This window comes from Medicago truncatula, chromosome 8, assembly GCF_003473485.1.
Source record: "Medicago truncatula cultivar Jemalong A17 chromosome 8, MtrunA17r5.0-ANR, whole genome shotgun sequence".
NCBI lineage: Eukaryota > Viridiplantae > Streptophyta > Magnoliopsida > Fabales > Fabaceae > Medicago > Medicago truncatula.
The window spans coordinates 28,431,883-28,503,680 of NC_053049.1; the positions used below are offsets into that span (position 1 = coordinate 28,431,883).

General features: G+C 34.0%; 6 protein-coding genes and 1 pseudogene across 10 annotated transcripts in view; 3 read left to right on the forward strand and 4 right to left on the reverse strand.

Moving 5' to 3' along the window:
• Nucleotides 1-2,535: 2,535 nt before the first annotated feature.
• On the forward strand, nt 2,536-6,486 carry LOC11409978 (phenylacetaldehyde reductase). Of its 2 annotated transcripts, none has more exons than XM_013590442.3 (7): nt 2,536-2,693; nt 2,837-2,987; nt 3,098-3,267; nt 3,919-4,110; nt 4,404-4,566; nt 5,487-5,670; nt 5,753-6,067. In XM_013590442.3, exons 2-7 carry the CDS (start codon nt 2,867-2,869, stop codon nt 5,787-5,789), a joined length of 867 nt encoding a protein of 288 aa, XP_013445896.1. In that variant the 5' UTR covers nt 2,536-2,693; nt 2,837-2,866; the 3' UTR covers nt 5,790-6,067. The 2 variants fall into 2 exon arrangements, with proteins under 2 accessions (XP_013445896.1, XP_024629322.1); XM_024773554.2 differs by lacking the exon at nt 5,753-6,067 and adding an exon at nt 6,078-6,486 and having other exon boundaries at nt 2,537-2,693.
• Nucleotides 6,487-7,705: 1,219 nt separating this feature from the next.
• LOC112417393 (uncharacterized) lies at nt 7,706-8,859 on the forward strand. Its single transcript, XM_024773018.1, has 2 exons — nt 7,706-7,726; nt 8,128-8,859. Exons 1-2 carry the CDS (start codon nt 7,706-7,708, stop codon nt 8,857-8,859), a joined length of 753 nt encoding a protein of 250 aa, XP_024628786.1.
• A 959-nt stretch (nt 8,860-9,818) lies between these two features.
• On the forward strand, nt 9,819-13,390 carry LOC112417525 (protein FAR1-RELATED SEQUENCE 5). The gene is made up of 3 exons (XM_024773679.2): nt 9,819-10,011; nt 10,660-12,826; nt 13,041-13,390. Exon 2 carries the CDS (start codon nt 10,667-10,669, stop codon nt 12,692-12,694), a length of 2,028 nt encoding a protein of 675 aa, XP_024629447.1. The 5' UTR covers nt 9,819-10,011; nt 10,660-10,666; the 3' UTR covers nt 12,695-12,826; nt 13,041-13,390.
• A 1,818-nt stretch (nt 13,391-15,208) lies between these two features.
• LOC11408681 (disease resistance protein RPV1) lies at nt 15,209-21,845 on the reverse strand. Of its 2 annotated transcripts, none has more exons than XM_024771742.2 (5): nt 21,115-21,845; nt 19,546-20,668; nt 18,357-18,686; nt 16,273-17,853; nt 15,209-16,080 (listed from the first exon to the last, which is right to left on the reverse strand). In XM_024771742.2, exons 1-5 carry the CDS (start codon nt 21,591-21,593, stop codon nt 15,370-15,372), a joined length of 4,224 nt encoding a protein of 1,407 aa, XP_024627510.1. In that variant the 5' UTR covers nt 21,594-21,845; the 3' UTR covers nt 15,209-15,369. The 2 variants fall into 2 exon arrangements, with proteins under 2 accessions (XP_024627510.1, XP_003628577.1); XM_003628529.4 differs by having other exon boundaries at nt 15,370-16,080; nt 16,273-17,850.
• Nucleotides 21,846-24,331: 2,486 nt separating this feature from the next.
• Nucleotides 24,332-31,107, reverse strand: LOC11409979 (disease resistance protein RPV1-like; annotated as a pseudogene).
• Nucleotides 31,108-33,044: 1,937 nt separating this feature from the next.
• Nucleotides 33,045-56,660, reverse strand: LOC11408682 (phospholipid-transporting ATPase 3). 3 transcript variants are annotated; one of them, XM_039829588.1, is made up of 27 exons: nt 56,303-56,660; nt 53,484-53,549; nt 53,270-53,326; nt 51,817-51,898; nt 51,275-51,385; nt 49,396-49,473; nt 49,190-49,286; nt 47,917-48,023; nt 47,622-47,687; nt 46,257-46,378; nt 45,574-45,664; nt 45,403-45,480; nt 45,196-45,312; nt 43,634-43,780; nt 43,448-43,552; nt 42,611-42,756; nt 39,792-39,893; nt 39,646-39,709; nt 39,343-39,555; nt 36,383-36,548; nt 36,188-36,267; nt 35,861-36,100; nt 35,420-35,641; nt 35,159-35,326; nt 34,683-35,045; nt 34,484-34,590; nt 33,045-33,670 (listed from the first exon to the last, which is right to left on the reverse strand). In XM_039829588.1, the coding sequence occupies exons 1-27, from the start codon at nt 56,464-56,466 to the stop codon at nt 33,364-33,366; spliced, it is 3,666 nt and encodes a 1,221-aa protein (XP_039685522.1). In that variant the 5' UTR covers nt 56,467-56,660; the 3' UTR covers nt 33,045-33,363. The 3 variants fall into 3 exon arrangements, with proteins under 3 accessions (XP_039685522.1, XP_003628579.3, XP_039685523.1); XM_003628531.4 differs by having other exon boundaries at nt 53,270-53,331; nt 56,303-56,659; XM_039829589.1 differs by lacking the exon at nt 51,275-51,385 and having other exon boundaries at nt 53,270-53,331.
• A 14,096-nt stretch (nt 56,661-70,756) lies between these two features.
• LOC11409487 (transcription factor BHLH089) overlaps nt 70,757-71,798 on the reverse strand; it is a 3,422-nt gene continuing 2,380 nt past the window's right edge. Inside the window, exon 6 of the mRNA XM_003628537.4 lies at nt 70,757-71,253. Within this exon, the coding sequence (XP_003628585.1) occupies nt 71,125-71,253 (129 nt within the window). The 3' untranslated portion in view covers nt 70,757-71,124. The remainder of the gene's footprint in view (nt 71,254-71,798) is intronic.

Consider the following 71,798-nt stretch of genomic DNA (forward strand, 5'->3'; position numbering starts at 1 on the left):
GTTAGACCCAACCCAAATTGTAACACCATGCCATCAACCATTGATCTGACTCTTTTACGGTGAACAATTCATTTGAGTGTGAGTATATAAACCATCAAACTGATGTTTAAACCTGTGATTTTCTAACTACCCTAACTACTCACTTTAGAGGAGACAAATCCAACTAGGGGACTGTTTGGATTGACTTATTTAAGCTTATCTATCTGAGAGAACTTATGAAAAAATCTTAATGACACTTTTCGTAAGCTTTTTTCAGCTTACTATCACAAGTTCTCCAAGATAGCTTATGAAAACAATTTAAAGCATATACAAAAACATTTTAATTTTATTTCATCCTTTCCTATAGAAATAGCTTATGTAAGCTTATACATAAGAGCGCTGTGCTATAAGCTTCAAATAAGTTCTTTATCCAAACACGACCTAAATTTGCCGCCTCTCCTTGTAGGGATTTGAACCGTTGTTCAACATGTTGTGAAATGTGAAAGCCAGCCATCATCAGTACTTTTGTCTGAGTTCTTAACCTTGAGTTGGATTGTAGATCATTGCTATGAGCAATTTTACTACAAATGATGATACTAATTTGATTCAAGTAAATATCTATTGATGCTTCTGATGAAAGTGCTAGTGACTTTCTGAAACTGTTGGTCTAGTAACTGAAGTTAGCTTGTATCCCTTGTGTTGTCACTGAAGTTTTTTCATTTCTTTCAATATAGCCCAGAACATTACATGCTAGTTTCTATTGCATTGCTAATTACCGATATAATCGCGTAGTTTGGAATTGTATTCTGTAGTATTGCTTGTCTTGTTTTGATTTTGGAGGATATTTATATCTAATTAGTAATAGTGTTTATGCATGAATCGAACTGTGCATCTCTCGAATCAAACTGTGCATCTCTCAGATGTGAAGCCTGTCTCGATTTGATTTTGGCTTGCATCTCCCAAATCTAACTGTGCCTATTTTTCTAAATGCCAGGATGCAAATGCAAGTGACAAATCAAGGAGAGTGGTTTTTTTGACAGTAGGGACGACTTGTTTTGATGCTCTTGCTAGAACTGTGGATTATGAAAATATTAAGGAAGAGTTGCTTGCAAAAGGCTATACTCATCTTCTCATAGCCTGTTTGGGATTGCGGTGGATCTCCCACCCACCGCACTTCTACAAGAAGTAACAATTTTGAGCTTCTTAAATTTCACGTTCAATATGCCTAGGGACGCAATAATATGTTATAAAATGTCAATCAAAACAAATACTCATCCAAATGGGTTGTGGATCCTGTGTTCCTACCAAGGTAGTTTCAAACATTATTCCTTGCTTTCCCTCCCCTCTTTTTTTATTCTATTGTCTTTATTTCAGAAATAATTATAGTGGCATGTCAACTTTGTATCTATTTTCTTAGTATGCTATGCATTGAACATTTAATAGTCTCGCCTATTTAATGATTAGAGACTCAGGCACAAATTTTTCCCGTGATGCAATCTGTGCACGTGAAAGTTTACAGCTAGTGAATTCATCCTCATTTCTAACGTGGTAGTGTATTTTCATTTTTGCGCTGGTATGGGCTTATGAAAGTTCATGTGCGCAGAAATGTCACTTCAAACATTTTCTGAATTAATTGTATTGCCCTAACTTGATATCATAGCTGGTAGTTAGACTGGTGCGGGATGGAGAAAAAATTAGTTTTAACTTTGAATTGGGTGATGCAGCCTTGGTGGAAGTCGAAGTCTTGGAAGCTTGCTTGACTATTAGTATGTGGCGGAAAGCCAGACAATCTGTGCTTAAACACTTGATAAAAGTGTTATGATTGTGCTACCTGGTGAAGGGAAAGAATTGTATATCTAGCAATTTTGTTACATAATGGAAATAATTTGGTCGTGCATCTGTAGATTTGTAGCATATATAGTTGTATTGATTGATCTAGTCTGTTTCTGTACATTATTTTTTTCCTTTATTTAGTCCAAACCCAGTAATGCCTCATATGTCATGTATATGTGGCTGATCTAAAATATTTGTATACACAAGTGTTGATATCTTCAAAGTAATGGAAAAATATTCTAGCTGTTTTGTTATGTCTATGAATGAATAGTTATCTCTTGGCACATGATTGTCAATGTGATCCAAAAATTCTCAGATTGACTTGAATCAATATTATTGAATGAAAGAAACTTTTTTTTATCGCTATATTAGATTGTAAAATACTACATGATTCAATAAATGGTTTCTAAAGACTTGAGAATGGGTAAGATTTAAACTTGCCCAAAAAGAAACTTAAATGGATTGAGAAAAACCTACCACACACCATCTTTTTTTCAAACTTGAAAATGTAAATTCCATGACTAATCAGTTTTAGTTAAATTTGCCAAAATAAAATAAAATTGGAGCCTATAATGAAACTGCTTAAAATGATATCAAATATGAGAATTTTTTAGTACTAGTTGTACTTAATAAAACTCATTGAACAAATCTGGGCCGTACAATGATGGCTTGAATGCACCAAATTGTGCCACTTGTCTAAGCTTTTACCTTGTCTTCCTCAACCCAAATCACTCACCCCTAACATTCTCCTTCCGTCAACAAAACGAATAAAAGAAGAAAGAGAAAAAGAAAAAAAAAGCGGTTCATCTCTTCCCCGGACCGGAACTCGAACCCAAAACCGGTTCACACACAAGGATGACGTCACAACAGGAGGGTGGGTGGTAAGTCAAAGCTTGTACTGTGTCTTTTTTTGTTTGTTGAAGTATGCTACCAGAATCAGTAATAGTTTCATTTTCTTTTTAGTATTAGATAAGATTATGGCAACGAATAATAGTTGAATCACCTACATTTTTTAATGGCATAGTTTATAGGGATAATTTCAATTACAAGCAGGATGATGAGTGGGGAAGGAAAAGTGGTGTGTGTGACAGGTGCTAATGGTTTTATTGCTTCATGGATTGTTAAGTTTCTCCTTCAATGTGGTTACACTGTCAGAGCAACTGTTCGTCACCCAAGTCAGTGCTTCTTTCTCCTTATATATATAAATTCATCACCACAACTCTCTTATCCTTTATGTTTCAGCTATTTGGTTTCCCTTATGAATGATTGGTGTGCAAGCAAGCAGGTAATTCTGAAAAGGTTGATCACTTGGTTAAACTTGATGGTGCAAAGGAGAGGTTGCAACTCTTTAAGGCAGATCTCTTGGAAGAAGGTTCTTTTGACTCTGTTGTTGAGGGTTGTGATGGTGTCTTTCATACTGCTTCACCTGTTCGTTTTGTCGTAAATGACCCACAGGTTCATTCCATGCTGTTGTGTATAAATCGTTGAATTTGGTGTGCTTGTTATTAGGTTTTATATCCGGATTATCTCATTCTTAGACTCTGATATTATATTAAGTTTAATGTTGAGTCTAATTCATCCTTACAAAACCAGCTTGTAAGGTGAGGAATGTCACTCTTTATAAAAATATTTCGGGTATTATCTCCTTTCAATGTGTGACTTGAGTTTTTCTGTGTCAAAAAGTAGTTTGTTTTTTAATGCAATCATACATGTCTTTTTTTATTTCTTTATGATGAAAGAAAAAAGTTTTTTTCTTTTTTGAACTGTAAAATTTTGGTTAAGTGATTTTCATAGGTTACCAGTTTAGCGGAGATCACGAGAGATCCTTTCATACACAAAAACACATGAAGTTGCTTCAAATTAATAACTAAGGACATTGGTGATGTATGACTTTCCAGTTCATGTGTCTGCATAATGTACCAAGATGAATATACATTTTTTTGGATGAAAACGAGATGAATATATTGTTAAAATTAAAATGGAGTTATTTCTTTGCGAGAATTCATCCTTTTCTGTCGGGAAAATTTGCAGAGCTTACTGACAACTAACACTTTCAAATTGAAGTTCTGGTAAATGCACTGTTCACTTTTGATTTCTGTATTTCAGGCTGAGTTGATTGATCCGGCACTGAAGGGAACTCTTAATGTTCTTCAATCATGTGCAAAATCACCATCTGTGAAACGAGTTATCTTAACGTCCTCTATTTCTGCAGTTGTATTTGATACAAGGCCAAAAAATCCTGGAGTCATAGTTGATGAGACATGGTTTTCAAATCCAGATTTATGCAGGGAATCAAAGGTTAGTACTGTTTTTCCTAAAATTATTTTTTTCCTTAAAAAAAAATGTGGTTTATCTGAAGTTAGGAATTGAATAATGTGCTTTTTGTTTATATAAGGAAAAAAACCTTGAATGATATAACAAAAGATTCCTAATTAAATAAGGAAACAAGTCAATATATAATGAAATATGGAACTAAATCCAAAGGAACAACTTATGTTACCCTAAATCACTCTAAGATGTAATTAATATCATAAGATAATTTTTCATAAATTAACACCAACTTTCTTGACTACTTCTATTTGTGTTATTAGTTATGGTACACACTTTCGAAGACTTTGGCTGAGGCTGCTGCCTGGAAATTTGTAAATGAAAACAGCATTGACATGGTTGCTATTAACCCAACAATGGTGGCAGGACCTCTCTTACAACCAGAGCTTAACGGAAGTGTTGAACCAATTTTAAACCTAATAAGTGGTAATTTTTCTTTAGGAGGCATTTGGAAGAGCTTATTTTGACTTATTTCATGACATAAAAAGCTTATATTAGTTTGTGGATACAAAATAACTAATATAATCAAACAGAGATTTTGTGTATGAAAGGATCTCTAGAATAGTTTACTCATTAAACGGTTATTTCATTGAGTAATTGAAGGTTGCAATTAGTTTGAACCGTTTGGCATCACTTGAAAAATTAATGGTGCCCTTTCGTATTCAAACACAATCTCTCCAGGGAAATGAAACAAAATTGATCATCGAAATTTAAAAGGAACTCAAAGAGGTGTTGATGGTGGGGTGAGTGGAAAGGAAGTTTATCAGAATAGTTTTCACTTTTCAGAGTTAAAAGTTTAATAAACTGCTAAGCCGGTTTCCTGTTAAGTGATTTTTAAAACGTGGTGTCTTAGACCAATGGTTGAGGGAGTGTTTAAAGGAGTGTGTTAGAGAGTTTGTCCTTAGCATAATTACCAACATTTTTAGTTATTTATACCTCAACGTATGTACAATTTTATCATAATTACACTTCTTGTCATGCCTGACTGAGACTGCAAGAGTATTACCAAATATTTTTTATCAATTTTGTATTGATATTAGATAAGATTTAGGTGTTTAATGACTAAAGAATCTGAATCTCTGATTCATTGTTACAACTATTGAAGGTGAATAGCATTTGTAGTGACTGTTGGAGTTTTCTTTTCCCTCTTGCTATCAGTCATAATCTGCCAATATTTGTCTTTAATATGTCATTGAATGGTTACTGATTGATTAATTTATATGTTTCTTTGATTAATCAATAATAGTGGATTTGCAATGTGAGACATATTAAGTAATGTCATATTTATTCCAGACAAGAATTGTCCTGTTGCATAATATAACAACTTTTTGAATTGTTGGATGCAGGTATACCTTTTCCAAATAAAGCATACGGATGGTGCAATGTGAAAGATGTTGCTAACGCCCATATTCTGGCATATGAGACTGCTTCAGCTAGTGGAAGATATTGTTTGGCTGAGAGAGTGGTACACTATTCAGAACTTGCTATGATTTTACGTGATCTGTACCCAACTTTACAAATTTCAGACAAGTAAGTTCAATTGCTATACCTCTCAAGATTGCATATAAAATATGAATTGGGATCTGCATTTTTTGAAAACCGCTGTTTTTAGGTCTTTGCTTGCTTCTTGTTTGAAACACTCGGCGTAAAAATAGTAAGAGATGAATGAAACATTTTGGAACAAGAATTGAATTGTCTTTGATTGTTTGTGCTTCCCTTTACTTGGACCATACAAAAAACAGAAATTAGATTTCTGCTCGGTGATGTTTCTCTTCAGTTTACTCTATCTCACAAGGGTTATAAAGGCTTTTGTCCTCATGGGAAGTTGTTCATCTCTGAGAATTTTGTTATATGAAACAAAATTCATTTCCCGTGCAAAGAAGTTAATTTTTTTCTTCTCTATTTACTAACATATGCAATCTCTACAATTTTATAAGGTGTGAGGATGACGGGCCGTATATGCCAACATATCAGATTTCTAAGGAAAAGGCTAAGAGTTTGGGAATCGAGTTTACTTCTTTGGAAGTCACCCTCAAGGAGACTGTGGAAAGCTTCAGAGAGAAAAAGATCGTCAACTTTTAATTTGTCGCGATATTCCACTTAATAAATTCTTGACAAGATGTTAGTGTCATTTGATCCATGAAGTGAAAGTGAATCCCCAACTTAGTACGATAACATTTTCACTTGTTGAAAAAATGTTGACAATCTCAATCATGTTGACTTTGTGATTATTCTAGGAACAAGTTATTTCGGTTTCTTGTTTCATTTTTTGCAAAAGTCCTGTCATTTGTTCATGTAAACCAATATTATTATTTCATCTTGAAGGATTTTGGGTCTTTGTCTTCATTTTAGACAATAAATTTGAGTTAGAAAATTTCTGAAGAGATCAAAGTTATATATGAACCACTGTAGGAGAAAAAATAGAAAACATTTACATTTCTAGCTAATGAACCAAATTCCTCTAAGGTATCAAACTTCCAAAGATCATGAGGGTTTGGAACATGATCTTATGAACTGCAAAAAACCAGCAACCAAACCCTCATGTTCCAACAATGAACCTCAGATTTTGTACTGCCATCAAGTCTTTGAAATACTGTGGCAATGTATCCTACATCCTAACCATCTAGTAGAAAATCAGAACACAAAGCATATCAAGTGTCACAAGCTTGTCACTGCTAATGACAATTCTATCAAAAGTTTACTGTTGTCACTACCTCCAGAGTCCCCAGCATAGCCATTTTATTTAGGTGACTGCGATATTTAATTATAAGCGGGTTTGATATTTAATTATAAGCTCCATCAAATTTTTGACCCAATCTTCATGTTGTCTCTTCTAGCCAATGTAGACATTGTCAATATGTCTCAGCCCAGTTGTTAGGCGAGGACAACTCGCCCTTCTCAAATATTAATCACAATTTCATCGTAAATGTGTCATTCAAATCGTAGATTTCACTCATGATTTTTTTCTTAGTCGCTTTTACGAATCTAGAAGATCAGTGTAGGGCGTTGATAGAAGGTCCATGACTCATTCACAAATGTGATTATTCTCATGGATCTTATAGAGGGGATAATATATGCAATCATAACAAATTTATTGCAATTTGTCATAAAAAAAAAATTGATTACAATTATATATCCATATCCATATCCATCTGCACTAAGTTGACAAATTATCTAAGGTGGTCTTATTCTTCTTCCAGGAAAGTACAATTATACGAATACTTCAAAGATATGGTAGGAATTCAAGAACATGATACTTCAAATAAAAAAATATTCACATGTCAATATTGAAAAACATTTTTAAGGACCAAAACTTATCCAACACTTAAGTTTAATAGTATTAATATAGAATTGTGAGGTGATATACAAAATATATAAATTGTAGTAAACAAACATTGTTTTATTACACAGGCAAAAGTTAATTCTCTCATTGATCATAATAATAATTGTTGGAACTATCACTTGATTAATTATTATTTTGATCAAGACACTGTCCAGGAAATTCTTAAGACTCCTCTGTTTCGTCAAATTGAAGAGGATAATTTAATTTGGAGAGTTGAGAAAAATGGACAATATTCTGTTAAAAGTGCGTACAGGTTATGCATGGAGAATATAGTAGATAATTCTCATTTGTTTCGTCCAGGTGAATGGTCTTGTATCTGGAAACTTAAGGTCCCCCCGAAAGTAAAAAATCTGCTGTGGAGAATTTGTAGGGGGTGCTTACCAACTTGAGCACGGTTACTGGATAAAGGGGGTGAATTGTTCATTTATGTGTGTTATGTGTGAAGAAAGTTATGAAGACACAAGTCATGTGATGTTTGATTGTCCGTGAGCAAGGAAAGTATGGCAGGATTGTTTCTTTGTAGGCAAGGTGAATTTGGTAATGCTAGGAAATAACACAACGGCTGAAATCATCTTTGCGTTGCTGCAAGAACTGTCATTCGTTCAAACTGAGTTGTTTGAACGGTTCTTTGGAGTTTGTGGAAGAGCCGTAATTTGAGGTTGTGGCAGAATGTTACAGAAACAAGCCAGACCATATTAGAACGCGCGAGGCAGCTGCTCTTCAATTGGAAGGATGCGAATAGGAAACAGCAGCAAGGCAATATAGCTGTTCAGCAGCACAGCAGCATAGCTGTTCAGCAGCACAGCAGCACGGCTGCTACAGCAGCTGGTCTGAATTCAGCTGTACAGCTGATAACAGATGTGAACAGTGCGGTGCAATCTACTCCGGTTAAATGGCAGAAACCAGCGCATGGTAGGTTAAAGTGTAACGTCGATGCATCGTTCTCGGATGATTTAAACCGTGTTGGTTTTGGTTTTTGCATTCGTGATGAGGGTGGAAATTTTATACGAGCAAAAACGATGTGGTCGAATCCGGTTTGCTCAATAGATGTTGGAGAAGCTATGGGACTCTCACATGCTATCCAATGGGTACATGAACTACTACTAACAAATGTGGATTTTGAATTGGATGCCAAGAAAGTTGTAGATTATTTTAATAGAGGAAACAATGATATAACCGAGTTTGGAGCAATAGTGGAGGAGTGTAGAAGAAGTTGTAATCTTTACTTTGAAAACTCTAAGGTAGAGTTTAGTCGGAGACAAGCGAATGAGGTCGCTCACACTTTAGCTCGAGAGGCCACTTTCTTAGCTAATCCCCATATCTTTAATGTTGCACCTCTTTGTATTTCGACTTTGAGTATTAATGAAAAACTATAACCTATTTTCCCTAAAATAAAATAAAAAACGTTTTTTTAGGGTTGTGGTAAACAAACATATTATGTACCAAAAAATTGGAATATAAGCATATAAAGAAAAGAGAATTGTTTTTTGAATATTCATTGTTTCCTAGAAACATATGGAAAAGACCAAAAACACACAAGCGGTAGTTAACTACCGCTGGCTTATAACTATAAAACTGGTGGTAGTTAACTACTACCGTTGGGATTTTGGTCACTTCCATCTTTTCCTAAGAAACAATAGATCTCAAAAAAGCAAGCTTCTAAAGAAAAATATGATAAACATAACGGTTGTGGGCAATATCAGACCCATTATCTAAAATTTAATATAACAATCATAATCCTATGTAACCACCGCACCGTCTTTGTTCATCGCGTCATAATCTTATGGAATATGTAATTGCTAATTTTCCATTGATGATTTTTTTCATAAGTAGCCTAGCGGTAAGGTTTCGAACTCCGACTCTTACCTATACTATGCATTATCCATTATCAAGTGATCAAAGCTCAAGGGGGATTGACACCATTTAATTGAAAACTTTAATTTGACAACTCGAGGGTGATTTTGGGTCAAAATTGACCCTAAATCACCATCTTCGATAGACAAAAAGAATAAATGACTGACGGCTAAAGTTTGAGAAGAAGAGTATCTTTCATTGATCACTTGCTTGACAACTTAATGTTTTGGAGGGTTCAAAGTCAATGAGAGCGGTGTTACTATTATTCAGGTTGATAACAAAAATTAAACTTAAATCTTTGTAGGATTAAATCTTTATCAATTGGATCAACATATAAATTTGACATTTTAATTTTTGCCTAAAATATTTTTTTATTTTGGTACAAATTTTTGCTTAAAATATTAAAAATAACTTTAAGGTTTATTGAATACTTACATTTTTTTCATACAAAAAGATTAAACTTAATTTTTTGTAGAATCATTATCAACGTATAAAATTTGTCAATTTTATATTTTTTTTCCCCTATTTGCCAGGGAAGGAACCGAGTTAGCAGAGGTTGGATTGCGAAGATCGAAGCAACCAACCCAGTTAGCTGCAGAACTTTCCCTCTTTCTTCCTCCATTGCCGTCGTAGTTCGTCGATCGTCGCTCTCACCTTCCACCAACGCTCATACAGTAAGTTATGCATTTCCCTTTTTAATATTATTGTGTTTTTTGGACCATAAATATGATGAATTCGATGTGAAATTAAATTGAAAACTATAGTATAAATTTTTCCTTTTCCTCTAGTTTATCAATTCACTTTTCATTCTTGAGTATCACCAGTAGAGTTAGGGCATGGGTTTTTGGTAACAACCAATTTTGTTCCTGAATTTGACTGTGTGAGAAGCTGTAGTTAGAGTATTGAATGTATCAAAATTGCAAATACATCCTCACGGGTCACCTTTATTTGTAATTTTATCGACTAAGTTGACTAACCCAAAACGCATCTGACGACCGAAATGACTAACCAAAGAGACACGTATTTGAAATTTCGATACACCCGTAGACTATAATGACACTGTCTCACATGTTCAGAAACTGTTAAAAGACTCCCACATTGGTTGGCCTGAATAAGTAACTGTTTATAAATGGGGCACAAGCCGATTTTGTGGGGCTGTGTTAGGCCCAAGCCCACACAGGAAACTAAAATGAATGTTTACCTTTTTAAAATATGTTTTCCAACTCAACTTATATTAACTAGATTTGAAGGTGACTTTGCATTTTCTGGATATATATTTGCTCTTTGTTTTTAAGTCTATGTATGTTTCATTTTTTATGTAGGGAAAATATGGAGATAAATGAATGTCAACCAATTGAAACTGATGAGCCTAGAGATATTTATCTTGGTCAAGTTGTAAATAGCAAAGATGAAGCTTATGACTTATACCAAGAGCATGCTTTCAAAACAGGTTTTAGTGTAAGAAAGGGGAAGGAGTTATATTATGATAATGAGAAAAAGAAAACACGTTTGAAGGACTTTTATTGTTCCAAACAAGGGTTTAAAAACAATGAACCTGATGGTGAAGTGGCTTATAAAAGAGCTGATTCAAGAACAAATTGCTTAGCTATGGTCAGATTTAATGTGACCAAGGAAGGAGTGTGGAAAGTTACCAAGTTGATATTGGATCACAATCATGAATTTGTACCACTTCAGCAAAGATATTTGTTACGTTCTATGAGAAATATGTCAAATCTCAAAGAAGACCGCATAAAGTCTTTGGTGAATGATGCCATTAGAGTTACAAATGTTGGGGGTTATTTAGGGAAAGAAGTTGGTGGAGTTGACAAACGTGGTGTAATGTTGAAAGATATGCATAATTATGTCTCCACTGGAAAGTTGAAATTTATCGAAGCCGGAGATGCTCAATCTTTATTGAATCACTTACAAAGTAAACAAGCACAAGATTCCATGTTCTATTACAGTGTACAGTTAGACCATGAATCACGTTTGACCAATGTCTTTTGGAGAGATGGTAAATCTGTAGTTGATTATAATTGCTACGGGGATGTTGTGATTTTTGACACTACATATCGTAGTAATAAATACAACTTGATTTGTGCCCCCTTTGTTGGTGTAAATCATCACTGGCAAAATGTCATGTTTGGTTGTGCCTTGTTATTTGATGAAAGTGAGGTTTCTTTTGCTTGGTTGTTCAAAGCATTTTTGGAGAGTATGGGAAGCCAACAACCAAAAACAATCTTTACAGCTCATCATCCAGTCATGGCTAAAGTGATTGGAGAGGTAATGCCAAATGCATGTCATCGTTTATGTTTATGGCACATAGCTAAGAATGCTCCTTCACATTTGGGTTCTCTCATTTCTGATCAAAAGTTTCAAAACTTATTTAGTAAATGCATGGAAGGTTGTGATTCAGAAGAAGAATTTCAAAGAACTTGGGATGAGATGATGAATGTGTATACGCTTCAAGATCATCAATGGTTGATCAGTATGTATGAAATTCGCCATAAGTGGAGTACTGCTTATAGCAAGAATGTATTCTCTGCTGGTATCAAGTCCTGCCAAAGGATTGAGAGTACAAACAATGTGTTGGATGAGATTAGAGAGAAAACAACAACTCTCACACAATTTTTAGTGGCATTTGAGAAGATGTTGAAAAAGTGGCGCCGCATAGAGGTTGAGGAGGAATTCAAAAACAGACAAAGTACACCTCCTCTTGTTATAAATATTAGTGAAACATTACGGCATGCATCTACGGTATATACTCACAAAGTCTTCAATATTTTTCTAAATGAGTATCTTGAAGGAACAGGTGGAAGCACTTCTATAGAGATTAGTCAATCCAATAATCTGTCAAATCATGAAGTCATGTTGAACCACAAGCCTAATAAAAAATATGCGGTGACATTTGACTCTTCTAATATGAAGATTAATTGTAGTTGCCGCAAGTTTGATTCAATGGGCATTCTTTGTAGTCATGCGTTACGGATTTATAACATTAAAGGTATTTTAAGAATACCTGACCAATACTTCTTAAAAAGATGGTCAAAAAATGCAAGGTCCGTGATTTATGAGCACATGCCTAGGGGCATGGGAGAAGATTCTACCTCCAATTCAGTGATCAATGATGATGATGCTGGTATTCTTTATCGCAATGCTATTATGACGTCATTCTACTATCTAGTTTTGGAAAGTCAAGACAGCAAAGAAGCTCAAAATATTATGTGGAAATTACTTGATATTGGAGTTGAGAGGGTGCGAAAAGGTGTTGGCAAGGCCAATTTAAATTCAGATGTAGAAACAATGGAGACAAATGTCAATGAAAATGAGGAAACATGCTTCAGACCAATGGTCTGAATTGATATATTTTTGCAACAGAGAAAGCAGTTAATTCGTCTATGGGTGAGAAAACCAATGTTCTGAATTGCATGGACAAACCTCCTAAGTTGTTTATGCTTATTTGAATGTGCTTCCGCTTGTTGATATATTGTAAGTTTTATTAGTTTAATATTACTCTACAATTATATTATACTTGATAGTACTTTTTTATCCTTTGAAAGGAATATCATTCTTAAATACTCCACCATTGCTGTTCAATAACATGTTGCAAGAAATGAACTCATGTCATTATTTAAGTCACTATATAGATAATGGATAAACAATATATGAAATTTAACATTTGCACTGATTTCTTTTGTGGCAGAGATCTTAAAATTACTGTTGGTTACCTGAAAGTAGCAATTCCCGTGAAGGGCAATGCCAATGTGTTCTCAGGATGGAAGTTTGAAATTATATGATGGCGATACAGTATTTTGTTCTATATTTGTTGCTTAAGCCAAGTTTGAGTTTAGAGTTTTGTGTTTTATACAGTTTCAGTATAAGCTTAGAATCTGTTAAACCTTCACAAGGCCAATAGATGTTCAGAGTTTTGTGTAGAAATGCTGTTTATATTTTATCATGTCAGAACCCATTGTGTCATTGTGACAGATTTATAATTTGCTTCTTTAACAAGAAAAACTCAAATGGTATTTGGACCTTGGAATTATCATTTTTCATTTAGAATTGCAAATTTTAGCATTTCTTTGCATATGGACCTCGAAGTTATCATTACATACTGTTAGATGTTTTGCTCAAAACACCTTTGCTGAAAGGAGGAGGCTATAGGAGATATTGCTCCAGAGGTGTTCTGCAGAAATTTCGGTTGGATGTTTCATAATGGCATAATCTTTTTGGAAATATTTGGCTCAAGAGAGTATTGATCATGACCTATTGTTATATGTTTTTTTTGTCAAGTAACCCGGTGGTTTGAAATTCACCTTTTTAAGGTGAATAAGTGGGATGCCTGGGGTTCGAACGTCGGTCCTTGCATATAATACGCAATGTGCGTTAAGCTCACGGGGGACAACTTATTGTTATATGTTACAAAATATAAATGTTTTTTTTTTTTTTTCAAAATAATTATTATATCATTTAATGTGTAATTTTGACTTTGGTATTTGAATTTTAGTGTGGTAGCTTGTTAGAAATTCGTAAAATGCAAATGCCGTTTCCTGCATCGATTATACCTAGGTTGATGCTTAACATAGGGTTTGTGCCATCTGTGCAATTTTTGTCCTTGATTGTTTTTCATATTGTGAAGACAGAAATTGGAACATGTCTTGTATCTAATTATTTGTCTCGAGTTTGTGATTTTAATAGTAGTTTGAGGGATAAAAAGGCGCAACATGCAATTGTGTTAAAGCCAGATACTTTGATATTTAACCTTTTTCTTGATGCTTGTGTGAGGCTTAAGTTGTGTTTGAAAGGACTCCGTCTGATTGAGTTAATGCTGCAGACGGGGACAGTAGCTGATGCACACTCGATTGTGATAATTTTGCAGATTTTGGATATGAATGGTTTGAGATATGAAATGATGGAATTGAAATGTCATATTGATGGAGTTTCGGCTGCTTATGTTCAGCATTATTGTCAATTTAATGATAGTTTGTCAAGGCTTGCACTTGGTTTCCATTTCAGAATATTTATGCACTAATTGTTGCTCTTGCTGTGTTCAATGCATTTAGTTGACACAAGAAATCAATTCATTCAGCTCATTGCTAAGCCATTTGGTTTCTGCCAAGTCAATTTTTTTACTAAGAGAGGCAAATCCACAAGACTCATTTTCTTCTTTTTTTTGGGTACAAACTAGACTTCTTTTCATTTGGTTTATAAATGTCACCAAAATAATTTTAACTCCTACAAAGCTAATACCTCATAGACAAAATCTCTCACGTTCATTCCTTCTTATGGACACACCATCAGTCATCAATGGGTCATTTTTGACATGGTTAAGTTCTTCAAATTAGACTTTTGGCTGGAAAACTACACTATTAATGAACATTCACAACAAAATACACAACCCTACAAGAAAACAGTTATTCTTATTTCCAAACTATATTAGTTTAACTTATTCTCAATCCAAGATCACTATATGCCAGAAACAATGAGATGTTAACATGTATGCCAGAAACAATGGCAATTCTGAAGGGGAATATGTTATTTTAATCACAAGCATTAGTTGGTGAAAACAATCATTCAATCAGAACTAGGTAGTAGTAGTATGTATCAATCTTTTTCTTTCAGCAATTGACATAAACCTCAACCAAAACCAACCCAACAGCACAAAGAATAGATTAAGCAGAAAGGCAAGAATGGAATTGCCTTTAGAACCAAGTAATCTAGTTCCAACCTCTTCAGACAAGATGATGATTTAAATTGTAGATCCAAAAGTATAGCCAACGTTAGAGAGGTCAGAAGAAGGTAACTTATTCTTATTCTTGATTATAGAAAAAAGATTTATCTATTCTTATTTCGAAAATTAATCAGTACATATACAGTACTACTAAATATATTTTTTTTTTTCTTCCAAAAGAAGGTAACATATATGTCAGAAAGGCAGAAACAGTAGCAATTCTGAAGGAGCAAATGTTGTTTTAATCAAGAATTTTTCAGTGAAAAAGCAACCATTGTCTCAATGAACTCGATAGCATGTATCAATCTTTTCTTTCAGCACTTGGCATACACCTCAACCAAAACCAACTAAACAACAGAAATAATAGACTAAACAGGCAGAGAATAATGTAATTGCCTTCAACACGAAGTGATCTAGTTCCAGGCTCTCCATTTTCGTGCTCCAATTCATGTTGACACTCATCTTCACTCTCAGTGGCACAGGTAGCATCGACACCTTCATTGCAAGTGTTAAAAAACCTGGCCAACCTTTCTGAAACAGATTGTAAACCTTTGTCCAACGATTCTTCATCTCCATCATAATCATCATCCCCTTCAAAGATTAAATAAACTCCGCATTTCTTCAACCTCAATCCTTTATCAAAAGGAGGACTTCTCGTAGTCACACAAAATGTATCAGCATCTTTTAAAAAGGCTACTAATTGATGGTAATTCTGGAACCTACACAAGTGTATGTGATCTACATTTGTCCTTGGCACCCCACGAATGTTTAACGTTGTACCAAACTTTTGTTTCCCATGTTTGAAGACTTTTCCTTCAACATCAATGATTCCAGGCATTTCTTCTCTCTTTATAGGTATATGAATATTGTGGTTAATTGAAACAACAACACCTACAACTACACTTGTTAGCTCGAGATTTTTGCGATTGGAAAAGCTTACAGTTTCTCCTGAAAACCATTCAGGTAACTTGGTTCCTGGCATGCTCAAGTTCTCAAAATTTCTCAGTGCAACCTATAATACAAATCATTCATTAAGTAATAACCAACAAGAAGCAATTTCGGTCTGTTTACTTTTTAATTTTTAATTATGAAATATAGAAGATGAAAGCAAACCAGAGAAAATGCATTTCCCAAAATATTAAAAAAAAATTTGACAGTTTTTCATTGAATCGAAATATATGAGCAAACAGAATGAGAGAACAACCTTTGAAAGTCTTTTGCATACTTTGGAGGAGCATGCATTGCAACCGCTCAGGTACAATCTTTTCAAAGACTTCAAGCATTCAAGACCTGGAATATCAGCCACTTTCTCGCAATTTGTGAGTTCCAACTCCTCCAAACTCTCTAAACTTGACATGTCGTGTATAGTTTCTAATGCATAGCAATTACTAGCATTTAGCTTGATCAAGCTTGAAGGAAGTAAGGGGAGAGAAATCAGCTCCGTGCAATTTGGCAGTGAGAGTTCCTTGAGAATGGAAAGGCCTTTCAAGCTAGAAGGAAGGCTGTGAAAATTGTTTTGGTCCAACTTTAAAGTCTCTAATAGTGATAGCTTCTCGAAATCGTCCGGAATTTTTCCCGATAATCTCCAGGCACGGGCATCCAACTCATGTAGCAAGGTCAGATTACAGAAAGAAGGCGGTAACACAAAAGAGCCAGTGTTCTTCACTGATATTGGAACTAAATGAGGCCTCTTTGCCATTCTGAGTGTTCTCAAGCTTGAGAGCATACCGAAACTTTCAGGCAAGTCTACCATAGCTGTTTCCTCCATCTTTAAATGACATAGAGACTTCAGGTTTCCTATAGAAGCTGGAAGCTGTTTAAGCATTCTACATCTGCTCAATGTTAAGTTAACAAGATTTTCCAATAATCCAATCGACACTGGCAATTCTCTGATATTTCCATTGATTATGTTCAGTGTATTAAGAGATGTTAGGTAGCCAATGGATTCCGGTAATGATTCAAGATTGCTACAATTCCCAATCTCAAGTTTCCTAAGTTGTTTCAACTCTCCAATCTGATCTGGCAGATATCTGATATAAGTTCCATCTAAGTCAAGTTCAATAATTGAGGCCAGAGTTTTAAACGAGTCGGGCAATTTACTGAGTTTACACTTTCTAACTAGTAAAGTCCTCAGATAGGATAAAGAACCAATGGTGGAAGGGAGTTCTTTAATCCCACTGTTGGAAGCCAAAAGTTCTGTCAACGATTCGAGATTTCCTATAGAATCAGGCATTAGAGTGAGACCTTCACACCCCATCAAACTTAATTTCTCAAGGTTTTTCAAGAAACCGACAGTGTTGGGTAATTCTTGTAAACCTGTTTCATAAAGAGATAATTCTTGCAAAGCACATAGTTTTCCAATGCAGTCTGGTAGTCTTCTCAAATGTGAGCAACGATCTAAAACAAGTCGTTCAAGTTTGGTCAAGCGAAAAATGGACTCGGGCAACTTTACTATGGCAGTTTTATCAGCAGCAAGGGTTTTCAGTGATTTAAGCATGCCTATGTTTTCTGGTAATGCTTTTAACTTGGAGCATTCAGAAAGAATGAGGCTCTCCAGATGTTTCAGTCCAGATACATCACTAGGAAGTTCAATCAAGTTTTCACAACGTGTCAAATTCAAATTACGCAAAGTAGTTAAACTGCCAATGGATTCATGAATCCTTGTTAGATTAATGCAGTTCGCCAAATTAATTTTTTCTAGGCCGAGACACCAAGATAAATCAGGGATTGCAGCAAGTTGGTAGCAGTTGGAGAGGTTCATGACCATTAGGTTCTCTGGTACCTGCTAAACAATGTGATGTTATCTTACAAGATATTATATATGTTGAAAATGATATTTATTTGATAAGAAATTGTATATTTGTTGTATGCAAAAGACCACTAATATCTATATTTTATTCTAGTACTAGACTCTATTAAATAAGGAAATCATGAGTATGGTAACAAAAAAAACAGAAAGGATATCATAGAATTCAAAGTAACATGAAAATAAATCCTGATATATAATTCGTTATACTCTTCATTACTATATATTACATTCAAAATATTGTTTGACGTTTTCATATATTCTAGCAATATTGTTAGAAATGGAGAGAATCTTGACCGCCTGTTAAGCATTTTTAACAACTGTGATTTCAGAAAATTATTTTAAAGGGAACTTTGAAATTCCAAAAACTGGTTTAACAAATGTCCAGATTCACTAAAGAAAATAATTGTGAATAAGGTTGCAATCACCAAAGTTTGTGCAATCATGATTAAAATTATGCTTAATATAGCTAAAGCATATACCTTTTGACTTTTCAATCCCCACAAGCTTTTAATTTTCTGGCCATTTGAGAGATCAAGGACGGCCAGTTCACGTGGCAAAGTGTCCAAAGATATGCATTCTAAAGGACATCCTCGCCATTGTAGCCACTTCAGTTCATCCGGAAGAAACTTACCTTCCAAACTCAGATTATTGATCTGAAGCAACCTCAAGCTAACCATCGGTTCAAACGATTTTGTATCAAGCATAACTTGGTTATATTTCTCTGCTTGAGGTTGAGGAGGATAATTTTTACTCCACTGGTTTGATCTTTCCTTGAAGTCTAGTACAATTCCTTGTATGCATCTTGTTCCCTACATTAAAAAACAAAGAGGAGTGTTGAATATCACAGAGGATTATTCTCATAAATTTCACGAAATACTAACATATATGTATATTTATTTATGAATTATCATACAGTTATTTAATGTATTCACGCGTCAGGACATCGGTGGTCGTTAGATTGAGATCGGACAGTTCAAAGAGCGAATGGATTTTTTTTAAATCCAAAATACTGAACTTTAAATTTCAATTATGATATCTTGATCCAATAGCCACCAATGTGCTGGCTGCGTCAATGCGTGTAATTTGTAACCACAAGTAACCCAAATTCAGTTACTTCCTTCTTATGACAACAACCATATATGGAAAGAAAAATTTGTAATGAACCAATCATATGTATTGGTTGACTCTTATGACAACAACCATTTTCTAAAAAAAAAAGAAAAAAAACTAAAACAGATCGAAGTTTTTGTATGCTTATGAAAATTGACATATTTGAATTGTTTTAATCTATAAAACAATATAGCATGCAGTTTTTTATACTATCCAAAAGAGGCCCGTTAGAAAAACACTAAACCCAACAAAGTTAGTAATATATTAATTAGTTTCTAGTGTTTCTGCATTATTATAAAAATTTGGTCTCCAAGTCAAGTTTTGTCTGTTTGTCTTATTTTATTGTCTTGCCCATTCTCCACTTGGCTGCACAAGAGCACCAGCAAAAATGAAATACCTTTTTAAATAAAATATTAATGAATGATTTTGGACACTTCTAGTTTAATTATATCTAAGGCTTTGCAGCTTAAAGTGTCTTATATGGCTGCTGAAGCATTTCACATCAAACTATTGTATCTTAATCCATGCATGCATTTTGCAATGTTTCTAACTCTTTACCTTCTTACTCTTCAAAACAGACATGATTTCAGCACGATCCCACAATCTGCTACGCATCCCAGGATCAACATGGTTTTCATCAAGAACAATCTGTCTTCCCATATCCCTAATTTGATCATGCATCCACAAGGTATTGTCCTCTCTTACTTTGATTAAGCATTTTTCTACAAGGACCGTCGTGGCTATCTCTCCTCTAAAACCACAGCCTCTCAATACATCAATCACATCGTCGCGCTTCATGCCCATCTGAACAAAGAAACATGCAATATCAAGGAATATACATTTCTCTTGTTCGTCCAACCCATCATAACTTATCTTCAACACATCATGAAGATTCCCAGGGCGAATAGTTTTCAGCTTCTTAACAACATCCTCCCATTCGTCCACCCTTCTCTTACCAAACAGAAAGCAACCAAACACTTCCAAAGCCAATGGCATTCTTCCCGTAAGAGACACAATTTGCTTTGAAAAACTCAGAAAGTCTGGTGGAGGATCCTTTTTCCTCAATGCATGGTAACTGAATAACTCTAGAGCTTCTTCAGCATACAATTCTGTAACTTCATACAACTCATTGACATGTTTTTCAGGCAAAACAGTTGTATCTCTTGTTGTAATTATTATACAGCTTCCTTCATGAAACCATTCCCTTTTACCAATCAAAGCATCAAGCTGATTAACATGATCAACATCATCCAACACTAACAGAACTCGATTTTCACGAACTATTCTTTTGATAGTAGAAATACCAACTTTGACATCACTGATAAAACTCCGAGTTCCTTCTTGAGAAGAAAGATCTTTAATAATATTGTTTTGAATAGAAACCAAACCATCATCTTTAGATGCAAATTGTCTCACATTTGATATGAAGCATCTACGCTCGAAACGACCAACAAAACTATTGAAGAGAGCCTTAGCAAGGGTTGTCTTGCCAACACCACCCATCCCATACAACCCCAAAACCTTGACATTGTTGGATTGGAGTTGTAACAAATTTATCACCTTCTCAACACGTTCATTGATCCCCACAGCAAACTCAGACACAACCATTGGAGTATTACTCAACTCCTTCAAAACCCTTTTCACCAAACGACGTATCAGATTCTCATGATCGCCATCATCACTGAGCAACAAAAAATACAAAGAGTAAAGAAACAAAAGTTATTAGTAAGAATCAAAAGAACAATCCTTGAGAATATAGAGAGTAAGCACCACTGATCAAAACTTATTATTCAAGTAATTTCAAAAATAGTTTTAATTGAAATTAAGCGTGCTTCAACGAGCATAATACCAAAAACAGTGATGCAGCACTGACACTTCAGATTGAGGGGCAACACATGTTGATATATAATTTTATGTAGTCACCAAAGTTCCGCATTCACATAGTTAGTGACCGTTGGATCGAGATCAGACAATGCAGATTTCAAGATGAGTATCTACTTGAAATCTGCAGTGTTTGATCTTGAGTTATTAGTGGTATCGGTGTGTGGTGTCCGTGTAAGTGACACTACTTCAACTACCATTACAAAATAAAATAAAAAAAATGGTGATTACAAAATATAGATATACCTAGAATTGAAAACAAAGCCAGCAAGACCACCTATTTTAAGCATAGAGTCTCTCCACTTCAAAATTTTATCTTTTTCATTTGCAAACCTCTTTTCAAGATAATTAAACCCATCTTGAAAAGGACCCAATTGTTTCCTGACATGAGATGGATCAACCTTATAGAAAACAGGAATAATAAGCCTTTCAAGATCACAAATCCTGTTGAGTTCATCAAGACACCAATGAGAATCAGCATAGTTAGGTGAAATGATAACAATGGAAGCAGCAGAGTCATCAATGGCTTCAAGAAGAGTGGTAGCTATGTGGTCCCCACGGTCCAAACCCTCATCATCCATGAAAGCACGAACACCTTGTTTGTGTAATGATTCATACAGTTTTTTGGTGAAACATTCGCGAGTATCTTCTCCTCGGAAACTCAAAAACACATCCCAACGTAATCTGAATGCTCCTCCGCCTGAAGAAGATGATGACATCGTCATGGTTGGTTTCTGTTAATTACTACTTCTACTTTTGTGATTATGATTTTGGTTTCTTAAGAGAAGTAATCTAATATTACGTGAAATTGGATTTACTTTACTTTTGTAAATTGGTTGGTTGACTCAAAGTATAAGTTTGTTTCTTGAATTGCACTGTAACTATAATAATATTAGACAGAGACAAGCACTGTGTATTGTCTGTGGCACGTGGGAGTGTGGATACTCGAAGGAAGACTTGACTTCGTTGCTACTTTCCTTCAAATCCCTGTATATATGATTAGAGAAAAAGAAATGATATTTGTACGAATTTTCTTTTGACAATGAGAAAACTTTCTCTTTTATACATATTTGTAAGTGATTTCTAAGATAATGGAATCTTTCACTTTATAAATAAAAGTTGTAACTCTTCACCAACAATTATAATTCTTCATTACAATCTTTCATATATATTGGAACTTTTAGTAAATGAGTGATGTTGTGAAAGTGACTCAAAATTGAAGCAGAAAATCGGTGGCCGAATGGTGCAATTCGGGGGCTGATTTTGACAACAGGAAATAAACAAGAAACGTATTTTCGGGCTTAGATTTGTTCCAGTTTTATTGAGGATTCTTTTACTATAAATATAAGCTTTGTATCAGAGGAAACCTTGAGATAGAGGGGGCTGAAACAAGGGTTTAGAAAGGCAACAATAAAATTAGGGTTGTATATAGTTTGTCTCTTGGCAACAAACACTAGGGTTTGAGGGTTGATTCACCTTGGAAAACAATATTAGGATTGAGTCTCTTGGTTACGAGAAGAAATTGAGACATTGGGTAGAATTAGGCAGAAGACTTATTCTTGTAACTCATTGATATCTCTTTTGTAAAATTACTCATCATTATAGTGGAACGGAGGGCTGCTCTCTCCCCCAGACTAGGTAAATTTGGACCGAACTAGGTCAACAAATTCTTTTGTGTTCTCTCTTTCTTTTCTCTCGCCGTTTTCTACTTTTGGATTGTGTTTATAATTGCTTCATACACTTTATTTTGGTTGCTTGATTATCACTTTCTCCACACATCAAGTTTGTTATTGGTGTGTTTTCTCATCGAATTCACAACAAGTGCTTAATGAACCCTTGCATTGATTCAAGTGTATATTATCATGAGCTTTGGCAATTGAGTGCTTGATGAACCTTAATATTGATTCAAGTGTATATGATCATAACATTTTGGCAAAAGGATGCTTAATGAACCATAAAATTGATTTAAGTCAAATGGGTGTTTTCTCTCATGTGAATGGTCATATAATGCACTATAAATGTTTGGCATTAATTTGGACAAACAATAACAACACAATTTTGGACAGAATTTTGTTACATTAACAACATAATTCTCCATCATTCTCATACTCTAAATCATCCATCAATTGTCTAATGCATGAGTGAATTGCTTGAACCATAAATATGTACAATACTGTTAGGAGATACGCTAGGTGTGGTTGTGCAATACACGTCAAGGAACTCATAGTACCCTGAAGGGGATTCGCCGGTCATTCCTATTGCATCCATTATACAGTTATTGGTGGGGGCGAATCGTACTTAAAGGTTAGTGTGGCAACCCCATGCACTTTGAGTTTTACATGCTTAACCATCAAACTTTTCAGGTTTCAAGTGCAGTAGTCTCTTCCCAACAATTAAGATATACAACAATCTTTGAAATTTATGTGCACACTTCATCATATTCATCTTCATTATCTTCTTGGTTAAGTTATTGCATCAGACCCCCAACACAAGTTGTAACAATCTTTAGGTTCGATTTATGATTTACCTGTAATTAATGGCTGCAATTTTTTGAGAGAGGTGAACGCTCACATTCTCATCCATGACCATGGTGAACGGTAAGCAAATTCCTTTTATGAATATATATTATGGAAATTTATGGATAAATATTTCATATGTGATGTGTTTGTGTTAATTTTTTTTTTTTTTTGTCAAGTAACCTAGCGGCATATGGATAAATATGTGATTATATTAAAATGGATCCACAATACCATTTTTCTTCAAAGTGTGTTAGATTTTGCTAGATTATTAGGAAAAAACAAATGTTGAGGGAGTAAAGCGTAGATTTTAACATAAGAGGGGAAGTGAATGTAATTCAAGCTTCTCTCAAGGGAGGGGAGTGAAATATTTTCTGATATGTTTTGAAAAAGAGGTAAGTGAAGTGTATATTTTAAAATAAGAGGACTGGGGAGTGTAATTCAAGCATCTTTGAAGGGAGGGGAGTGTAATTTACTCTATTTTAAAGTACAAAAAAATTATAAAGGAAACAAATGGATTTTAGATAAAAAAATATATATATATATATATATAGGAATGTTTCCGAGCATGCTGACTTGACTTTTTAAAATTTTTTATTTATTTTTTATTTCTAGATGTCATTTATGTTATTAAATAAGTTAAAACATTTATACAAAAATTAAAAACAAAATAATATTTTTATTTTATTTTCCCCTTTCTCTTTCCTTCAACGTTCCTATATCACATGATCTTCATCTCTCCCATTCACCATCATCGTCAACAAACACGAACACATAATTTTTTTCAACAAAAACCAATAACATAAAAAAAGTTAATAAAAAAATTCTGGAATTATGGATTTCTTCTCTCTCTTTTTTTTTTGAAAGGCAGATTTCTTCTTTTAAAAGATCAAAAAAAGAACAGAATTTCTCTCCTCCCTCAAATCCCTTCCTCCTAGGTGAATTAATTTTGGTGTTGAAGCATCTTCCCTTTTGGGTGTGTAAATTACAAAAATGGTTTCTATTATATATATACAAAAGTAAGAGGGCATATCAAGTGAGAATGAGTATCTTAAGAAACATTATTTGGTGATTAAACATTATGTGTCAATCTTTTCTTTCAGCACTTGACATACACCTCAACCAAAACCAACCCAACAGCACAAAGAATAGATTAAGCAGAAAGACAAGAATGGAATTGCCTTTAGCACCAAGTAATCTAGTTTCAACCTCTTCTTTTTCCTCCTCCAATTCATGTTGACCCTTATCATCTTTACTCTCTGCGGCATCAGCACCTTCATCGCATGTTTTAAAAAACCTGGCCAACCTTTCTGAAACAGATTGTAAGCCTTTGTCCAACGATTCTTCGTCTCCTTCATAATCATCATCTCCTTCAAAGATTAAATGAACTCCACATTTTTTCAACTCCAACCTCTCATCAAAAGGAGGATTTCTCTTTGCCACACAAACTGTATCAGAATCTTTTAAAGCGGATACCAATGGATGGTAATTATTGCACCTTCGCAAGTATATATGTTGATCATCTGTCCTTGGCACTCCGCCTATGTATAGACTTGTACTAAAAATTTCTTCTCCAAGTTTGAGAACCTTCGCTTGAACATCAACCACACCAGACATTTGATTTTTCATATTATTTTGCTTAATTGAAAAAATAACACCTATAACTACACTTGTTAGCTCGAGATTTTTGCGCTTGGAAAAGCTTACAGTTTCTCTTGATAACCATTCAGGTAATTTGGTTCCTGGCATGCTCAAGTTCTGAAAATTTCTCAATACAACCTATCATATAAATATTCCACAAGTTACAAATATACGCAACAACAGGCAATAAAAGGCTCATTTACTTATGGTGTTTCTAGTTTCCATTTCCTCTGAAAAAACAAGTAGATAAGATATTATGAGTTTCTGAAAAGATAAGATATTATTGAAATTTTTCAAAGATAAGATATTATTGAAATTTTTGAAAATTTATTTAAAACTTGATAGAATATTTTTGAAAATATTAAAAACAATGTTTTTAGTGTTTCAGGAGATGGATTCTCTCTAGTTAGCTTTCATCTTTTTCAATCATAATAATAAAGAAAAATCCATAGCAAAATGTCATCAGAGCTATCCACATACAAAGTAAAATATGAAATAGAAAATGTTGTTGAAAAGTAAACAGAGTAACAGACGATTAGTACTCATTTTTATTAATCTTTATTATTCACTGTATCAGGATTTATGGGCAAAGAGAAGAAGATAAGAACCTTTGAAAGTCTTTTGCATACTTTGGAGGAGCAAGCATTGCAACCACTCAGGTACAATCTTCTCAAGGATTTCAAGCATTCGAGACCTGGAATATCTATCAGTTTCTTGCAATTTGTGAGTTTCAACTCCTCCAAACTCTCTAAATTTGACATGTCGTGTATAGTTTCTAATGCGTAGCAATTATCAGCGTTTAGCATGATCAAGCTTGAAGGAAGTGATGGGAGCGAAATCAGCTCTGTGCAATTTGGCAGTGAGAGTTCCTTGAGAATGGAAAGGCCTTTCAAGCTGGAAGGAAGGCTGTGAAAATTATTTTGGCCCAAATTTAAAGTCTTTAATAATGATAGCTTCTCGAACTCGTCCGGAATTTTCCCAGACAATCTCCAGGCACAGGCATCCAACTCGGATAGCAAGGTCAGATTACAGAAAGAAGACGGTATCACAAAAGAGTCAGTGTTCTCCGCATATTTGGAAACTAAATCAGGATTCTTTGCCATTCTCAGTGTTCTCAATCTTGAGAGCATACCAAAACTTTCAGGCAAGTCTGACATTGCTGTACCCATCATCATTAAGTGACATAGAGATTTCAGGTTTCCTACAGAAGCTGGAAGCTGTTTAAGCATTTTACATTGGTTCAATGTTAATGTAACTAGATTCTCTAGTAATCCAATTGACGCTGGCAATTCTCTAATATTTCCATTGACTATGTTCAGTGTAGTAAGAGATGCTAGTTGGCCGATGGACTCCGGTAATGATTCAAGATTGCAACAATTCCCAATCTCAAGTTTCCTAAGTTGTTTCAACTCTCCAATCTGATCCGGAAGATATCTGATAGATGTTCCATCTAACTTAAGTTCAATGATTGAGGCAAGATTTTTAAATGAGTCAGGCAACTTATTGAGAAGTTTACAGTCTCCAACTGATAAGATCCTCAGATAGGATAAAGAACCAATGGTAGAAGGGAGTTCTTTAATCCCACTGTTGGAAGCCAAAAGTTCTGTCAACGATTCAAGATTTCCTATAGAATCAGGCATTAAAGTTAGAGATTTACACCCAATCAAACTTAATTTCTCAAGGCTTTTCAAGAAGCCGACAGTGTTGTGTAATTCTTGTAAACCTGAATGATTAAGAGATAATTCCAGCAAAGAACATAGTTTTCCAATGCAGTTTGGTAGTCTTCTCAAATATAAGCAACTATCTAAAACAAGTCGTTCAAGTTTGGTCAAGCGAAAAATGGACTCCGGCAATTTTACTATGGCAGTTTTATCAGCAGCAAGTGTTTTCAGTGATTTAAGCATGCCTATGTTTTCTGGTAATGCTTTTAACTTGGAGCATTCAGAAAGAATGAGGCTCTCCAGATGTTTCAGTCCAGATACATCACTAGGAAGTTCAATCAAGTTTTCACAACGTGTCAAATTCAAATTAAGCAATGTAGTTAAACTGCCAATGGATTCATGAATCCTTGTTAGATTAATGCAGTTCACCAAATTAATTTTTTCTAGGCCGAGACACCAAGATAAATCAGGGATTGCAGCAAGTTGGTAGCAGTCGGAGAGGTTCATGACCATTAGGGTCTCTGGTACCTGCTAAACAATGTGATGTTATCTTATAAGATGTTATTGATGTCGAAAATGATATTTATTTGATAAGAAATGATATATTTGTTGTATGCAAAAGACCAATAACATCTATATTTTATTCTTGTACTAACTCTTTATTAAATAAGGAAATCATGAGCATGGTAACCAAAATAACAGAAAGGATATGATAAAATTCAAAGTAATATGAAAATAATTCTGAGATATAATACATTATACTCTGCATTACTATATATTACATTCAATACATTGTGTGACGTTTTCATATACTCTAGCAATATTGAGCAAACGAAAACAGAGCAAAAGTTCTACTAACATTGCAGTTCCTGATTAAGGAATTCAAGTTTTAGGCTTTACAGTTTTCTCTTTATCTATTTGTAACTATTAGTAGCATTTAACATGCGAAGTATAAAGTTCCTTTTTAGATAAAGAAAGGACTTGTCAGCGTGCGAAGTAGCATTTTCATGAAAAGACCAAGTATAAAGAAAAATATGTTTATGCATTTTTAAAACTAATCAATAAGCAAAAAATTGAACAATGATTTTTTTTTTCTTTATAAAATGAAGCAGCAATAAGAGAAAAGAATCTGACAATAGTATTCAGGAAAAATGAGCTCGACCACACTTCAAGGAGTCAAATTCATCCATAATTGACTATGTATTAGATATATTAACCATGTCTTTATCAATATTATCTTTAGCAAATAAACTTGTTTGGGGTAGTTACATTTACATTATTATTAGAGTTGCTAAATATACAATATATACTTACTAAAATAAATTCTTTTTTGAGTAGCCAAGGCCACCTTATTCATGTGAAAGGCGACTCCTATGCTAGTGAAGGAGTTGAGATCCTCTCGATTTCTGAAAAGAAATGGCCGACTTCGTTTATGAGGAAATATAAGAAATGAGATAATGGTAGAACCCATTTTTAATAATAATTTTAAAATTAAGTTCCACCGATTCCTCATGTGTGTCTATCTCTCATAAATGAAGCGTTTCATTCCTTGTGAGAAATGGAGAGAATCTTGACCACCTTGTTAAGTATTTGTAACAATTGTGTTTTCAGAAAATTATTTTGAAAAGAACTTCGATGTTTCAAAAACTGGTTTAACATATGTCCTGATTCACTAAAGAAAATAATTGTGAATAAGGTTGCAATCACTAAAGTTTTGCTATGCATAATATAGCTGAAGCATATACCTTGTGACTTTTCAATCCCCACAAACTTTTAATTTTCTCGCCATTGGAGAGATCAAGGACAGCCAGTTCACGTGGCAAAGTGTTCAAATGTATACATTCTAAAGGACATCCTCGCCATTGTAGCCACTTCAGTTCATCTGGAAGAAACTTACCTTCCAAACTCAGATTATCGATCTGAAGCAATCTCAAGTTAACCATTGGCTCAAAGGACTTTGTATCAAGTGTAACTTGGTCATATTTCTCTGCTTGAGGTTGAGCAGTTGATCTTTCCTTAAAATCTAGTACAATTCCTTGTATGCATCTTGTTCCCTACATTAGAAAAACAAAGAGGAATGTTGAAATCAAACTCTTTATCTTAATCAATGCATGCATTTTGGAATGTTTCTGAATCTTTACCTTCTTACTCTTCAAAACAGACATGATTTCAGCACGATCCCACAATCTGCTACGCATCCCAGGATCAACATGGTTTTCATCAAGAACAATCTGTCTTCCCATATCCCTAATTTGATCATGCATCCACAAGGTATTGTCCTCTCTTACTTTGATTAAGCATTTTTCTACAAGGACCGTCGTGGCTATCTCTCCTCTAAAACCACAGCCTCTCAATACATCAATCACATCGTCGCGCTTCATTCCCATCTGAACAAAGAAACATGCAATATCAAGGAATATACACTTCTCTTGTTCCTCAAGCCCATCATAACTTATCTTCAACACATCATGAAGATTCCCGGGCCGAATTGTTCTCAGCTTCTCAAGAACATCTTCCCATTCTTCCAACCTTCTCTTCCCAAACAGAAAGCAACCAAACACTTCCAAAGCCAATGGCATTCTTCCCGTAAGAGACACAATTCTGTAACTTCATACAAGCTCATTCTTCCAAGCTTCTTCAGGATACAATTCTGTAACTTCATACAACTCATTGACATGTTTTTCAGGCAAAACAGTTGTATCTCTTGTTGTAATTATTATACAGCTTCCTTCATGAAACCATTCCCTTTTACCAATCAAAGCATCAAGCTGATTAACATGATCAACATCATCCAACACTAACAGAACTCGATTTTCACGAACTATTCTTTTGATAGTAGAAATACCAGCTTTGACATCACTGATAAAACTCCGAGTTCCTTCTTGAGACGAAAGATCTTTAATAATATTGTTTTGAATAGAAACCAAACCATCATCTTTAGATGCAAATTGTCTCACATTTGATATGAAGCATCTACGCTTGAAACGACCAACAAGACTATTGAAGAGAGCCTTAGCAAGGGTTGTCTTGCCAACACCACCCATCCCATACAACCCCAAAACCTTGACATTGTTGGATTGGAGTTGTAACAAATCCATCACCTTCTCAACACGTTCATTGATCCCCACAGCAAACTCTGACACAACCATTGGAGTATTACTCAATTCCTTCAAAACCCTTTTCACCAAACGACGTATCAGATTATCATGCTCGCCATCATCATCATCACTGAGCAACAAAAAATACAAAGAGTTAAACAAACAAAAAAAGAAAGTGTAGCAGAATCAAAAGAACAATCCTTGAGAATATAGACAGTAAGCACCACTGATCAAAATTTATTATTCAAGTAATTTCAACAATAGTTTTAATTAAAATTAAGCTTGCTTCAACGGGCATAATACCAAAAAGAGTGATGCAGCACCGACACTTTGAGATTGAGGGGCAACACATGTTGATATATAATTCTATGTAGTCACCAAAGTTCCGCATTCACATAGTTAGTGACCGTTGGATCGAGATCAGACAATGCAGATTTCAAGATGAGTATCTACTTGAAATCTGCAGTGTTTGATCTTGAGTTATTAGTGGTATCGGTGTGTGGTGTCCGTGTAAGTGACACTACTTCAACTACCATTACAAAATAAAATAAAAAAAATGGTGATTACAAAATATAGATATACCTAGAATTGAAAACAAAGCCAGCAAGACCACCTATTTTAAGCATAGAGTCTCTCCACTTCAAAATTTTATCTTTTTCATTTGCAAACCTCTTTTCAAGATAATTAAACCCATCTTGAAAAGGACCCAATTGTTTCCTGACATGAGATGGATCAACCTTATAGAAAACAGGAATAATAAGCCTTTCAAGATCACAAATCCTGTTGAGTTCATCAAGACACCAATGAGAATCAGCATAGTTAGGTGAAATGATAACAATGGAAGCAGCAGAGTCATCAATGGCTTCAAGAAGAGTGGTAGCTATGTGGTCCCCACGGTCCAAACCCTCATCATCCATGAAAGCACGAACACCTTGTTTGTGAAGTGATTCATACAGTTTTTTGGTGAAACATTCGCGAGTATCTTCTCCTCGGAAACTCAAAAACACATCCCAACGTAACCTGAATGCTCCACCACCACCACCACCACCCGAAGAAGATGATGATGACATCATCATGGTTTGTGTTGATGATTCTTTGTGATTATGATTTTGGTTTGTTTCTTGAGAAAAGTAATTTAATATAGTATAATATGAGAAATAATGCTAATACATGTGAATATAGCGTTTACTTTACTTCACTACTTTGATACTATTGTTAATTGGTTGACTCCAAGTATAGTTTTGTTTGTTGTAACTATGTCTATAACCCACAAAGACAGCACTGCGTCTTGTCTGTGGCATGTGGGAGACCTTGTTTGACTTCGTCAACTTCCTTCCTTCATTATACAATTAGTTACGATGCGTTAGATAATGGGAAAATGAAAGGAAGTACTTGACTTTGACAGAATTGACCGACGTTCACTAGTTTACGTTAGATACCCTTAATTAATACTATCAACTTGTCTTCAAATATAAAAAGTCAAATATTATCTTTAAATATAAAAAGTCAAATATAATACACATACAGACAAAAATAATTTAAATTTAATATTAATCACATACAAAATAGACACATTAATTACATTAACAACTTTATTTGACTTCCTCGCTTCTCTTCTTTTTTGTTTTTCCAATATAATAGAAATTTACGATAAAGGGTTGATGTCTATCTAAGGTAGAGAAGATCTTTGTATTCAACTAAGGTATTTACATCTATGTATTTTCATTGTAATTTCTCTAAAATTTATAAACTTCCTTCATTTTCAATGGTTACGTCTTTTTTCTAAAATTTCTCTTTCACCGTCCAAAATTCGAACCTCCCACATTGTCATATTTTTCAAGGTTTTGTTTTAAATCATCACATTTCAAGGCTTTTCAAGTACCAAATATAAGGTAAGGTCGCATTCATTAGAAATATTGTCCTTTAATATGAATTGTTTTTCTTTTACAAACTAAAATCATTGGGATTATATATTATGAATGTGTTCGGTATGTGTTGAATCTACTTTTTTTTTTTTTTGTCATTGTGTATTTTAGTTTATTTGTATGTGTGATTTTGATTGTTTCAGATATGGACCAACAACCCAACCCTATTAGACGTGACAGACCTACAATGATTGTATTTGTTAGAGGAGAGTGGATGTAGTGAGTTGACCCAAGTGAATACCTTGTTTGTGTAGTGATTCATACAGTTTTTTAGTGAAACATTCGCAAGTGTTTTATTCTCGGAAACTCAAAAACACATCCCAACGTAGCCTGAATGATCCACCTGAAGAAGATGATGACATTGTCATGGTTGGTTTCTTGAGAAAAGTAATAAAATCTTGATGTTGTGAAATTGGATAATTCAGTTGCTAAGATCTTCGCCTTTTCGGATAGCTAAAGATCATAAGGATAATGATTATTGTAGTGGGTTCAATAAATAGTTAATTAAATCGTATTGTGTTCTTGAAATTATATAGGACATACAAAATTAACATGAAATTTTTACAATAATTTTAACAATTTTAGTTATACCCATTTTCTAAGTATTTAGTCTCAAACGCCTAAATTCCAGCGTTGTGCAACATCTTTTGCATTTTATTTAAAATTAAAATTAGAAAATGTTTATGAACATTCATAACTATAGTGAAAGAGTACCTCCATTAAGTTAAGTGGAATAGTTCTTGTTTTTGGTATTAGAATATGCTTGAAAGCATAGCATAAGTTAGGGAGGTCACGAGAAGGAAGCTAATTATTGATTAAAGATTATATAAAAATAAAAATAAAAACAAAAAAAAAAACACTTACTCTTATTTCCAAACTATATTAGTTTAACTTATTCGCAATCCAAGACCTATATATATATAGAATTTTCGATTTCACTAAGAGAAGAGAGTAAAACATCAAGGATCAAATCAAAAGATTTTATATTTGCATAGACTAAAGCCAAAAAAATACTTTGGGAGACTAAAACCAAGTCGTTTGATATTTGCAGAAAGTGAAACCATTCATATTTAAGCCTAAAAATAATATGTTGCTAATAATTTTCAATGGCATAACTACAGGTTATGTATATCGACTATGATATAGCTAGTAATAATATGAGAAATGATCATTCATCACTTTCAATTATACAGGTTTATAATGTTGATGTCATAGATCACGATGCAAAAGATATAAAGTTACTGTTGCTTTCTGGGCTGAACCGCAACAAAATGTACTCAGAAAATCGAACACTTGATATAAATTTCAACAGTCCCAAGTTCCCAACATTACAGGTATTGCAAATAATAAATAAATAGTAAATCCAATACAAATAGAAAGTACTGAACTCCTCGGATCAACTTTAAAATAAATTCTCAAAAGTTTTACACTATATTTCCCAAAAATGACTATGAATTACTAAATGACGTGAGATATACATCTGAGAATCCTGGAAACCTGCTCTAATTCCCCAAAAAGATAAAAACAAAACACAATTATGTTACATGAAAATGACCAAATATTTAATATGGTACATTCTAATTTTACAGAATTCCTATGGCTGGCTCTCAATGGAAAACCAAAACTATGTAATGTACAATCATCTCACTACAAATTACTTTTGCTGCTCAGTCTTGGGCCGTGATTTCATGCTAGCTCGTCTAGCAACATCCCATGCCTTTGGTGGAGCATATGCGCCAAGCTGTGCAGCGAAAAAGGACTCGTAACCAGGTGAATCGAAAGCAAATCCGGTGTGCTTTGATAACTCTCGTGGGAGTTGAGATATGGCATAGCTCCTTGCCTCAGTTGGCGTAAGGTGGTTCCCTATCTCCAGCAGCTGTGCCCTACCAGTGCTCTCAATCTCATGTCTATGTATTTCTTGAACAATCTGATAATCATAGGGGAAGAACCATCTTTGAACCCTGTAACCAGATGAAGCAAAATTAGTATAAAAGTCAGTGTGCTCCTATAAACAGGTGGTGAGAATCTAAACAGATATCACTGTTTAAATGTTTATAATGGACAACAGCAACAACATCTACACCTTTCACTAGGTAAGAAAAGCTACATCAATTAATTGATGCCGTGATACTGTCATATATCAAGTCTAAAGATAAATCAGTTGGCTAATAATCTCGTTTAATGGTTTGTTCCATGGTCTTTATCTTTCTCTACCACCAACTAACTATTAGACTATAATCTATCTAGTCGCCCTCCTAATTGGCAGTTCAATGTCGAACCAACAATTAATTATAGTTGAGCGATAAAAAAAATTCTTCAAGTTTGAATGGTATATACGAGGCATCCCGTCATTATAAACCATGACATGAACCCTATCTGTTGCAACCACACATTAAAATAACACAAGATTGTCACTAAAATTTAGTATACACCTGTCCATAAAGAGTTTTACCTTGGTGCAAAACGTGCTAAGCACTGTGAGGGATAAAATTGCAGCAAATACTTTTATCAAATACAGTAAAAGTTAAATAAAAAAATTGTATCTGGAAACTGAAGAACCTTTTCTTGACACCCAGAACAAGAACCAACTGTGATATTTAAATAAAAAATGGCATCGTTTGAATGTGAATATAAAATTTTCAAAGCATAAGTTATTTATCTGAATATATTGAATTTTAGTTTCTGTAACTAAACTCACACAGCACCACCAGCATACCGCCAACATCAATATCCCACAGACAAAAATATAAGAATCCTCCAAATCTGAACCTTACCCTTGATAAACAAAGTCGCAGAAAAGCGCAGCAACGGGAACAAGTAGTAGTGTTATGTAGAAATATACGGTACTCATCAAGACATATATGACAAAATAAACATTCTCCTGCAGACAATTGAAAAACAACTTGTGAGAAAGTGCCGAAGTTTATTTTTCAACACACCTCACATACATAAAAAGATAAGGTGGGAATTCACCTGTCGATCATAAGGAGTGGTGATCCCTGAATATATAAAAATAAAAATGAACCAAGCTAATATGCTTCCACCAACACTAATGTAGTGCCATCTTGTGATTGAGTTACAAATCATAAGTAATCTCAAGTTGACGGTTACTACAACACAAGTGAATGCCATTGTACTGACATCCCAGAGTCCAAATGTCTTGCCATCTGAGTTTTTTGCACTTAAATTTGTAGTACTCACAAAATAGAAGAATATTAGCGACTGGTATACAGAAAAAAAGGCCCATATAGCCACGACTTTCCATTTGAAGAAGACATTTCTTATTCCTTCCATGTATAATTCAGGATACTTCTTGGATAGAGATGCACTAACATCCTGGTAAAGGCACAAGTAACGAATCAAAAGATATCATCCATGAAGAAAGTGTATTGTAAAAAGTGAAGCACAAGGCAATCTGAAATCAGAAATTGTTGGAGAGAATATGCTACCTTGTCAAATAATCCAACCATGATCACAGGCAATGCCGTGAAAATAACATTATATAAAGACTGAAACCAATCATCATAGAACCTTTGACCAGAAAACCCAGTTTGAAAAGTAAACCAAAACTGAGTAAGAGTAAATGTGAGATTCTTGTAAAAGAAGTATATCACCACCTGCAATAAGTGAACAACATCTTTTCAAGTGTATAATAAATAAAATGCTGTGCAAGTCCACACAATCTTAACTAGTTTATAAAAACACGTCACCTTGCATATTCGCAAATATGACCAGCGGCCGTGAACAAGAAGCAAATCTTCAAGGTAACGGAATTGTGCAATGGCAAAATCACTAGCCATCACAGCTTGCATTCCCTCCATTCCACTTATGCCAACACCAACATGAGCAGCTTGAATCATGCTTACATCATTGGCTCCATCACCAATACTAAGGGTTATTTTCTTGGCACCTTTCTTCACCATACTTGTGACCTGTAAGCAGAAATAATAAATGGATATTTGCGAAAATTTCATAAGCCAAATAGAACCAAATCGTACAAGGCAGTTACTTCCAACAGTCCTACCTTGACCACAAATTGAATCAAAGTTAGATATCTTGAAAATTGGAACATCAAATATACCAATAAACAAGAAAAACTGTAAAAGGCAACAACTCGATAACAAGTTATTGACAAAATGCATGAGTTTTACCTGTGCTTTTTGTAAGGGAGAAACCCGGCAGCAAACAACCGCATGACAATTCAAACTAAGATTGAGCAACATCACCCTTAAAGTTGGATCCAATGCATACATTAGACACTTTCCATCAATTACTAGTGCTAATTTTGGTCCAGATACAGTGTGAAAATAGCTTTGTGCTTCCTCGAGGCATTTCTTCAGCTGTCTTTTCACTTCTTCTTTAATAAATCGTGCAATTTCCACTTGGTCACCCTAAATATTTACAGAACAGTATAACTTTCATATTAAAATACACTAAAAAAATGAGCAAAACATTGAACAAAAAAAAATGCAGCTTACCCTGTCTTCAACTTCTCTAATTGCATCAGTTTCTGAACTGATAACGAACTGCTTCATTTCATTGTTTATCAAATTGCATGCTGCAGAAAGAGGTGGTGGAAAAATTATTTAAAATGATAACTCAACTTTTGGGGAAAAAATATATCATCATAATTAAAGAATTAAAAAAGCAGCCCAAAATTCAAACTGACTCACCATAGGCTATGTTAATTGCTGTTTCAATCTTGTCCCCTGTCAGAACCCAAATTTTAATACCAGCTCTTTGAAGAGTCTCTATGCATGCTGGTACTCCCTCTTGAAGCTTGTCTTCTATTGCAGTGCTACCAATTAAAATGAGATTATTTTCTATGAGTTCTGCCACCTGTATTATTTCTAAAGGCATCAGTAAATGCAAAATTATTTATATTAGTATTTTTACAAAGAAGCCTGAACATTAAGCACTCCAGTTTGTTTCTGATAACTTGAGATATATACACCTTTGTTAATTTATCACATAAAAAATTATTCTAGTTTCATACAAAGTATGATTGGAAAGGTAAGTGTTGGAAGCTATGATACTGTCTAGCTTCATCGGAAGGAAATAATCAAATCACAATCCAAGTATGCAAATTCTGTCGAAAATGATAATAACAGATGATTGTGTCCAAACTTATGACACAATGGTAGTGAATGGAGCCTCTACCACCAGAACGGCCACCACTACTACAATTGTCGTGGCTACTTCTACCAGAAAACATAAGGTAAATGAAAAGGAGCGGACCAAGAGAACCTAGATCTAGCTGGTGGTGCCACATTAGTCTGAGGTGAGTTGGATGAAGCTTGATTTGAGGAAAGTAACGGTCAAATTAACAGGGACACTTGTGAAACTTTTCAAAGCGAACTTCATGTTCCAAAATAAGGCTTCAATCGTTACAAGGTTGTCAAACTCTTGAGTTTTTTTTTTGAGGGAATCAAACTCTTGAGTTAAATCTTAAACTCTTACAAGTTTACGATTCTAAATCACAAAGATGAGTTAAATCACATGTAAACTCTCTTTTTGATAAACTCTTATGAGTTTAAGTAAACTCTGATAAAATCGGCAAACTCTCAATTTTACTAGCAGTTTATGATTTTACAATTCTACATTTTTTTTGAAAGCTTATATTAAAACCACCAAAATTATACAAGATGTACAAGATGGGGCAAGGAGGAAAAAGAAAATAAAAAGGGCCTGACTAGCAGTAACCCCATATCAGGAACCAAAAAACAGCCAACACAAACGGCCCTGCTGCAAAAACAGAAGCAGCAGCTACTGCTGTTATCAGAAAACAAAAAAGTCCCAACTAACCTCTAAAACTGCCCCCGCTATCTTAACAAACACTCTTTGGGGTTCCAGCTCCACTCGTAAAAGAGGCAAGGAGGACTTTTTAATCTAGATAAAACCCACTGCCAAGAGACTAACTTTATATCCTCTACAATTTCCTCTGGTATTTTGGTAAGATTATTAAAAATCCTGTCATTACGCGCTTCCCAAATCACCCATACCGACGCATGCCACGCCAACCAATAACCTTTACGAAGTCTCTTCTTCCCAATCTCTCCACTCCAACATTCAAAGTGTTGGAACAAGGTCTGTGGTGTAATAAAATTGATCTCTAACTAACCACACACCATTGACCACACTTTGAAAGTGAAATTGCAATGGAGGAAGAGATGTGAAGATGTTTCTCCCTCTTCATCACAAAACACACACCTTTCCGATACTTACTGGGGTAGAATTCTCCGTCTAGCAAGATTTGCCTTTGTTGGAATACGGTCGAGGAGTAGTTGCCAATAAATGTAAAATTTTGCTCAATATTATTTGATATTTGGTTTAGTTATTTATGTCTTGTACTATATATTGGTTTTAAAATGTAAACTGACGATTCTAGTGTTGTTGCGAGGGATAACTATCATCAATATATAAGTTCTTTGTTTTTCTACAATTTCATTTATGTATTTTACAATTTCTTTTTGGTCTAATAAAATAAACCAATTTAATGGTAGTATATTATCTATATATCGCATATATAGGTTATTTTAATATTAGGTAAACTTTGACGAGTTTTCGAGCCAAATTTATTTAGGCTCCATGGGTTTACCTAACTCTCGAGTATGACAACCTAATATTCAAACTACAGAGGTTAACGGTTGATACAAGAGTGACAACATATTCATGTTCTTCAGGTAATCCTTCAAGAATTACATCAAGTTGTGCCTGTAGAAAAAGTGGATCACCACCAACATCAAAATGAGCATCAACAATAAACTCTGTCACTGTGCAGTATTTTAAGAGAGGTGTTACGAAGCTCTGTTTGCAGTTGCCAAGCTTTGGCTCAAGTTTGGGAAAGGAAATAATTGTGTATCTTCAGCCAAAGTTCCCATGAATTTGTGCAACCAATCTCATGATCTGTGAAGCAGACACATCTAGGAATAAAGAATGAAGACAATTCTAGATTACGCACAGATTTTGAAATCGCTAAGACTGTAATTCTACTTGATATTTTATACCAATAAGGTGAAGCAAGTTACTATCGTTTTCAGATATAGTACTTCGAAGAAACTGAAGACATGCTAAGATGTATTTTTAACTTCTATCATGATTATCTAATTCTTAATTTTTAATATTATAATTTAATGTTTTGTGATTATTTTTAGGGATCCAAGTTGCAATCGCAAGGTATGTTGATTTGATTGTTACTAAAAAAACTCTAAATTTCCTGAGCAAGCATAGAGCTAAATTCCTTTTATTGCTATCAAAGGTTACACCTGAAGGTGGTAAAAATTGTCTAATCATGTATTAATCCCAGTTTGAGAGTTTTGCTATTGAATTTGAGTTTGAATTGTAAAGCTGTTCTACAGGAACTGGGTTCCAAAGGTAAGTGTAGAGTTCAAATTCATCAGAACAGCACAGCTGCTGCTTTTCTAATCTTGGCTTTCAGAATCCAAGGAAGTACGAATTGGACGGAAAAAAGTAAACAAGCCACCTAAATGGACAAACTACTACAGAAAAACCATCGTCAAAAGAATAATTTCTAGTGGAAATTAACTACTTTTCAACACAAATAATTCCAAAAATATAAACAAATTGATGCTGATTATGCACAGAAAAACTTCCATGTTATGATAAATTGTACCTCGTCTAACTTCTTTTCACGATCATGTAGAGTAGACTTGGCCTGGATAAACTTCTCATTCCAGCTTTCATAAACATTTGGATGCAATTCTCTGTAAGCCAGGCATAATGTACGTAGTCCAGATGATCCAAATTGCTCCAAGTACTCCCTGGTGATTTTCTTCATATCGCTATTAGAATCAGCCAGTCTCTCATAGATTACAGTATCAGCACCCTGTGAAAAGAAAGTTCTTCAGAAAATGTCATCCTAGCCAAACCCAATGGCAACTTGTAATTGTGTGGTTAAACCTCAAGAAACTATTACCTTACAGTATAGTACAAGCCTTCCATCTGGATAACGACATACAACTGACTGGCGCTTCCTTGTACTATAAACGGAGCAAAGATACAAGTATTGTCAGAAGAAAAAGTTAAGACCCTAAAACAATGTACCGGATGGAAGGATCATACCTATTAAATTCAAGCACATTGAGAATCTCATAGGGTATATCTTGAACTTTTCCCATCTTCTCAACATGAGATTCTCGAACATATATCATTGTAGGTGTGCGCCTGAAAAAATCTTTCAGATTAGCATCAACTCAAAGAGAAGAAATATCAAAATCTAGCAGCTCTATTGCTGAAGAACTGGTAAATGAAAAGATTAAACCTCATTCTTGATTAAAAAATTGTTATAACAAAATGAAGGCCTACAAGGTCAAACTAAAATCAGGAATCTGATATCCTCTCAAGGAGCGTCATAAACAGGCTGCCTGTGCTCCTGAACCAGTACTTGCTCTAACTATTACCCTCCGTGGATGATACTCCTTGTGGCCAACACAAGCTCGGGAATAAGCTCCTCCTAGCACCCACTGCCTTTGTGAACTGATAAACGTGGAAAATGGTTGTGTGCAAGCTTTATCCGGAAACTTGAGTTAAAAAGCAATTGAACATGCTAGCGGGTACGGTTAGTATTGTCAATCCAGGATAGCAGAATTTATACAACCGACCCCAAAATGTTGACTTTGTGAGGATCAGTCATCTGTGCAAGAGGCACTTATGGATGAAAATTGGGTTCAACCAATGGATGAGGAGATAATAATGCATAAAAGAAATGGAACTTGGAAGTTTGTTGAGAGGCCAAGAGAAAAGAAACTAGTTGGTTGCAGGTGGATCAATACGCCCATGCTAAATCAAACGGCACTCTTGATCAATACAAGACAAGACTAATGGACTGAAATATAACCAAACAATATGATAAACTGAAATGGAATTAATGACAAACTCAGAGGATGAATACTCTATACAAAAGATGAATAAATCAGTAAAGAAATGAACAATGGATGGAGATGAATTGAGCTTTAATTGGAAATTCAAAGTTTAAACTTGGTTGAGGATTTGGATTCATAAGCACGGTATTGAAGTTCTATTGGGAGTCTCACATTGCTCAGGTTCTTGGGCTATTGGAGATGTATGAATGTGTGCGGTCACCCACATCCTTTAAACTAGCTTTTGAGATCCAAACCGATTTAAGATGGAATCAGAGCCTATCCTAGATCTGTTGTTGGACTTCCCGCATCGTCCACACTTCAGGCTCACTGGGACTCGAACGTGAGACCTCCCGCATCATCCACACTTCAGGCTCACTGGGGCTCGAGCGTGAGGGGGTGGGTGTGTTGAAAATTCCGCCTTCAGTTGCGGTCCACCCCTAGCCGCCTAATTGTGACATTTTGGTAGCCTTCATTGCAGCATCCAACACCTTCATTGTGCTGGGTGTGAAGGGGTGGATTCAGTCACACATTGCCAAGAGATATGACCTATGTATTCTAGTATTTTTTATAAAGGTAACACAACCCTCACCTTACAAGCTGGTTGAGGTTGAATTAGGCCCAACCCAACAATTCTAAGAAAAATATAAACGACACTCTCAGTGAGAAGAGAGAGCCCCCAACTGAGATGAGGATCAGCTCCCATATCTTATATCGTTTTTTGGGATTAATTTCCGTATATCTTTCTTATTGTTATCTGTTTCCTGATTTCTCAATTTATTTAGGATTGAGTATATATATTAAAATTTAAACAGGGATTAGTGCTTAGTCTTTTGTATCAAGTCAATATCAAACTACTATGTATTAAGATAGTATCAATAATATTCAAAGTTATCATCAATGTCAAGTCATTATTCCTCTCAGTGGCCATGTTACTTCTCTACTTGATGATGTAGTCGTTCAGTGACAAAAGTTCACTTGGCTGCTAAAAGAGAAACCTGGAATAAACAAGATTTTGATAGAGAGCTAGCATCAACCGATCAACCTGTCATGTACGGTACCCAACAAATTATGTTGGGTTTCCTGATCTAACAATTTTCATTCAGTACTAAGAAACCAAAAGCCAGTAATACCTAAAGGTTCAGTTTTTCTCTATGATTCTCTTTCTATTGGTTCTCTTAGAACTTGGGTTGGCCTAGCTCAACCCTACAAAACCAGCTTGTGAAATGAGGAGTGTCCAACACATATGAACACATTTTCAGGCCATATCTCATCCAAAGTGGGACTTCTCAACACTACCCTCAAGCACATAACTGAACAGTTGGAATGCAATCCCAGTGGCCCAGTAGCAGATGGCCCAAAAGATCTTTGATAGACTCTGATACCATCTTAGAATTTGGGTTGTGCAGTTGGGCCTAACTCAACCCTACAAAACCTGCTTGTAAGGTGAGGAATGTCCACCACTCATGGGCACAATTTCAGACCATATCTCATCCAACGTGGGACCTCTAAACATGCTCAATTCACAATAAAGCGTGAACAGAACCTTCAGTTCTAGTTAAGGAAGTCGGTCAGTCAGTAAATGGGTATAACCAGATTGCATTTCATGCAATGTCTCATCTGACACATAAGAACTTGATGTCACAAATCACTAAACTTTGCTGACAGTTCTACGCAACCACCACTCTAGGATAAAAATGCAGATATCTACAGTCCAATGGTAATTTATAAATGTATAAAAGACACAAGACAGGATTACAATGAACATATATAATTTATATAACAGATTGAGACTGAACATTTGAACAAAGGATCTCCATCCTCTTAAAAGGGGGAAACCGCCAACGAGTTTACAAGTTTAGCTAAATTGGCACCAGCCCAAGTTCTCAATAATTGGTTGTAATGTTAATGTTGGAGGTTCAATCCTTAATCATCCACACTTTTTCCCCTCTCCACTACTTAGGTGCTCGCATTGTTTACCAGGAAAATTAGAAACATAATCAAGAAGTTTGAATTTTGAACCTGTAGAAGAAGAAACCAAAGTGCTTTGCAGCAATAACCAAAGCAGCCTCATCGGGTGATGCAGCTTGATATTTGATCTTTTCAGGGGACTTCTCATCACCTTCCGGAAGTACAGTATGGCATATAGCAAGGCATCTGAAGAATTCCTGCACATATATAACAAAAAGGGATATTACTATATTGTATAAAATATTTATTAACATAATAAAACCACGGTAACAAATTGCACCTTTTAAATTAATGGTATCGGCATAACATAATGAAAGCAGCTTATGCGCTTAACTACATATAATACTTACCAAAAGAGCAACACGATTAAACAATGTGAATAAACATTTTCTGAATTGTGCCAAATATTTTGAAAATTAGGCACAAAAGTAAAGGACCTAATTATTACCTAGGAAGCACATATACAACACAGACATACATAAAAAATGATACAGCTACAAGGATTTAAATTATAGAACATATAGTACAACACAAATTGAATAAAATCATATACATTTATAAGAAAATTACAGACTTCTAAGTATTCAGCTCAGTCATACAAACTTTATATGGAACTCGTGACAGATGGTTTGAGTTAAGAAATCTTGTATAATTTCTAGGATAAATGTGAACCAATAGCTTAAGTATAACATGCAACCAGCAAGCACAGATTTAAGCCGGTTGATTTTCCATTAAAATTTACAAAATATATATCAAGAGAAGTAGATGGATGTATATAAAAACCTTTTTAGTCAACAAGAATCAAACTTACAAACCAAAAACTCAAGACCAGGTTGAAAGATAAATCAAACTGCTACCACTAATTCAAAGTAAAGCAATATTATTTACTTTGCATGCATCGGGATTGGGCTCATTCCTCCAAGCTCCTCTCATAAGCCTGGCATCTTCAAAATTGAAACCCCTCTCTTGCACAGCATTGGGCGATCTATTTTCCTGTAGAGCAATAATAAGACATAATTGTGCAATTTTAAAATTGGTCATCTACTTCCTTACAAACCACAACAAGAGTACTACCTCAATTTTCATGCCATTGCGCTCTGCTAGTCCCCTCTCAATTTCGGTCACACCATTTCCATAGACCTCTGCTCCAATCGAACATTTGAAGAACTCCATTAAGTTTCTTGTTAGGGTCCCAGTTTTGTCGGAGAAAATATACTCCACCTAATAAATAAGTAATATTGTATTAACAAGGAAATATGAAAATAAAAATATACAGCAACGGCGAAACAATTTATATTTTCATTTTTCAATCAGATGGACCAAAAATGTATGTATAATCTTTCAATACTAATTCATATTTTATCAATATATAATTTCAAGCAATAAACGAAATGCGTGAAGAGAACAAAGGAAAATTCCTCTGTTAAAGTTTGTAGGATTTCAGATTAAGGTACAGACAAGTAACAAAGACTTTGAATAAAAAAGTCACTGGAAAATATTCTGGCAAAACTAGTGACACAAGAGAATGCCAAAATAAAAGGCAACACAGTAATGGAGAATGGAGACCGAAAGAAACCACTTTACAGACGAGAGCATCTGAACACATCAGTGAGAGCTTTAAAATACACCAGAAAGATAACAGGACAAGGATGACATGGTGGATGACATCCGGAGAGATTTTGAACAGAGGGGAAGGATGACAGGGCAAAGAATAACTTCATAACATACTAGAGGGGTGACATGGCGGATGAGAGCTTTAAAATGCACCAGAAAGATAACGCAGCAGAGGGTAGATTTAGACCAAACCAGAAAGATGACATCAGGAGAGATTTTGAACAGAGGGGAAGGATGACAGGGCAAAGAATAACTTCAGAACATACTAGAGGGGTGACATGGCGGATGAGAGCTTTAAAATGCACCAGAAAGATAACGCAGCAGAGGGTAGATTTAGACCAAACCAGAAAGATGACATAACAAAAGAGAACTTCAAAGCACGCCGAAAAGATGACATGACAATGAAAGCTACAGATCAAGTAAAAAGGATAACAGGGCAGACGAGAGAATGTCAACACATTGGAAGGATGGCACAACAGAGGAGAGATTCTGAACATGTTGGAAGGATGAACCATTAATAACACCAACAAAGAGAAAACTTGGAAGAGAGAAAGTTGGAATGTGTGTAGGAACAGGAGAACATAGTTTCAAATTTAATCGGTTCCATACTTAGGAGAACTAGATATAGCCAAAATCGTGACCAAATGTTTTACGCTCTAATACCATGTTAAAGTTCTAGGATTGTAGATAAAGAGGGAAGAGACTAAGGTGAATTATGGGAGTGCAAAAGAAACAAGGGAAAACAATACTTCTTTAGCTATGAAAATAAGTAAGTTATGAGATGGATTGGATGAAGGCATTTTGAAAGGATTATTTCACACACGGTGGGAACCTGGCGGAGACGTACTCATTCACAGTACTAAACCACTTTTATTCTAGGTTTCTTAAAAGGTCATTGTTATTATTTTAGAAACCTTTCTTAATATTGATTTCTTTTATTTCTTTTATGTTTGCCTTTAAATCTCCACCAAGAATAATTAATTATTTTATGCCAACAACCAAAACATGTGGTAGCTACTTACCTGTCCAAGTTCTTCATTCAGATTTGAGGTTCTGGCCAATGCCGGTGTATTGCTTTCTTTGTGGTACATGCCCAAATCCTTGTTGATAAATTGAGTTGATTGAATAAATTTTATCATCTGATACAATAACCCAAATAAATAACGTTTTCTTATTACAAAAACATGGAACTTTTGGAGTATATAAATTCAAATGACTGAGACACAAACCTCTATAGACACATAAAGTGAGATTGGGATGATTGTTGAATACAGTGTGATAAGGGTAAACATAGTCAGAATAAAAACCTGACAACAGAAGACTTGGAATTAGCGATTAAGTTAAGAGGAAAAGAATGAAAGGAGGTGGCTATTTATCTTGACAGAGCAAGTACACGTTACCAGAAATCTGTTTCCTGGATTGAACTGTGCCGAGCCCTCCTCTGATGAGTCAAGATGCAAGTAAAAGTATTTTTTGTTCACGAAAATAGCACTGAAATTCACAATTCCAACAATATCATTCAAAATTATATACCGCTATATAAGGGACTACCTCATTTGGTCAAAATATCAACATTTTAAAATAAACCATCATCGAATAACTAGATTAAAATATAAAAAACGCACATTCCTCAACTTCCCAGTCTGTAATTACAATTTTTTGGACTAAAATTTAGTTCTAATAACAGACTCGTTATTATTATTATTATTATTATTATTATTATTATTATTATTATTATTATTATTATTATTATTATTATTATTATTATTATTATTATATTAAGATTATTTATAAAACTTTCAACACTGCGATTACAATTTTTATGAATTTAATACTTATTATAGATGAATAATCATTAACTATTATTAAATCTCAACAAAAAATAGAGTTTCAAGCTGTGGACATGCCATGTAGGGTCCATCAAAATAATGGTGTTGATATTACAGTAATAAAAACGATAAATCTAATTCAGATTTCAGACAACAAATTCCAGCCCTTCCTAATACTGCCTAAACATATATAGCGTCCATGAACATTGACAACAGATTAGAAGTGGTCCAGAAACTCTAGTTAACTCACATACCTGCCTATGGCTCCAATAAAGCACATCATAAAGAGTGTTGCAAAAAGAGCAAGTATGAGCTTGTCAAGTTTCCTCTCCAATGTACTTCTTTTGGAAGGAACATTCATTGAATTCATCATCACCTGCAATGTCATTCAGAACGCATGTAATAAATACACCTGAACAATTACAGAAGGAAAACATGCAGCGACAACAAAGTGAAATATCAAAAGACATATCCTAAAAATGCAAATACAGACCAAGTTATTTCGCCTATCACATTCAACACCAACCAATTATTAAGAAACGTAAGTTTAGTAAAATACACTATAACTAGTGGTGATATCATAGGTAGGGTGTATTTGGTTTATTTTCTGTGAAATGATGAAAGATCCGTTAACATTTAAAGAACAAAAAACTGCCGCAACAGAATGAAAATATAAAATACCTAGAGAGTATAAACCAAGCTAATCTAGATTTGCAAAAGAATAGGACAATCAATAATGCAAACAACATATTCAACAACAAAAGTTTAATGGAGAACAAAATTTGAAAATAAAACTTGTGAGCAATGATGCCCTTTTAAAGGAGGGTGCCACCTTGTTTCATTTGATCCTGTTATCAGTATTTTGTGAAGGGAACGATTGGGAAAAAAAGGCAAATTCATCATCGTTTCCTAAACAACTTTGAATACAGGAAACTCAACAAAAATTGTTTTCTACATTTATTGGAAAAAATTATATCAACTGAAAAGGATAAGAGTAATCAAATACCCCCTTTGTTTCTATTTACATAGACAAAGAAATGAATGCATATCCATCAAAGTTCAACAAACAGAACTGACTTTCCCTTGTTTTCTTTTTTCATCATCCCTGCACCTGACGGGGGTCCATATATGCTTGATAACAAAACAAAATCACATGATATACCAATGATGATTACAATTTACACTCCCTCCGGAAGGATTTATAAGCCAAAAATAGCTATATATCTTTGAATGAAATGAAAGCAAAAGTTAACACTTTTTAGCCTGTTTAATGATACTATCTCTAAAATGACCTTTACTTAATTTAACTTTAGTTTCCAATGAACCAATTTAATCTTGAAGGGAAATTTAGGTTATGGAAACAATTGTTTAATTGATCTAGTGTGATTCATTAGTATAATTATCATTCTTAAAATGTGTGATTAAGCCAATTTTTGCTTATAAATCATCCCAGATGGAGTAATACCATAACAAGTTCGAAACAACAGAACTATGTCACAAGTAACATTTCAACAACAATGCATTACTAGTATTATTAATAACTATTTTTTACTAGATGCAGACCAAGGGCTAGAAAATTGCGGAGGTAGTAATATTAGACGTCATTTACAACAACATACCTTTGTTTCTTGTCCTGTAAAAATAACAACACCAACAATATACTCTGTATTTCTGAGACTGCATCCCTGAAAACCAGAGATTCAATAAATTAATGTCTGCTCAATTCATAAATTAAGTAAACAAAACATATGCATCTATCGATGGTAGTACCACCATATACAAAGTTAAAAACAAACTCGACAAAGAAAAAACACTCACTCACTCTGTCAAATGCAGCAATTATGGCTAGCTTATACAATACAACAACAAAACACAAACAGCATTGAGAAAAAAATAAATAAAAACACAGCATACTCGCAAAAGAATTTGGTTTGGACTGAGGGGAAGTGTTTGCTTTTGAATCAAAAGATTTCCAGTAAATGTATACAGGGAATTGTTTGGTTGCTCACACTGAATTTCACCTGAAAATAGCAAGAAGACAGCTTGTCAGAACTTATAATAGATAGATTATCATTGGAATTGACTATCATCAACCTGATAATAAATGAGTATTACATAAAATTCAGAGTAATGTGTCGAAAAGAAAATTAAAAAGGCAATCATTTTGAAGAGCCATACAAACTTTCAATTACAGCAAATCGCAATTTAGAAATTTCCATACAAAAATACTAGAAATTTAAGAACAATTAATGAGACAAGTAAATCATTTAATATTTTATGAGCAAAAAATTACTAGTATTTTAGTCGTAGTGAATCCCAAAAGTGAACATTATGTCCAATCGGAGGATCTATATATCTAATGATAAATGACAACCAATTACACAATTTTATACTACCTCCATTTCTTTTCTTTTGATGTTTTAGGTGATTGCACAAGTATTAAGGAATCATTTAAGTATATGAATAATTGTAAGGTTTTGACTAAAATGCCCTTATTTATGTTTTTCTCAAAATTCCAATCTCCTTAATTATCACACTCACCACACAAATTGAAACTCCAATTGCATTTAGTATTGAAACTTCCAATTAAATGGTGTGTTTTTCAACAAGGGTAAAATTGGATAAAGATATTAAAAATCCAAAAACATCAAATGTTTTGAAATAAAGTTGAAGTCCTAAAACATCAAAAGAAAAGAAATGGAGGGAGTATTACTTTTACCCAACCTGAATTAACAGCTGATCCGACGCTTAACAATGGTGAATGTAAACACAGTATGTGTCTCCGCAAGTAATTATAACATATGTACAAGATACTAATACTACTATACTATTTTACCAGCTAAATTCCCATACAAAGAGGAAGCCATATGAAAGATACTATACATTTCTGTAATCACATTGTTTTTAAGTTGGAATCAAAATTGTATCTCGAAGAAATAAGGCATGTAGACAATCCATAGAAACTAACATACACAGAAGACTGATTAAATTGATTTCCTGTACTCATTTCTCAGACAGATAAGCCAAAACTATGATCATGTTACAAAAAATCCTTTTACTAAAAATGTTTAAAACAAAAATGCATTAAAAGATAAAAGGTTTGAAGGTGTATGTGTCCTAGGACTTGGACAGAAAATATATAATTGTAATAAGGGGTATCATAAATATTAATCATTAAAATACAAACCTTTAAACTCGGATGCCTTCTCTGGAGTCAGGTAATCCCAGGTTTTTTCCAATGCTTTCCTAATCTTCAAATTGGTCTCCCCATCCAAATTAGCAGTCTGTCACCCAAACCCAACATTAATGAATCACAAATACTGATAAAGAACATCAAGAAACACTCATACTAGATTGAAACATATTAACAAACAAATAAATAAATAAATAAACCTCAATGTAGCAGACACCATCAACATTTGTACTAGCCAAGAAAATCAAATCTGCAGGAAAGAACCCATCCTGCTTAACCTACAAAAAAATCACTTTTTTCACAATCCCAAAGATACGTATGTGCCTCTACAAGATGGGAACAAATATAACAAACATGATAAAGAAAATAATTTGAGGTGCTAGACAAAAACAAACAAAGGGTACATGAGCAAATTATTAAGAAAATCATCATATGAAAGGGGGAAGAAAAATACAAAACTATATACATCATTACTATTAATATTAATATTATATGTAGGAGAATCAAGCAAGATAAGATTTTATTTTTATCTTATTCAGTCCTGTTTGCTTTTACACCGTGCTTGGTTAGCGAGAAAAAGAGGCATGAGAAGTATCGAAGAGAGAAAGAGGAAGGAGATGCCACACTTCTCCTGATTGGGAGACAGAAGAAATAGGGGAGAAATACCAATTTGGTGTGGGTCCCACGCTTAAAGACAATAGAAACGGTGCTTTTCATTGTTTTCCCTTTTTTGCCCTTACTTTCTTGATCAACAAAGATGAGTGGCAAAAACCATCATTACAGTTGAGGAAGTGGAGGCCTGTGTGGAGAAGTGGGTATCGGATCAAAGTACCAAGCGGGCAAGAACGCACATTCATTTTATTTTGTATTTATTAACTATATATCTGGAGGTGGCGAAGGGGAATGGATAACTAGGAGTTGAATTTTTTTAGCAGATTTTTAATATGAGAATAGAAAACACATGAATTAAAAAAAAATATATAAAATTGATGTGGAGGAATGAAAGAACAAATAGTGCATGGAATATGATGGTAAGTAAATCACTGAAAGCTGTGATAAATGATAATTATGGTTTTTTTTTAAAGACGATGGCAATTATGGGTTGAATACTTGAATTGCTTAGAAATAAAAATAAAAAAAATAAAAAAATAGGGGTTGAATTGGTCGTAAGCCTGATGGTGGAGTGCAAAAAGCAAGGGTATTTTGGTACTATAAAAAATAATTAACACTTCTTTCTTCTCTATTTCTTTCATCTTTCTCTTATACCAAACAATACATAAAATCTACTCTATTTCTCATTTTGTTTTTCTCTCTTCTCATACTCTCAGCAACTTCTCTCTTCACAATCTCTCTTCCAAACCAAACACACCCTTAATCTCAAGACACTTGGTAGAATTAATTACAGGTATATTTAACAAGAGTGTTGCTATTTATCGCGGACGTAAATTTCACGAAGGCATCACAAATTCATAGCAGCCGTTAGATGCTCCTTTCACGGAATACATGGGTGGTTGGATGTAAATTAGAGCCTTTGTTACAGTACTCGTGAGGTCATCATGGGAAAGTATTCACATGCAGTATTTCCCATTTAAAAAATAATTATAAATGTAACTAGTAACTTGAAATGAGGCTTATATTTAGGGACAAGTTTCATTTCGAAAGGGGCTTTCTATTTAGGGATAGAGTAAGTAAATGTAAATAAACAAATAAAATTATTTATATGTATAATATAGTATAAATTACTTAAATAAATTACTTTGTATAAATTATTTAAAGTGTAACGAAATTTAGAATATCGGTCATCGCACTTTCTGCAATTCTGCTTTAGCGGATTTGGATTCAGCCACTGCACACCACTATCCGAGATTAACAACATACGATGACATATTATGAACATATGTTGTGAGGACTGCAGCCCGCAATGACATGATAACCAACCAACATCTTATGAAAATTAATATGCATAGGATCAATGACCATTATAAATACTCTTCCACTGAGGTTGTAAGTTTTAGTTCGTAACATAGGCAAGACAAAATTAAATATAGCACAGAAACATATAGCATACTGCACACTCACCTTGATAATATCTCCGACCTGCAACTTTTTCCAAGGTATAGACACCCACTTTTGATCTTGTAAAACATCTATCATATTATTGTTTATGGACATGTCATTTTGAAAACGCTTCTGTTGTAAGAAATTTAAGGGGAAAACATTAATAGGAGGGGCACAGTGAAATCCACTGGAATAAATCAATTTATAAGAAAGCCTCAATAATTTGAAATAACAAAGTCGTCAAGATATCTAAATAAACATTTATCCAGTCATGCATGCATGAATACATAAATGCATAAAATCATTCATTACATATATGGAAGTCATAATCACATTATGAAACAAAATAAGCATAATCTTTCACAAATATGGAAGCATTTTGTGTGATAAAATGCTTCTTCTTATATACATATCAATTCAACATTTTCCTATAACATCCTTAGTTGAAATTTCTTATAAAATGTCTATCCAAAAGATGAAATCTGAATCCCCTAATCCTAAAAACTTAAGTAAAACATACCAAAAAGAAAGCAATGTGCAGAGAGAGTAAAGAAAATTCTTACCCAGTCCTCAAAAGCTTCCTTTATAAGAGAAACGAGAAGCACCAAAGATAGAGGAAGCACATTAGTTATTGGAGAGACAGGACTGCAACATCAGAAAGTATGTAATTAGACTCTAAAAGCTTTCAAGATGGTGAAAGGATTCAACATATGAAAAAGTATATACTACTGATAATGACGTTTACACTAATTAATTAAAGCATGGAAAAAGTATGATGCCAGATCCAAGAAAAACATGGTAAATGATACTGTGGCAGTTTGATTAGAAGTTGATTGCAATAATAACGATATTCAAGTAATTACCTCGAGAATGAATTAGTTTGAATTGTTGAAGTCAGGGGGTTAAATAAGAGAAAAAAAACAAAAAAAAAAAAAAACAAAGAATGAAGACTTTGAATTCTAACAATGGTTTGATTAAAACTAAGCACTAAAGCTAAATTATACTAATATACCACAGTCATAAAGACCTAATCTTAATGAAAAGAGGAAACCAATCATGATATATATATATATATATATATATATATATATATATATATAACGAAAATGAAAAACTGATCCTAAGAAATAATCGAAGATATTATGAAATATGAATTACTCTAATATACAACCCAAATATTGAGATATTTCTCAGATATTACAATCAGAATTCTATTGAGTAGGCATCTATTAAGGCAAGGCTGTCAAGTCAGTTAAACTGAATTTAGTTGGTTAACCAATTTTGAGGTGACGCTATCCTCAGCTCCTGTAGCGGCCAGGGATCGTTCCACAGGCGTGCTTTTTTATGCCACAGTAGCTCCCTATTGTTTTACATTGGACCAAACAGAGTTTTATATTGAGAGTATTTCAATAAAATACAACTTCAACTCTTACTACTATATTAACCAGCATTCTAGAGTAGACATGCAGTGAACGTCAAAATATTGAAAAGCAAAAACTCTATCGGTCTCTAGCATAATGTTAAACCAAATACAGTCTTGTACTAAACTTATAGAATCAGACCTCAAACAAGTCTTATGTCACCATGCCTTATCTTATCTTATCATGCACAGCAAGTAGGCCCCTAATTTCATAGAATCAAAAGTACTGTTTTCAGTTTCATAATAGCCAGTATTAGCCACCAATTAACCCTTAAACCCACCCTGTGATCCCATGGGTTCTAAATCACCCTAACTATCAGATAACCGAATATAAATATCCAATTCAAGCATGCATCTGTAGTACATCTTATCCATACAAATAATAACTATTAAAATCAAAATGTGTCTAATTACACGATATATATTATTATCCAACCTAATAGAAGAAAGCAGTAAGCCTAAGCAAAAAAATTGGTGAAAAAAATAAGACGGTGTTGGGTGCCCTCAGTGGGTATGCTCTTTCTTCATGAATCACAATTAAGCTAGTATATTGCAAAATAATCCTTGAAGTAAAATACTTTCTAGCATTTACATACCTAATTGGGGTGGTTGACAAAATTGAGATTGTAAGAAAGTAGAGATTAGCCACCCGTCTGAACTGCAGGACAAACAGGAATTTATATCATCGGAAAAAACAAAAAAAAACACTGATAATGTGGCAAGGATAGACCCCATCATTTTAAAAAAGCATGATTTACCGTCAATAAACAGTACAAATGTAGACAAAATCAAAAGCTTAGAGTATCTTACCTGTTCAAATAATCCTTTTGGGAGAAAGGTGAAAAAATTGTATTTTGTAGTCGATATTGAATTTCCCTGAAATAATGGATATTAACTAATCAAATTCAATATAATTACAAGATATAGGCATGTGAAATATATAATATAATCCCAGACATAAAAAAATTCACTACTTCTGGAAGCCAAAACTATCAACTTGTGAAAAAAGGTTGTCAAAGGGATTCGGGAGGTATCCAAAGAGAAACTAGGAAAATCAAGACGCTTTTGACCAGGAGGTAAAAAGAATATTGATGGTGGGAAGAAACCATAAAACATAAGGTTAAATAAGATAGTTGTGTAGTAAATAAGCTTAAAATCGGGAAAATATAAGGTACTAAGCAAAACACTAGGAAGCCCTGAGAAATGTGAGAGTTAGAATAATGATGGGTTACACCAATTTAATCACCAAAGCTGGGAAATGTAGTATCTACAGGTTCACTGAAAGTAGAGAGAGAAAGATAAGAAACTTGAGCTAAGTGAAATGAGTTGCGGATTAAGAAGGAAAAGTTTGTTCATAAGACAGGATATCAAAAAAATGTGAAAGTTGTTATCATGAGCCGGTAATTAATAAAGGACGTGAGTTTTAATTGATCGAATATTAGCCCAAGAGTAAAAAATAAAGAGAGAACAAGGAAAAATTATGGGGCCAAACCATTAATTTTGATTTATTTGGTTGGTCTTTAGACATGATTAATGACCAACCAAATTAATCCAATTTATTCTTAGTGGTTTGGCCCCATGGTTTTTCCTTGTTTTCTCTTTATTTCTTACTCTTAGACTAATATTCGATCTATTAAAAGAGACTCAGGTTACTGAAAAACCACTCGGATAATGCATGGGAGGACAGCAATGGAAGCAACATACTTACTACGACGTAGGATGGAGCAGTATCAAATGGATCAAAAGGACTTGCACTTGGTTTCCATTGATTTGGAGAAGGCATATGATAGAGTGTCTAAAAATTTTGTGGAAAGCCCTAGAGAAGAGAAGTGTTAGGGTTGCCAATATTCAAGCTATCAAGGATATGTATGACGGAGTCAAGACAAGTGTGAGGGCACAAAGTGGAGACACCGAAGATTTTCCCATAACAATAGGATTGCACCAAGGTTTAACATTAATCCCTTATCTTTTCACCAAGGATTGCACCAAGATTTTCTCATACTTACGGAACACATCCAAGAGCAAGCACCAAGATGCGTGCTTTTTTAAATGATATCTTCCTACTTGGAGATTGAAGACTTGGAGACAAGTCTTAGAAACATATGACTTTCAAGTGAGTAGAAGCAAGAGAAGCAAGACAGAGTATATGGAATGTAAGTTTAGCAAGAGGCGAAGCATTTCTAGCTTAGAGGTGAAAGTTGGATCATATCATACCACAAGTTACACGGTTTAAATATATTGGATCTATAGTACAAAAATATGGAGAAATAGAAGGAGATGTAAACCATTGAATCCAAAATGGGTAGTTGAAATGGAGGAGTGCCTCAAGTGTTTTATATGATGCGGAAGTACCGCTCAAGTTAAAGGGAAAATTTTATCGGAAGGACCGACGATGTTGTACAGGAAAAAGTTTTGAGTGGTAAAGAACCAGCATGAACATAAGTTAAGCGTAGCAGAGATGAGGATGTGTGGTAAGACAAGACAGGATAGAATTAGAAACGACAACATTAGAGAGAGTTGGGGTAGCACCTATAGTAGAAAAGATGGTAGAAACTAGACTTGCGTGATTTTGGCATGTGAGAGAAGACATGTGAATTTTGAAGTAAGGAGACTAGATCAGATGTAGGGGAGTCAAATCACTAGAGGTAGAGGAAGACCTAGAAAAACTAAATGGGAAACTATTAAGAAGGATTTAGAAGCATCTTCGATATTTTGGGGTAGCATTTCTCTTATATTTTTTCTAGATCTACCCCTACCTCTAGCGATCTGACTCCCTTCCATCTGATCTACTCTCCTTACTACAAAATTCACAGGTCTTCTCTCTAAATGCACAAACCAATAAGTCTAGTTTCTACAAACTTTTCTACTATAGGTGCTACCCCAACAATCTCTCTCTCTAATGTCGTCATTTCTGCTTTTTGCATCATGAATATTTTCTAAAAAAATCAGAACCAATTATTCCCTCTATCTCTATCTCTATTTTCTATTTACCATATGCTTATTCTGAGACCAAAAAGGCATTCCTCGTAAAATACTCACAAACTATCCTCTTTCAATAGACAAATCCAATAGAAAGAACAGATTAGATTATTTAGAGTTTACATTCCAAGTTCAAAATATCCACACGCAGTTGGCATTTTGAAGATCAATCATAACACTTAATCCACAGACATATCAACTAACCAAAGCAGAACTCACCGTGAATCTTTAATCTTCACTATGACTGAATATCAATTTAATCAATAAACTAATCACTAAATCTGCTTTTAAGAATCAATAAGCTTACTGAAACACTAAAATATCTTCAACCTTAACATTAATTAGTTACATTACAAGTTCAAATTCAAAATATCAACACACAGAAGATCAATCACAACACCACGCAACTTGCTTAATTCACACACATATCAACTCAACCTGAATCTTTAATCTATTAATCAATAATATATAAAATATTTAACTTAAAAACCAATCTAATAATAAACTAACAACTAAACCTTTTTTTTTTTGGTAGTGTTAACAACTAAACCCTTACTGAAACACTAAAATCACCTCAACCTTCGCAAAACTAACTGAACAACATGAATTAACCGCGAAATGAAAATTAAGAAGCAATGAGTGAAAAGAACCTTGAATCGAACAGGAAAATTAGCTTCACGATCGTTACAGAAAATGGTGCGATAAGAAGGAGCCTGAGGTTGAACACGTCCGAGTCGAACCGTTTGAGAAGGAACTCGATTGCTGATCGTGGAACTCGTTCGAGTAGAAGAACGAGACGAGGATTGAATCCCATCCCATCCCTTCATCATTTCTTCAATTTCAATTTTTCATGCGATCGATCGGTGAGATCAGTTCGTTTTTTTCGATGAGATCAATTCGTTGAACAAAAATCTCAGGCTTTGTTTCAACGTTGAACGTGAAAAGATTTTCAACTTCAACCCCGTAATTTCTTATTTCCCATTTTTGTCCTTTTCTTTCTATTTTCGTGTTTTCATTTTTTTTTTTTCCTTTTACGAAAACCGCGTTCGTGTTATTAGTAATTAATTAACAGCGCTAAATTCCCTCCGTCTACGTGTTATGGTAAGATTATAGATTCGGTCGTTAGTGTGCTTTGTATTTGGTTGATAGGTCCTCCCCCCACTTCAATAAAAAGATAAAAATAAAATTGAAAGAAGTGGATCAATCGTGAAATAAGTGAATTTAGATAAACATACTTCAAGGTCTCATATCAACACCATTAACATGAAAATATTAGGAACTAAAATAAAACATAAAAATTCTTTGATGTTTGTTTTAAAATTGTATGTAATTTTATGAGTTTTTATTACCCATAGTAAAATGGTATTTTTACATTATATTGGAGGTTCGGGACCAGAAAGAGGTTAAGTTAGGCTCGTTTTTGATTTGGTATATCGTTGTGTGGTCTATTTGAAGATGTTTCAATGACTTCATCTTTTATAATAAGACAATTTTTAATCGACGATTAATGGATGTGATCAAATTCACCTCATCGAAATAGTTTTTTGGTAACCGCAACAGCCGTTCATGTTCTTTCTAATGGTTTATTAGGTTTTTAGGTTTCAGAGGGGATTGAATATATTTTGAATAAAGTTGGTGTTGCTTAACTTTTTTTAGGAGGGGAAGGAGTATATAACAATATTTTGCTTCCCCAAAGAGTAATGTTATTTGAACAACCATTTCTTGTGACAACCTTTTGAACAACTAAATTATACAAAGAAATTTAGGTAGTGACACAAAAATCAAAGCAATAGAGAGATAAAGTAGAATGATAATGTGAGTATGAGAGATAAAGTTGTCACAAAAGTTGTAAAAAAATGGTTGTTCAAATATCATTTCTCATTTTCTTGTTAAGATCCCAAATTCTTCTCGTTGTTGTATTTGGTACTTACCACTTTGTTTTCTTTTTTCATGCGACACATTCCCTTCAAAAACATGAAGAATTCTAAGAACAATGCATCAAACCATCAACTACTAATCACCATGAGAAAGAACAAACATGAAGCTTACACATATAATCATTGTCATGGTCCCCTTCAATCCTTATGGGTATATTGTGTTAAGGACCGAGTAGATGTCTCAAGTGTATGCAAATCCAAAACCCCCCAAACATGAAGCTTGTTGGTTGTAAGGGTGAATGCTTAAACTTGTTTCGTGATAATTAACCCGAATATAGATGTTTTTAGCCATGAGAGATAATAACCGGCAAAATAGTTTGTTATCACGTTGCACTTAGCTTTCATAATGAACAAGAAATTGAGTGAATGCATTACACAAAGCATCTAATCATTACCCATTTAGGAGTTTATAATCTTTTTTTTTTGAAGAGATAGGAGTTTATAATCTTAAGTTGTCTTTATTATTAATTAATCATTTTAAACTAGTAATGTTTGTTGTGGATGTGTTATGATACATGATGAGGAATGGCTCTGAAGATATGGGAAGTTGCAGTGTGAATTACGATTGCTTCGCTGAAAATTTGAAAAGATGCGGTTCCATGGATCGCTAGTCGGGTCGTACAGCTAGTACGAACCCATGGGATCAGTTCTGGCCATTGTTTAAGGAGTAAGAATGAGTAGGCGCCAATAATTGGAATCCTGGGAATAATAAAGAATATACCTAGAGTAGGTAGGATACGATAAGGACAACTCATGTAAAAAATGATCAAAGGGTACAACATGTAGTGGCTGACCTTGCACTATTAAAGAACAACTGTGTGTTGGTGCTAAGGGTCCGAAAATTTGTTAGTGAATTGGAGAGGCTAAGTTTCAGCTAGGGTTAGCAGCTTTAAAGTTCTCATTTTATCTCATCTTCTCCATAGACGAGCATGAATGCTAGTTCTTAGAGTATTGAAGTTAGATTACTTGGCGATGCTTTTAGCTCAACACTCTCCTTCGAGGATTGTAATCTTGTACTAACTCTATTTAATCTACGGGAAATTACACTTACCTACCATGAGGTTTTCTTAAACAACCCTAACACCCCCTCTAGTTTTCTACTAAACACAAACCTCCCTTAAATTTTATTAAAAGTGACAAATACCTCCCTTACTATTGACACTGTTAGAACATAGTTAATTATATGTTACTAAACACCTTCCACTTTCTTTCATCTTCACACAACCATTGTCTCTCTCCAACGAACTCTTTCATCCTTTCCACCGTTTGCAATTGTAAAATATTTAATTCTGTTTTATTTCATTCCGTTGTTCCTTATCAAATTCTTGGACAGATTTTTTATTGTCAATCAACTTTATCCTCGTATGTCAAATCCAATATGTGAATCAAGTGAGTCTCATTGTGTCTTTTCTTAATTGTTGTATCTTCAATTGGAGCTTCAGGTTGTTGGCTAACAGGGAGCATGTCTAGATAAGGTGCACAATTTTTGTTCCACTTTTTAGGGACTACTGATCTTTGGCTTTGTGTTCCAATGGGAAAAAACCTAAATTGTGGGGAGTTCCCGCGGTTCCTTGATTACGCTTATATATTGTTATTCTTGGGTCAATTAATAAAGATTCATATAAGGTTTGTTGTTTGAACTTTGAACGGGGCATCTCTTGTTATTGCAGTTACATGCTTCATATATCACGGAAGTAGTGATTCTGATCAGGAGGTAACAAGGTGTTGTTGAGCTAAATTCTAGTGTTGCTCCTCTTTCCAAATAATTTAGTGTGTATAAGTTCAATATTTCACAAACGTAAACGGTGGAAGAGAATCGTTGGAGAGAGACAATGGTTGAGTGAAGGTGAATAAAGTGGAAGCTGTGTTCAGTAAAATATAACTAACGGTGATATAACATTGTTGATTGTAAGGGAGATATATGTCACTTTTAATAAAATTTAAGGGAGGTTTGTGTTTAGTTGAAAACTAAAGGGGGTGTTAGTGTTTTTTAAGAAAATCATAAGGGAGGTGAGTGTAATTTTCCCTCTATTAATTTAGTATTTCATGTTTTCCTTCATCTTTAGGCTCTGTTTGGATTGATGGAAGAGAGTGGAACGGAACGGTATTTAAATGAGCGGAATGGAATGGAACGGAACGGAATATGGATTCCATTCCATTGTTTGGATATTTTACAATTTAATAGAACAAGGTTCCCACTCCATTGTTTAGATAATGGATGGAATAAAATAAGTTACAATATTTTTTTCCATTTTTACCCTTATAAAATAAGTTCCATATTATGATTATTTATTCATATATGTATCAAACAATGGCTAATATCACTGACTGAATGTAACGAAAACGCAATAGTTGATAATTAACATGTACTTGCATGAGTAATGTTAGAACCCAAACAGAAGAAAATAACAGTGCTTGTCTTTTTTTTTCCCCACCAAAACAAGCTTTTCTTGCTTCTACAAAAATGGCTTTTTAAACCTCTCAAAAAGCTAACAAACAAAAGAGTTTCTTTTCAACCAACATTAGCTGTTAATAACAAAATAAGTAAAGCATGGGTTCACTGCAGATCATAATACTCTTCTTCAAGGATAGTTCGGCACAATGTAAGGTAACATTTCCTTACGCTTATCAACTGGAATTCCATTAAAAGCTTTCAATGCTTCTGGATGTTGAACAAGGTGCATGTAGACACAAGGCAAGGAAGCTTCTTCAACACCAATCTCGACCAAGTTAGCCCAAACATCTTCAGCACTAGAACTCTTATTCTGTTTGACCAACTCTGCAGTGTTCAGTTCAAACATCTCAGCCATTTTCTTAAAAGTCTTAGCAATTTCGCTCATGCTTGTCTCATCTTCATCCACCTTTCTTGCACGTTTCTTATTCCTAGATGATGGTACATCTTGAGGCTTCCTAATAGAAGGTCTTTTAGGAGAACCATTGGGATCAAATTCTTCATCAACTTCAAATCCCTCCAAAGTAACTTCATTGGTTTCAACCAAATAGTCTATATCCTCAATGGTTGGACCGTAATTTTTTTTAGCACTAGCAGCTTTTTTTGCTCTCATTTCAAATCCTGCATCTTCATCATCTCCTGTTGCTCGATCTTTCCCAAAAATAGTTGCTAGTTTATCATAAAACATAATAGGCTTATTTTTCCACTCAGCAGCTACGGGTTTTGTCTACAATTTCGTAAATTAAACAAAGTGTTACATAAAAAAAAAAACTTATCATGTACACTTGATAAAAAAAAATACTTCAGTTGAAGTAAATAATACCTTAATTAGACTTTCCCAGACTTCATCTTCAACAATCCACATATTTGTCTCTGCATTCCATGCAAACCCACTCAGACCATTCTTGAAAACATCATAACAAGGATTGAACTTTGCTTTGATATTTTTCATGTGATCTTTAATCTTGTCTTTAGTAATTGGCTTGTCTGGAAAGTGAGTTTTCAGCTCTTGAAAAATACTATCCATTACAAATGATGTCAGACTGTTACCATTTTTATTTCCCAGAGTATGTTGATGCAAATATGCATCAATCAATACCTCATCCATAGCTAAAGTCCAATTACAAGTATCAGGACCTTTGCATTTCCTTGGCCTCTTTGAACTTTCTTCCATATCTAATATTAAAAAAAAACAAACGACATATATAATAATTCAAGCACAAATTACAAACTCAAGCACAAGTTGAAATATGAAGATTCCAAGCACTAAAAATTAAGATTCAGATTGCAAACAGATTCCCCAAGTTCACATTAGTATCAACAAAGTGTCAGTTTTCATACTCAAACAAATGGCAACACGTTAAGCTTCAAAACATAAGCCCAAAACATCAAAACAAACACCAATAAACTAGCCTAAATAGCCTAAGAACACTCCATATTTGAAAAACACTTTTTTAGTAAGCTATCCACATTGAACCAGTAACATCAGCTCTAACTAGCTCTCCTCTAGCTGTATCATCATTGTTTTCTCTTTGAGCTTGATGTCCCTCTTGCAAACCGCTTTCATTTGTGAGCTCGTGACGCACCTCGTCTATTAGATTCTGGTTAGGGTCTTCAGTCATCAAATAATTGTGTAAGATGCAACAAGCAACAATGATTTTATTTTGAGTTTTAATTCCAAATGTGGGTTCAGTTGAAGTTTACAGAATTGGAAATCTCTTCTTCAACACTCCAAATGCACATTCAATAGACATTCTTAACGATGAATGTCGATTGTTGAACAACTCGCGAGGGTTTCAAGGTGGATTTCTAGAATATTCTTGTAAGTGGTAACGTTCTCCCTTATAAGGTGTGATGAGACATGCCTTTAAAGGAAACCCCGCATCAGCAAGATAATATTTTCCTATAGAAAATAATGAGTCTATTAGTTTGGATAAGCTACATACTTATAAAAAGCTTTTGTATTTTTTCGTTACCTTGCGGGACTTTAAGAGGATACCGACGTGTCAAAGCACTCTTTACTATTCTTGAGTCTGATGCTGTTCCTTCCCATCCAACCAAGACATATGTAAATTTCAAGTCAAATGTGCACGCAGCGAGTACATTTTGTGTAGGGTAATCTTTTCTACCACGGTATCTAGGTGCAAGTTCTGTTGGAACTTTGACACGTATATGTGTACAGTCAATTGCTCCGATACAATCCTGGCATTCAATTATCCCATTAAAAGTGTATAACATAACTTATCGAAGTGTAAGACAAACTTATTCTTACCTTGAAATATGGGTAGAACCTGTTGTTGTTACGTATCTCTGGAGGCACTTGTGTTCCATCAGGTTGTTTCAAAAATTTGTCTTCCAATTCTATCAAAGCATCTAATACTCTATGAAAATGACGACTAATTGTTTCACCTGAGCGTCTAAAGAAGAAGGACAACACACGATTTCTGACGTTATGTCCGACTGTGTGAAGAAATTTGGCTACTTGTTCCTCGATAGATGCTCTTCGTGTATGTGTAAGCCCACCGTGATCTCGTAATAAGGTGCACAAGTTTACGAAAGCTTTGGGACTCATACGAATTATATCATAACATCGGTCACTACCTATTATATGTTTCATTAGTTCGTTCCTAACTTTCTCTCTATGCTCTATGATTCTAGAGGGTATTTGAGATCTAGACTTGTTTTTTAGGCGAAATATTAGAACTATAATGATGGATACTTGAACAATCATCATTTGAAGCAATTTCAAATGTTTTGTTCTCATGTCTTCATTAGTCATCTATAACAAAGCAAAAAAAAAAGAAAAGAAAATCACATATAGACAAAAACTCAATACCACAAATAACAAAGCAAAGAATCATATATAGACAAAAACCCAGTACCACAAATAACTAAGCAAAAAAAATCATATATAGACAAAATCTCACAAGTCTTCACTGTTCTAATGATGGTTACTTTATACAACTAGCATATAGACATAATCTCAGTTCCAGGAAAAAAAATCAAATGACATGCATATGCCATATATAAGAAACTAGAATAAACAAATAAAAAGAACACACCCTCTATTTTACATTCATCAACTATCTACATAGAGATACTCCACACTACCAAAAATGACAAAATCATAGGATACCCAAACAGAGCAAGTGTATAAATTTATCACGATCACCTAAAATAAATGAAAATTTTGACGCTGGTTCACAAAATAAATGGCTCACAAAGGATTGATGTTATGATACACATAATAAAAATGAAAAGATCGCGTGACAAATAAAATTTGATACACATAACTAAACATGCATAGAAGCATACGGTGAAAAAATAAATGGGGTAGAAATGAGGTACCTTGTGAAGCAAAATCGTAGAAATGAGAAGACAGGAGAAGAAGAGCAGTCAGCAGTACAAAGAAGATGAAAGTGAAATGCAGTCAGTAGAAATAGAGAAAAGAACGTGTTGAAAATTGTGATTGAGTAGAGGAAGAGGCAAATAAAAGGAGGGTAGAATAGTAAAATTTCAAGACACAAATTTCATTCCATTGGATACCTCCCAAATTGGGGGGAATGAGAAATTGAAGGATTGAGTGGTATAGAATGGAATTGGTTCCATTGCATTCCATTCCATTCCATGTACATCCCATCAATCCAAACAATGGAATTTTATTATATACCATCTCATTCCATTCCATTCCACTACAACCCATCAATCCAAACATAGTTAAACCACTTCTTGTGGTTTAGACATGGTGAGGTTATGCTACTCTTTACTTATGATATATAAAGCTATAACTTTCTGCTTCTTTAAAAAAATGATTTAACTCAAAAAATTTAGAAGTAAAAGTTGATCTCTTTGATTTGTAATCTTATAGTAGTGATTTAGTGCTTTGAAGCAAATTGTGTTGGTACTTCCATATATGAAGGTTACATTTTGAATGAAATACTGCAAAAGGGGAATTGAACATATATAAAATGACAAGAAATTTACTGAAGTAAAAGAAGATTTTGCAATAATTTTTAGAGAACTATTGTTGACACATATGCATTGGCTGAGAAACACGGATAATTTACCCAAATGCCCCTCGACAGTTAACTGCCGAATTATGGAACCGGCTGCAGTTAACTACTGAGGAAAACTTCGGCAGTAAACTACCGAGAAAAACTGAAAACTTCGGCAGTTAACTGCCGAGGAAACCTCAAACCTGTTTATTTTTTTTTTTTGACAAAAACCATAAATTGTCATTAATAATATTTATTGATTTTGAATGTTTCAATAATTATTTTGATACGTTTAAAACAATTGCAGTATTATACTTATGCATATATATATATATATATATCTTACTAAGAATAACATTTAAATCAATGTAAAAATTAAGCATTTGAATATTGTTTTGCACATTACTTAAATAAAAATAATAACAAAAAAATCGTTAAAATAATTGTGCACAAAGATTTTTTTTATTTAAGTAATTTGCAAAACAATATTCAAATGCTTAATTTTTACACTTATTGAAATGATTTTTGAGTACTTAAATGCTCTTTATTTTTTTGTCAAGATTTAAATGATATTCTTATTATATATATATATATATATATATATATATATATATAATACTGCAATTGTTTGAAAAATACAAAATAATGATTGAAACATTCAAAATCAATAAATATTATTAATGACAATTTATGGTTTTTGTCAACAAAAAAAAAAACGTTTGAGGTTTCTGCCGAAGTTTTCAGTTTTCCTCGGTAGTTAACTGCAACCGATTCCATAATTCGGCAGATAACTGTCGAAGGACATTTGAATAAATTACTTGTATTTCTCAACCAACGCATATATGTCAACAACAATTCTCTAATTTTTATAGTCTATACTTTTCCCCGACCACAACACACTTTCACCATCATATTCCACTGCCTTCCACTATACACCCTCCGGTCACATATATAAGCAAAAAAAAACATCAATCTTTGGTCACAAATATAAGCAAAACTAACCACTTTTACACTGTTATTTCTAATATACCCCTTTAAAGTCTTTTGTGGTTTTCAATCACCTATTGGAATACACGTACACCAATACATTTCAATTCAATTCTCCATAATGCATTCATTTCAATTCTTCATAACAGCTTTTCATAACTCTTGGTGTACCCAATACATCTTCTTCTTTTCAATTATAAAAACTCATTTTACGGTCTTCTACCACCCATACATCTTCTTCTTTTCAACTCAAAAAAAAAATGGCATCCCCACAAAAATGGTTTGATGAAGTACCCTAATTTGATTTGGGCATTGACAGCAACTTGGAAGATATTTCCCTTCTTGTTGTTGAAGACTCACTTGATGGGGATGGAGATACCAACCTAATTCAAGATACTTTGTTTGAAGGTGAAGTGATGTCAAAAAGTGATGATGAGGTCACAACAAAGCAAACATGGGTGTTTGAAGATCTAGCATTTGGAGGGCAGTACAAGAACAATTTTGACTTGAACAAAGCCCCTAATGAAGATGGGTCTTCTATGAGTGTTTGTGGTGAAGTTCCATAGGTAATGCAATCTGGAAGAGTGAAAAATCTGCGTCAAAAATTCGTCCAACCATGTGAGAGAGCTTTTCTGAACTTAAACATGAAAAACTTTGATCTGAATGAAGTTCCAGTAGAAACAATGGACTCTGGAGATGCGATTGAGGAGTTGAAGGATGAAGAGTTGGAGAATGGACTTGAGATTGAGGAGTTGAATAATGAAGAGTTGAGGAAAGGGATTGAAGATGTGCTGAAAATATACATAGATTCATTGAACTAGGTGTGGCATAGAAAGAGTTGATGTTTTTGGGTATTGGAATGAGTTTTTTTTGTAACCTGTTATCTTTGGTTAATCCTTCTTTCATAATGAAACTACACATCTCTTTATAAAATTGTATTTGTCCCGATTATAATATTTTATTTTCTTTCTTTTACTTATAATTCCTCAACTTTTACATCTGCGTTCATTTGTTTGCATGCATTGCACTACGTGTGGCAAGATAAATTGAAATGAATTGTGTGAATCTAACATGGAACATAAAAAAGTGGATTTTCTTATGTTAATGGCATTACGTGTGGCATTACGTGTAGCCTTAAACAAATTATCTTCCCTCTAAAGCTGCCATGTTATTTTATCTTTATGTAAATAAAGAAACAATAATTATTCAGTAGGCACACTAAAAATACTAAAAAATTTCTTGAAACAAAAAAGTTTCCTCAACATTATACAAGTACACCAAAAGAAATCATGAAATACAAGTACTCAAAGTTGTCTTGGTTTTAAGCCCCAAGACAGTTTGTAAAGATCGAAGAGTGCTACGCTTAGCTAATGAAGCATTGCGCATTTTGTCGAAATCTATTTGGATCCTTTTTCGACCACAATTTTTTGATTTCTTATGACACGGATCACCCGTTTTTTTTACTTGCCTCCAAATCCGATAAATGACATCTTGAGAGACTGAAAAATAAGATGCCAATGTTCTGACAATCTCACGACAAAGTTTTCCATTATAACTTGAATTTAACAATAAATGAGAAACAAGCTTCCGTTGATTGTTGTCGAGAAAAGAACGTTTGTTATTAGATTGTTCAATTTCCTCAACGATAATTGCCTCTACATGATTAAAAAAAGAAGTTCTTATTGTTATTATATACAAGAAGAAAAAATACAGAAACGTAAGAAAAAAACAATGTTTTAAAATTAAAACATTGTGGTCACAGTTTGCAACAAAATTTTGTATATCTCTCTTCATTGCCTCCCAAAAAATTACTGCATCAACTCTCTTATACATACTCTGTTTCGAATTAACAGCCGTTTAAGGTTTCTTTCTACATGCTAGTTTTACGAAATTAACCATATTTATTAAGAAAATGCATGCTTGATAATATCTTTGGTTAATGAAAAGTTCCAATAAAATTACATACACCAAGCAATGATAATACAGCAAGCAATGATAATATCTCAAACAATGGTGTGTAATAGTTTGAATTAGTTGTCTCACCTTCATTTAATGTATAACCCATATCTTCATCTTCTTCACTAAATAAGTCACCCATGTCTTCATCTTCACCATTTGTATCATCTTGGGTCCCTGAAACAAAAAGTTATAAAAAATAAAGTAAGAAAAAGAAAACTCATTTGATTATACTACATTATAGATTCCTCAGCTTCAATGAAACTAACTAATTTACCTCTAAATATATCATCAACTTCATTTCCACCAGTGACATTTTCAGCATCATTTACACAATCATCTTCAAGTGACGGGACAACATTCAAGTCGAAAATGTAATCTTCATTGTAAGGCTGCACATTTAAGTCGATGGGTAACACATCTCTGTTTTCATCGGCGATTCCGTCGGCATCATTATAAGGTTCGTTCAAGTCAATATCAAAATCCATATTGAAGAACACTCATAGATGGTGATAGTGTAAATGTTCATAGCCTATTTATAGGAACATGATAAGGAAAATGAATCATCCCAAAAAAACTTTTGAAATTTGACATGGAATGAAAATTGTAGTTTCATTCATTCAAATGAAAATTTTGGCGGCACACCAAATATTTGGTGTTAAGAAGCTGAAATGTCTTGCATATAATTGAATTGATGTTTCCAATGCCTTGCATATTTTCAACGTGAGGTGGGAAACCAGAAGGTATTTCAACGTGAGGTACAGTATTAAATTTCTCTAATGCAGTTGTACAATCATGTTGGTGTACATTAATTTTAAGAAAAGGGCAATATAGTCAATTTAACTTATGTTTTATACAAAATTTAGAAAATCAACTACACTTAACTGCATTTCTTAATCACCGTGAAAGCTGTTTTTTTTGCTTATATATAAGACCGGAGGGTGTATTTTGAAGTCTTTGGAGCTTTGACTTGAAGAAAAGGAACTTACAACGTGAGTTGAAACAATAATTGTTATTTTAGCTCGTATTATTCCTCTTTTCTTCAATACTTACTTTAAAATAGGTTGCAATGAACTCATTTATGTTAGTCTTCATTTCAAGGTTACTTAGCTCACTATCACTTTGAGATAAAACTTTGTGGTTGAGGATCAATGAATTTATTTATTTATTTATGAAAATGATAAATATGAAAAATGCTTGATTTAATATGGATTAAGCTATTATACTTGAAAAGGATAAATCGAAAATGCTTGAGTTAAATGTCTAGGGATATCTTTTAAGTCACTAGGGAACCACTGTGAACCTATAAAAGGTAGTAGTCAAATGATAATCAATAATTGTCTTGGAAAATCCAGATAGTTAGACGATCCAAATATTTGCATAGACAAACTTTCTCTCATTATTTCTTGCATACATGATTTAAATTTTAATTTTAACGATCAACTCAATGTTTATATTTGTTATTTGTTATTTAGGATCCTAACTAATTTAAACATTTAGAAATGTTTGGAACTTAGATACATCAATCTTTATGGAAATGATGCTCTACTTTCAATTTATTATTTATTACAATAGCAGATACTTTTTTTTTTGAAGGGAACAATAGCAGATACTTGTGTTTCATCTTATATTCGCAACAAAATTTTAAATTGACCATTGAGAATTTTGATGATTTATTTTTCAAAGATGGATTTCTTTTTTTCTTTCTATAACAACACATTTCGACTTTAGGGATTTAGTTATGTTTTTCAAAATGAAAATTTCATTTCCCAATTTTCTAATGGTCCTTTATCGAGTGGCCATTAATTTGTCTGCCCTTGTTTTCTCCTTATGAAGATTCTCCAAAGCAATTTGTAGTTCATCATAAGTAGGTAAAAATTCATATTCAAAATTCTCTTACCTTACTTTCCTAACGGCAATTTGAAATACATACTAAAATTAGTAATGATAATCGAACAAAAAAAAACACAATACGCGACATTGTATTTTCACCGTAACAATTTTGATATTTCAATTTTCAACCTTAAATAAAGGTAGTTTTGTAAAAATACTTAAGACTGCGTCAGCCACTACCTCACCCTCAACAACCACCACCACCTCCCATTGAATTGCCACCCCATTTTGTCCTCGTCCTTTCTCCACCATCACCACATCAATCATCACCATTGTCGTCGCCATCTCCCTCAGCCACCACCACCGCCATCGTCCTCAATCACCATCATCCTCCTTCCATTCATCTTTTATGAAGATGTCATTGCCCCCCTTCCCTTCATATTTTCGAAAGATATCTTTTTAAATAAATATGTATTCTTTATTATGTTAAATCTCTAACAATGAATATTAAAACTTTTTTTTTTTTTTGTGGTGGTTGGAGTTTGAACCCTAGACCTTACATATATTTGTATTGTCCCTCTCAACCAAACTAAGCTCACGAGGACATCAAAACTACTCTTTTAATTTATAACAAGTTCTACAATTTTTGAGTAAATTCTAATAAAAAATAAAGTAAAAATCACTTCTTTTAATATATGGCAAACTGACCCTAAGAGAGGAGATCCAAAGTGATTTTACCAACCTCCTAGTTCTCCTTCATCTTGTAAACTTGCAGATTTATTTACTAAGAATTTTGATAATCATCGATGAATAATCTTTACATATGAGTAATATGAGTAATCTTTACATATGAGTCCTCCTTCTATGTCTTGTTCAATTTAAAGAGCCGATTTTAGAATAATCTTTACATATGAGTAATTTTTGTTGGTGGTGCGCTCCGAAGGAGCCAGTGGTGGATGGAGTTAAACTTTTAGCTTGAAAGTGGTTCTAGACTAAGTTCCATGTTAGTCTCTGTTCTCTCTATGAGTGGGAGGTGCAACCTATCATGTGTTTGTATTGATAGGGTTTTGCGGTGGTTGGTGTTCCTGGGGTTGCTTGTGGGGTTGGGTGGGGTTGTATCACCCTTCCTTCCCGGTGTGGCTTTTGGGGTTTTCTTGTTGTTCTTTCTTTCTTGCAGGTGTTGCTGTTGTTGTTGGCTTTCGACTTTTTGGTGCTCCTTTTTGTTGTTTCCTTTGGTGTTTGGGCTCCGTTTTGGGGTTCTTTTGGGTGTGCCTTTAGCTCCGTCTGTGGGACTGGAGGTGTTTATTTTGGTGGTGTTTTGTGGGGTATCGCTTGGTGCCTCCATTTCTATATATTGTTTTAAACTTTTTCTAGTTCATATATATATTTTGCCATTAAAAAAAAATGATATTTTTACAACCATTTTATGACAACTTTATCTCTCATACTCACGTTATGTTTTTATTTTATCTCTCTATTGCTTTGATTTTCGTGTCAATACATATTTTTTTTTTTTGTAAATATATAGTTGTCCCATAAGATGTCAACCAAATGATTGTTCAAATAACACACCTCCACTTAAAAAGATAGCAAGTCTTTTATAAATCTTTAAATACACTTTCAGTGTACGTGATTAATTAACTTTTCCTAACTTTCCAAAGAAACGTCTGATATCTATGTTCTATTTTTCCTTTTTTTTTAATAAAAAACTTTTAACTGAAAAATTGCCGAGAGAAGTGTAATTGAGTTCCCTGGTTACTGAATGAATGAGAGTGGATTGAATAACTTTTGCAATTTGGTAGAATTTAATGTCGATGTTAAAAAATAGATGCAATATTGCTAAAAATTTCTTAAGCAATAACGGTGACTAAACGCCAGAAAATAATTTTGAAAAACTGCATTGGCTTTATTTATTGAACCTTGCTACACAAACAAACATGAATATTGAGACTACTACACAAAATGTAAGCATTATGTATTCAAGACAAGCAGCATTCTTATACAAGAATGATAACTTCAAGAGTCACGTTAAATACCAACAAAAAAAAAAGCCTGAAAGTCCACTATAATATAGTACACAATATTGAGTAAATGAATTCATTTTCAAAGCTTAACCACAAACTGAAGCAGCCTGTTGAAAACAGTAACAGCTCCATACCTTTGTGTAGAAAATGGGAATGAAGAAGTGTCCATTGGACTTTAACACCTTAAGTATATCATTTTTGTTTTATAATATAGGAGCATTTGAAGGATGAAATGGAATACTGCTCATTTATGCATATTATTATTACACGATGAGGTGATCTCGTATCCTACGTCGTTCTTTCGAAACCACCACCTACCTGCATATGTAACCATTCTGGTGAAGAACCTCTGCTTGGCTCTCTTGTAGCTTGTGAAACAAATGGCATGCCGGCAAGATCAAACGTTTGTTGACCATACTGGAAAGAGAGAGAAAAACTAGGTCTTGTCAGTCCAATGTTTTTTATACAATGATGAAATAATAAAAAAACTAAATCAATCATTTTAATCCATTTTTTTTCCGTATCCTCTCAATCAAGTACATTTATCCTCTACAGCTAAAGATTGAACTTTGGATTAATCTAAGGGCTGAGAGTTCAATACTCTCGCCCATTATGCAGAGACCAGAGGTTGCAAGCTTCTTAAACTAATCAGTTCTGAAAAGCACCTAGTGAGAAGCTATCATTCATTTGAAGCAAAGTACTCAACAACAACAAAAATTGCAGAGTACTCAACAACAAAATTTGCAAATGAAACAAAAATCTTGTGTGTGAATAATGTTTGCAAAAGATGGTTCAACCTTGTTATACATACTTGCAACATAGCAATCACTATAATTACTGTACTCGTGAGTTATGCGAGCCATGGCTTGTCATAAGGAAATTTTTCAAATAAAGAGGGTAGAAACAAGCTTTCAACTTGATTAGAGTTTCAATATAAAAATCAAGGGATGTTTAACACTTAC

What these genes read in the sequence shown, in the direction of transcription:
- LOC112417393 (XM_024773018.1), top strand. Translation starts at nt 7,706, where the DNA reads ATGGACAATATTCTGTTAAAA. An exon ending in TGGACAATATTCTGTTAAAA is followed by an intron (nt 7,727 to 8,127) that starts GTGCGTACAGGT and finishes AGTTTGTGGAAG; the next exon opens with AGCCGTAATTTGAGGTTGTG.
- LOC11408681 (XM_024771742.2), bottom strand. Translation starts at nt 21,593, where the DNA reads ATGACGATGTCATCATCTTCTTCAGGCGGAGGAGCATTCAGATTACGT. An exon ending in CTGTTTTGAAGAGTAAGAAG is followed by an intron (nt 18,687 to 19,545) that starts GTAAAGAGTTAG and finishes TTTTTAATGTAG; the next exon opens with GGAACAAGATGCATACAAGG. An exon ending in GGGGATTGAAAAGTCAAAAG is followed by an intron (nt 17,854 to 18,356) that starts GTATATGCTTTA and finishes CACATTGTTTAG; the next exon opens with CAGGTACCAGAGAACCTAAT.
- LOC11408682 (XM_003628531.4), bottom strand. Translation starts at nt 56,482, where the DNA reads ATGATGAAGGGATGGGATGGGATTCAATCCTCGTCTCGTTCTTCTACT. An exon ending in TTGTCAACCACCCCAATTAG is followed by an intron (nt 51,899 to 53,269) that starts GTATGTAAATGC and finishes CTGATGTTGCAG; the next exon opens with TCCTGTCTCTCCAATAACTA. An exon ending in CCACTCCTTATGATCGACAG is followed by an intron (nt 34,591 to 34,682) that starts GTGAATTCCCAC and finishes AATTGTCTGCAG; the next exon opens with GAGAATGTTTATTTTGTCAT.
- LOC11409978 (XM_024773554.2), top strand. Translation starts at nt 2,867, where the DNA reads ATGATGAGTGGGGAAGGAAAAGTGGTGTGTGTGACAGGTGCTAATGGT. An exon ending in AATTTTAAACCTAATAAGTG is followed by an intron (nt 4,567 to 5,486) that starts GTAATTTTTCTT and finishes TGTTGGATGCAG; the next exon opens with GTATACCTTTTCCAAATAAA. An exon ending in ACTTTACAAATTTCAGACAA is followed by an intron (nt 5,671 to 6,077) that starts GTAAGTTCAATT and finishes CAATTTTATAAG; the next exon opens with GTGTGAGGATGACGGGCCGT.
- LOC112417525 (XM_024773679.2), top strand. Translation starts at nt 10,667, where the DNA reads ATGGAGATAAATGAATGTCAACCAATTGAAACTGATGAGCCTAGAGAT.